Below are 72089 nucleotides of genomic sequence, written 5' to 3' on the forward strand. Positions count from 1 at the left end.
CCGGCGAACCCGCAGCCAGAGAAGCTGAGCCCGCCCAACATGCCCAGCCTACGTGGCTTCGAGGTGATCGACGCAGCCAAGGACGCAGTCGAGAAGGCCTGCCCTGGCAAGGTGTCCTGCGCGGACCTCGTCGCTTTCGCTGCCCGTGACGCTGCCTACTTCCTCAGCAGGTTCAAGGTCAAGATCAACGTACCCGCGGGCCGCCTCGACGGGCGCGTCTCCAATGCCTCCGAGGCCCTCGACAACTTGCCGCCGCCCTTCTTCAACATCACCCAGCTCATCGACAGCTTCGCTGCGAAGGGGCTCGACGCCGAGGACATGGTCGTGCTCTCAGGCGCGCACACCGTCGGCCGCTCCCACTGCTCGTCCTTCGTCCGCGACCGCCTCGCCGTCCCCTCCGACATCAACTCCTGGTTCGCCAACATCCTGAGGAGGAAGTGCCCCGCCAACCCGACCCCGGCAAACGACCGAACCGTGAACCAGGACATCTTCACTCCCAACGCGTTTGACAACCAGTACTACAAGAACGTGCTGGCGCACAAGGTGCTCTTCACGTCCGACGCGGCGCTGATCACCACGCCGGCCACGGCCAAGATGGTGCGCGACAACGCCTACATCCCCGGGTGGTGGGAGGCCAAGTTTGTAAAGGCATTCGTCAAGATGGCGGCCATCGAGGTGAAGACCGGCCACCAGGGAGAGATCAGGAAGAACTGCAGGGTCGTCAACTAAGATCATCCGCGCGGGCACTACTGATCGATCGGATGCAGCCATCCACATTGCTTCGTTCATTTATCAGATTTCATTTTTGCGCTTTCAAAACCACGCGCGGGGTTGATTAATCGGTTTGCATTGTTTTCATTTCTTGATTCATTATTTGGTTTTTTTTATCCATTCGGTCTCTAAAATGTATGATAATCTGTTGAGGGTAATGAATAAATATATCTATCTATACCCTTATAAAAAACACAAGTTATAACAGAACCAAACAATCTACACGGTACATTGCAAATGTTCTAACGGTACCTCCCCGTCGCCTGTTGGAAGGAATCCTGCGTCGAAATTGTATCTGCATCTAGCGCATTTTTCATTCCTTCTTGTTTGCATGAGCATGTCTGCATGTCGCGGCATGCGCGTCGAGCTCTGGAGTTTCCGGAGCTTCAACGTGGGGGATGGCGCACGTCGCACGGAGCTCTGGCGCACGATTTCTGTTGTTAAGTTGTAAGCTTTCCTATTTAAGTGGAGAAGAAACAAGAAAACATCACAAGTTTCACCGCGGCACAAAAGCTCTCTCGCGTTCATCTCTGGAGTGATCATCGGGTTGTAGCTGACATTTGGTACCAGAGCTTCATGTCGGCCCCCGCCCCCCGTTTTTCCACAACCCCACGCCGACACAGTCGGCGGCATTCACCATCGCCACCACAGTAGCGCGGGTGGCAGATGGTCGTCCAGAAGGTCATCAAGGAAGGGGGCGTCGTCACCTACCCCACGCTCACCCGCTCGAATTACTCCGATTGGGTGGTGTTGATGCGCGTGAACCTGCAGGCCCAGGGCCTGTGGGATGCCGTCGACACCGGTGATGTGCCGTTCCACGAGGACCGGCAGGCCCTCTCAGCCATTCTGAGAGCCGTGCCACCGGAGATGCTTCGGCCACTCGCCGAGAAGGACAACGCCAAGGACGCGTGGGATGCCCTCAAGTCCATGCGAGTAGGAGCTGATCGCGTGCAGGAATCGCGAGCACAGAAGCTTCGCCAGACGTTCGAGTCCATGCGATTCAAGAATGGCGAGCTCGTGGAGGATTTCAGCCTCTGCCTCCAGGGGGTGGTGAGCGATCTCCGCCTCCTAGGTGAGGAAATTTCCGAGGAAAAGGTTGTCCGGAAACTTCTTCGTGTCGTCCCTCGTAGGTACCGTCAAATTGCAATGTCAATTGAAACACTCGTCGACCTCCGCACCCTATCGATCGAAGACCTCACCGGCCGGCTGCACACTGTCGAGGATCGAGGGGATTTGGATGATGAGGATGGCAGACAAGCTCTACTCACGGAGAAGGTGTGGACGACCCGCTCTGGCAAGCACAATGGAGACTCTTCCTTGCGCGGTACCGCGACTAGAGTTAATGCGGCGCAACCCGCTCACGCGGCCGTCGTGATCGCGGGGAAGACGGAGGAGGAAGCGGTGTGAAGAATGTGCCATCACAGGCCGCGGGCCGCGATCACGAGAAGCTGGCCCAAGCAAACTTGCTCATGGCCGAACCGCAGCAGACCGATGGCTATGACGAGCTCACCTTGCTGATGGCCTAGGTCTGCCAGCTGGAGCCCACCCTCGAGCCTACAGCGTCCAATGGTCCTCTCCATCTCAACGAAGAACGAGCACTCACAACGCTCTGGGAGAACGACGACGAGCCGGCCGATCCAGAATGGATCCTGACCGGAGCTCGCGGTGTCTTCTCCGAGCTCGACACCTCCATCCACGGCACCATCAAGTTCGGCGATGCGCCGCGTGTCTGCATTGAGGGCCGCGGGACAGTACTGTTCGCCTGGAAGAACGGCGACCATTGCGCACTCACCGGCGTCTACTACATCCCAAAGCTGTGAAGCAATATGGTGAGCCTCGGTCAACTCGATGAGGCGTGTTGTAAGATGGAGATCGAGGACAGGGTCCTTACCCCGCGTGACCCCCAGCGCCGTCTCCTTTGTCGGGTCCGCCGGGGGGCTGGGCGCCTGTATGTGCTGAACGTCGACATTGTACAACCCGTCTACCTCGCCACACACGGCTCTGAGGAAGCCTGGACCTGGCAGGCCAGGTTTGGGCATCTCAATTTTGACTCATTCCACGCGCTGGTCTGTCGTGGCATGGTACGCGGGATGCCGGAATTGGAAGGCGTGAATCAAGTGTGCGACAGCTACCTCATCGGGAAACAGAGGAGGTCGCCGTTCCCCGCAGCAGCAAGCTTCCGAGCCTCGGTGCACCTCGATTTGGTTCACATGGATATTTGCGGTCCCATCTCTCCGGCTACCACGGTGGTAAAAAAATATTTTCTGCTGCTAATTGACGATCTGACTCGCTATATGTGGCTATACCTGCTGACGGCAAAAGGTGAGGCATCGGCGGTGATCAAGCGGTTCAAGGAGAGCATTGAAGTAGAGACCGGCAGCAAGCTTCGTATCCTCCGCACAGATCGCGGCGGGGAGTTCACTTCTGTGGAATTTGGTCTGTACTACGCGAACGAGGGCGTTGTTCAGCAACTGACTGCGTTGTATTCACCACAACAAAACAGTGTTGTCGAGCATTGAAATCAAACTGTGGTGGCAATGGCGTGGTGCATGATGAAGGCCAAGGACATGTCGGGAGAGTTCTGGGGATAGGCAGTGACCACCGCCGTGTAGAATCCTCAACTGCTTGCTGACAAAAAGTGTCCAGTGTCCGGGACAAGACTCCCAACGAGGTGTGGCACGGTCAAACACTTGCTGTGCATCACTTCCGCACATTCGGCTACGTCGTCTACGTCAAGGAGGTCAAGCCGCACCTGAAGAAGCTTGACGACCGCAGCAGTGCGATGGTATTCCTTGGCTACGAACAGTGCTCCAAGGCCTATCGCGCATATGACCCCATATCCAAGCGGGTGTGTGTCACGCGCGACACGGTGTTCGACGAGGCGACGGCGTGGTATTGGGGGGAGTCCGGGGAACCCGCAGCAACCTCTCCATCAAGCTCGTTCACCGTGCATTATGAGGTGGCAGAAGGTGCCGCCTCCTCTGGTATGGACCCAGGCGCCCCTGCTCCGGCATCGCCACTACTGGGAGCGATGCCGCCAATCGCCGCACCAACACCAGAGCCCTCGATCGAGTTCGTGAGCCGCCTGCTACCTCACCAGATGTTGACGATGACAATGGCGCACCTCGGAGATTCAGGACCATCGCAAACATCCTCGACACCACGATGCCAGTGGAGCTCGAGTCGGACGAGCTCCACTTAGCCGCTACAGAGGAGCCAAACACCCTGGCCGATGCGGAGCAGGACAAAAACTGGTGCAAGGCAATAGAGGAAGAATTAACCTCAATCAGAGAAAACAACACCTAGAGCTACGCCGATCTCTCCCCTTGCAAGCGCCTGATTAGGTTAAAATGGGTCTACAAGCTAAAGAAAGATGAGACCGGTGCCGTGGTCCGACACAAGGCACGACTGGTGGTGAAGGGGTATGTTCAGCGTCATGGGATCGATTTTGATGAAGTTTTCGCTCCAGTTGCAAGGATGGAGTCAGTACAACTTTTGCTCGCTGTCGCTGCTCACGCGGGCTGGGCAGTCCACCATATGGATGTGAAGATGGTGTTTCGAAAGGCGAACTGGAAGAGGAGGTGTTCGTCTCTCAGCTGTCGGGATTTGTCGACACCGAACAACCCAACAAAGTACTCCGTTTGCATCGCGCACTCTGGGACACCAAGCTGGAAGTGAGCCTACGTGAGCTGGGATTCACACGGAGTGCCACAAAGCACACCGTGTACATGTGTGGCAACGGCGACACACGTCTCATCCTCGGCATCTATGTCGATGATCTCATCATCATCGGCGCTCAAGCGGAGGAGATCCAGAAGTTCAAGGGTGAAATGCATACCCTATTTCGCATGAGTGACCTCAGGTTACTTAGGTACTACCTAGGCATCGAGGTCCATCAAAGCGCCGACGGCATCACCATTACCCAATCAGCCTACGCATTGAAGTTTCTCAAGATCGGTGGGCCAGAAGGATGCAATCCAGCTTGCGTCCCCATGGAACCAAGGCTGAAGCTGTCGAAGAACTCAAACAGGCCGGCGGTCGACGCTACCCTGTACCACAGCCTGGTGGGCAGTTTGCGGTACCTCGTGCACACACGTCCAGACCTCGCATTCACCGTCAGCTATGTTAGCTGTTTTATGGAATCCCCACGAGACGATCACCACCGACGGACGGTGCTTAAATGATGCAAAGCGGTCTATGGTGCCCGAACTCCTCTCCCGAACTACCCCAAGGAACTTCTCTGGGGCAGAAGATACCCCTAACACCGCCCATATCTCATCTCATCCTCACAACTCACCCAATCAACACCATCAATATTATCATAGTGAACCGTAATTAAACCTATAGCTCGCGAGCAATGGAACAGTTCACCACTCGACTTCTACCGGTGACCTATGCATCGCTAAGAATTTGAATGATCTTGCAAATTAGACATCAACAATATCGCCAAGGCTACAAGGATGTGGATATTCAATAACTCAAGGTAGAGGTAATGCAATCAACATAGGTTCTACCCACATAAACCTAACATTTACTCGCTCCATATGCAAACATACATAGAGCATATCTTATCAATTTTAGACTCCACACTTCAATTCAAAGGGTGCAATATGCTTAGATGCTTGCCTTGCTGCTCTGGTGGTTGCCTGATACTCTCCACACAACACTCACAGAACTCCGGGAGGTTAGCGTCACCTTCAACCACGATCACGCCATGCTCCAGTTCTTCATTCACTAAAGAAGAACGCATGCTATGATGAGCATGAATGAAGTGCAACAATGTATGCTACAATATGATATGATGAAATACCATAAAATATGCTTTACAATGCATCAAAATATCTAGCTAGTAGAAGTCATAAGAAGACTAGCAAAATTGGTTTCATAATTTTTGGACTTGTGAAGAATTAACAGTGAATTAATGAAGCCTCAACATAATTAATTTATCTCAAAAATTTATTTAATTATTTCATGGCTGGGAATATTTTTAATAGGTATACTAGGGTATTACGAAAATAAAAAAATTGGTTTCATAATTTTTGGAGCTACAGAGAATTTATTATGAATTTTAAAAATTTCGTAAACAGTGAACTACGGTGAAACGGTACTATCTGAGTTGACCGCAGTCAGACAGTCAACATGGGAGGTCAGAACATCGGGAGTGGTGGTCAGACCATGGGAAAACACGGTCAGACCACCGACGTGTAGATAGATTTGGGGTCTGACAGTCAAACCAACCCAGCGGGCGATCCGACTCCTGGAACGGCGGTCAGACCGCTATAAAATGGGGTCAAACCTCCTCTATCGCGTAGGATAACATGCACATGACAAAAATGACCAAAACTCGGTTATTGCTTCTAATGGTGGTGGAGGCTATTGTTGAGCTTGCTGAGCTCAAATCCGGTTAATCTAGCCACAGGGAGGGAATGAGACGGGGTTTAGGGTGCTCACCACATCCCAAGAAGCCCGTGGCCCGGTCGTGGAGGTTAGGGAATGGTCGGAGCTCGAAATCACCGTCGGGGAGGTGGTGGACGGCTTGAAGAGGAAGAAGACGTTGCCAAAGAGCTTAGGCTCGACGAGGAAAACCACCTCCAATGGGGGAGCTCGCCGGGGACCTCCTCCTTGGGCTACTCCCCCTCTCCTTGGCTTGGTTGGGGAAATAAAGGAGCAGCACCTCCTGCTACTTGGTGTGGGAGAGGGAGAGAGTGTAGGAGAGTGTGCACATGGGGGAGAGAGAGCAAATGAGATAGTGAGAGAGTGAGAGAGGCAATCGACCACCTTAAGTCGAGCCTCAGTATGATGGTGGTTAGACCGCGATTGGCTCCGGTCGGATCGTGGGAAATCCACGTGGCAGCCCACGTGGTAGCGTACCTGGCAGTCAGACCACGGGGAACCCTGGTCAGACTTCGAGGGGGTTTTTTTGCTGAAATTTTTCTAAGTCTCCCCTCATAAACCTCCTTCTATTCTTTTCCTTCTCCAAGATATTTAGGGATTCTCCAAAGCACTCTAAACCATCTCTAAGGTATTTGAAACATGTTTAACTAGTCTTTGATAGGCAAACACGTGTAAGCACATGCGATAACAATCACGCATGCTTAATTACAAAATTAGCATTTTTGGGATATGAGAGAGTTCCAGTGGTGATTGTTTGGGTAACTGAATCATCTTTCTTATTTTCAAGTTTGTTGATGTGTGCTATGAAATGGTATAGCATCGGTACATCATTGACATATTAGAAGAGAGAAATAATGTGTGGATATTGCCAGCTAGATAGAGAGATTAGTTTATTAAGTTGTAAAGAGAGTTCACGTGTATAATAGAATCAATTATATGGCAGTGTAAATAAAGATTGCAATGTATACACATGCATATCACCAATGCAATATATTGGTTGATTTAGTCCAAAAGAGAGTTCAATATGTATGGATATAGCCAACTTAAAAGAATGTGTTTTTAATATAGACTTCTGGTTGTCTGCATTGTTTCTTGTTTTTCTATGTGTGGAACATACGCATGACTTGTTAGTTTTATGTTCCTCAGTAGCAAAAGGTTTTATCTATACTGACACTCTGTTTGATTAGGTTGTGGATAGGGTGCATTTTTTTCAAGGTTGTTTTAGAATTAGAATTTTTGACTCATGAATTATGTAGTATATCATTTTTGCATATTCTGTGAAAGTTAGGACTGTTATGACATGGTATGTTGTTCATTGTGGTCGGCAAAATATTCTCAAGTTGGGAGGAATGCCACACACAACTTAATGGTTCAAAGAAGCATGTTACAAAGGATACAAGTCCAAACATGAAGATGTTGTGGCATACAACAGTTAAGTCATCAGTCATCTAAGCTGAGCTAAAATTGGCTAACTTGGAAAATAAGAAGAAGTGTGATTTCACGTGTAAAGATGCCATAATCCTTGTTCTGGTTATAATCATCATTATTTTGCTATCCACGGGAGTTTCAGGAGCTGATTCCATCACTTATGTTGTTGCCCTCATCATATCACGGACGTCGTGTATTATCACTTAACAGTGATATGCAGGTTTTGGTCTATCATGAACTGGTAGTGACTGTGATTAACTCTTAGCTACGGTAGGCATGGTGATCAGAGCAGCATCAGATGTGAAGAGCACCTTGCATTGTGTGCAAGGTCGTTATCATAGTAGTGGTTGTTAAACACGTTGCGGGTGAAGATGTTCTGGTTCTCGGTGGAATCAGGTTGGCAGGACTCCGTCTCCTCATTATGTTGGCAAACCAGGCGCTGATCTCGGAGGGGACAGCAAGGCAGTCGGGGATGAAGGATGAGCAGTGAAAGCAGACGATCGTGTGCGTGCATGAGAGCATGATCATGTTCATTCACAAGGAAATCAATGCAAAATTTCGGAATCCAATTAAGGGCAAAAGTTGGTGTAAATCCAAGAGCAATTTGATGCTCATTCACAAGGAAATCAATGCAAAAGTTGGGAATCTTTGTACTTTTGAGGGCAAATGAAAACGGAGGAATAAAAAACCAACATGAGCTGCGTGCTACTTCAAGCTGGTGCATGTTGATCCGGGCAGTGGCGTCAGACTGTTCTCAAAGTGGAGGTTTGAAGCAAATGAACCAGAAAGAGAATTATTCTGCCAAAATCACCGACCGTGGTAGCCGATCTTGATGCGGTGTCCCATTGCACATGATCGTATCCTTCGTCAGCAGTAGGATGGCAGCTGAGCTTGGCATTCGATTCAATGACAAGTATGAGACATCTAGGTGCTAGCTTATTATATAGCCCAATTTCATGGATGCCAAAGTCTCAAATACAAAGCTCGAGAGATTAAAAAACGAGTGTTACATCTTTATTCAGTGACAGTACACATTCTCGACGAACATTGCAAGGAATACAACAACAATAGCCAAAAGAATAAAGAAATAAAACCAGGTATCCGCGAAGAATTTTCCGCTGGTGTGTAAAAAAAGGAAAAAAATCGAGGTGCTCCCGAAATTTCACAAACGAACAAACCAATAGTCATGCATGCATGGCTGCATCCGGTTGATGATCAGTAGTTGGGACGACCATAGTTTACGACCCTGCAGTTTTTCCTTATCTCGCCCTGGTTGCCGATCTTCACCTCGATGCCGGCCATCTTGACAAAAGCCTTCGCAAACTTATCCTCCCACCACCCGGGGATGAAGGCGTTGTCATTAACCATCTTTGCCGTGGCAGGCGTGGTGATCAGCGCAGCGTCAGACGTGAAGAGCACCTTGTGCTCGAGCACGTTCTTGTAGTACTGGTTGTCGAACGCGTTGGGAGTGAAGATATCCTGGTTCACGGTGGGGTCGTTTCCCGGGGTCGGGTTGGCAGGACACCGCCTCTTCAGTATGTTGGCAAACCAGGCGCTGATGTCGGAGGGGACGGCCAGGCGGTCGGGGACAAAGGATGAGCAGTGGGAGCGGCCCACAGTGTGCGCTCCCGAGAGCACAACCATGTCCTCGGCGTCGAGGCCCTTGGCAGCGAAGCTGTTGATGAGCTCAGTGATGTTGAAGAACGGCGGTGGCAGGTTGTTGCGGGCATGTTGATCTTGACCTTGAACCTGCTGAGAAAGTAGGTGGCGTCTCGGGCGGCGAAGGCGACGATGTCTGCACAGGAGACAATGCCAGGGCAGGTCTTCTCTACGGCGTCCTTGGCCGCGACAATCACCTCGAATCCGCGCAGGCTGGGCATGTTGGGGGGGCTCAACTTCTCCGGCTGCGGGTTCACCGGTGTCGGGTCTAGCAGGACAGAGCCATCACATCCCTATACATATACACATACACCTCGCGTCAAACTCACATTGTTAATGGCTAGTTCCTTATAGAATCCCTTCAGAATTCATTCATCGTGCATATACCTGGACGAAGCAGTCGTGGAAGACGAGACGGATGAGGCCGGCACCAATGCCGGCATTCTTATAGACGAACTTCTTCACCTCATCCCTCACAATGGCCTCGACACGAGGGCACGTCTTCTTGTAGTAGCCCACCTCCAGGCCCTGGCAAGCTGACGCAAGCACCAAGGTGCATGTCACCGCCACGACGAGCCGGAACGAACCAGCCATTGTCTTCGATCGTGCTCTAAGCCTTTGTACTTGAGTGTAGATGACAAGTGATGAATTGCTGCACGTTTGAATGGCTATTTATAGATGGAGATAGTGACTAGGTAAGGTGACGGACTCGAAGTTGTTAGTTGGATCCATAGTTTATTATGGAGTAACAATTGATTAGTAATCTAGCTGTTACGTTACAGCACATGGAGGCCGCAACCACAATTAGTTACTCACCTGTGCTGCCTGTGGTTTATTCCCTCAGTTCGTTGACTCAATTCTTTTTTCTCTTGTTGAGAATGTTCCAAAAGCACGATTTCTTTGCATCCAATTCCTCTCTCTCTCATTCAGAGAAGACAAATTTGAAGTGAGAAGTAATAAGTAATCGTTTCTCGGGGGAGCACGGATAATTGTATCCTCTTTAGAGACGACAAAATTGTATCTTAAATTGTTACCAAAAAATTTACATTAATGGATTGAAGTGGCACGTATAATTCTTCTGCTTAATTGTTGTCCAAGAAGCTCATCAAAAACAGTTCAACACTCCTATAGGAGCGGCAAGAAAAGGCCCCGCATTTCAATGTTACATTCAGGTTATCGAAGACAGACTGGACAAATGATGGCAATAATAATGCTAGTTCGGAGGCTCTGCAGCCGTGGTACATCCCCTCATGGAAAATGTTTGATTTTCCTTTCAATGTTGTGAAATTATGCGTGATAAAAAAAATTAGATTTAGTGATGAAACTGGAAAAACAAAGTGATTTAGTATTATAACATTGTTGATGTGCATGTGTTGATAATATGTTATTTGGATATGCTTGTGGTAGCATAGTAATATTTTGTGATATTAATAAATGCAATATACTTGTGTAAGTGATATCGTGTTGTCTCCCATTATGTCAAGTTGGAAGTTGGAAAGAACTTATGCTCAAAAATTTGGTTGCTTGCTTGTTCATATGCAGGTATGTCCTAATGGAAAATCTGGTCTGATGTGAGTTTGTCCGATCTTCCGAATGTAATATGATAGGTCGATTTAGTGGAGTTTTGACATTGATGATCTAAAGGTTTCGACCAGAATAGTAAAAAAAAACCCTCGCAACCACTATACCACTATTCTGTGGTTATCAATCGTGCCAAGACACGATTGACCTCGCTAATAAGACTTTTCCTATAAACGAATTGAGAACACAAACAGGAATAAGTAGATGCAATCTGAATATTACGGATTACCGATGAAGTACTCGAGTTTGGGATTCTACAAACCAATAATCGATGAAACTATCTAAAATAGAATAATCTAAGCAAAATTCAAGCCTAAAATACAACAACTACTATGTATATATAGAGGGATATGAAGAGGCCATCCTAGGGTTGTGTGGACCTGAGAAAAGACGTACACAACCTAAACTCCGACCCCAACATGATTATATGACCCAACAAGGTCCAAGAGAGTGATGTGGCACCTTATTCCTTTAATTCTGACTAAGCTATAAGGAATATTTGGTCGAACTCATATCCATTGGACATGAGTAGTCATAAGCTTTTTTGCAAGTCTAAGATTATCTGAATTGGACTCCATATGCGAGAGTTATGCATGTTTTACTAACGTGTTGTCATAAGATTCCGAGTTGAATTTGTTGTTCGACTTGAGCTCGACTTGTTGTTAAAGTAGATTTGACACTCGAGTGATTACGTCCAGGTGAGCTTGTAATGTCTCTCTCATATTTCTAAGTAATAAAATATCACAGAAATTTAGTAGTAATCCATCCAATAAGGCATGAACGGTGAGAAATGAATTCTCCTGGTGATTTAATTGTCACGCGGATGTTCTTGTATGATTTAAGGATTATTAGCAGTATTGCTCATATTTGAAGTAGCCATGTCCTCATTATGGTTGGTAAATGGGATTGGAACTAAGTTTATAGAGGAACTAGGATTAAGACAGGCTAGATTAAAGATGTCTAAATGAGCCGTGCCTACTAGAACGGCCCGAAGTACGACAATATAGGCACGGCCTAAGCACGGCCCGGCCTGAGGCTAGACGGTGAATATATTGCTGAAAAAATATCTCAAGTAGTTGAAGACTTTGGTCTGACAAATAAAATATTTTCTATCACTTTAGATAATGCCGGTGCAAACTCTGGATCTATGGATATTCTTACTCCATTGTTTAATACATATGCTGAATCTTTTTTGTTACATCAACGATGTGCTTGTCATATTATCAATCTTATTGTAAAATCCGGTTTGAAGAGGTTGTCGCAATACCTAGACGATTTTCGTACTGCAATATCTTTTGTAAACTCCTCTAACCAACGAATTGCAGCATATAAGTAATATTGTGTTGCAATGGGTGTGCGTCCACGTAAGGTTGCTGTGGATATGACGATAAGATGTAACTTTTCTTTCATGATGCTCAAAAATATTATGCCATATAAGAGCATATTTGGTGTATTTATTCATACACACTATCATCAGCATGAAGGTCAAACTTTACTCACGGAAGCGGATTGGTATGTTGCAGAAAGGATACTAGGGTTTCTTGAATTTTTTATGATTCAACTGTAAGTTTATTGGGAGTTTTTTATCCAACATCTTGTTTAGTAGTGCATAATATGATTGAAATTGCTACTCATTTAAACATGTATGAAAATGACAAACTTCTAAGAGATTGTGTAGTTCCTATGAAATATAAATTTTTAAAATATTGGAAAGAAATTCCTTTATTGTATGCATATGCCTTTATTTTAGATCATAGAGCTAAAATCGCAGGTTTTTGTTGAGTTCTCACAATTCTAGGTGATGCTCTTGACCATGATTATTCTACTTATTATACTAATGTTTGTTCTAAGTTATTCAATATTTATAGTAAATATGAAACAAAGTATGCCGGAGTTCGCTTGCAACGACCTCCACTAGCACCCACAACCAGTAACAAGACAACAACGTGGGGAAAAATATTTGGTGGAGGTTCTTTATCAAGAAGTTTAGAATCTTCGTCACGATCGACTACGTGTGACTGCTGGAATTCCAAGATCCAGAGGGGAGCTAACTACCTTTATCGACAGCGATGTTATCAGCCATGAACAAGAAAATTTCAACATATCGCAATGGTGGCATGAGCACAAGATGAATTATCCAGTGCTTTCACTGTTAGCACGAGATTTGTTAACGGTTCCCGTATCTACAGTTTCTTCTGAGGCTGCCTTCAGTCTTACTGGAAGGGAAATCGAAAAGAGAAGAATAAATTTGTCAAGTGAGATGGTTGAAATACTCACCATAGTAAAAGATTGGGAACAAGCTGAAGCATGAATGTAACACATTGCAGAGAACACTGAGCTTGAAGATTCATTCCAAAATTTGTATCTAGATGTTGATAAGAACATGTAATTTTTAATTTTTTTGAGCTAGATTGTACTCTTTTTTTCTTTATTAGAAATGTTTTTAATGAAGCAACCTATCAATAAAGCTCATTTTTAGAATTAATTATGTGTACCTATTATTTCTATCTTTTTATATTATTAATGATTTTTTTATTTTTTTTCAAAAATGACCCGCCACCCACCTCTTGTCTTGGCCTATAAATACCATCTCAAACTCCCTGTGATCCCATCAACCACTCATCTCTCTTTTTCTACTTGCTAGCCAGTAGCCACTTGCCCACTTTAAGAGATCAATTCCATATTTCCCTTCATGGATTATGATGCCGAGAACTCGCGTGCATGGTTATGGGTGTTGCAACATTTTGAAAATGTCTTTAGAGAAATTAACGGAGAACAGGTAAGATTCGTTAAGTGTAATATATGCAGCAATGAATTGAGTGCCAGATCTCCAAATAGAATGGGACACTTGAGGAGGCATATTAAATATTGCAAGCAAAATTCTAGGGTTTCTAATGAAACCATTTAATTTTCCGAGCATAGCCATAGGTTGTACTTTTTTTCTTCTAGTAGAATGGTTTTTAATGAGGCAAGCAATCAATAAAGCTCTTTTTTTATTTTCAATAATTTTTTTGATTTTTTTGGAATTCTGTAGCTATTTTTTTATTTTTTTTCTATTTTCGGAGTGCTGCCGGGTCAAGCGTGCCTCCACCGTGCCCGCCGGCCCGGCCACCGTGCCACCGACCTGCCACCGTGTCCACCGAGCCCCATCGTGCCGCCAGACCCGTTGTGCCGGCCAGGTCCGTCATGCTGATCGTGCCGTGGGCCGACCCGACACAGCACGACCCGTTACAATAGTCGGGCCTATCGGGCTGTACCGTAGCCGGGCCAGCCCAAATGGCCCATTTGATCTTCTCTGGGCTACATAATAATACACGTGAAGATAATAATACACGTGAAGATGAAAAATATCTTGTTCCCTCTAGCTATAGTCTGAGCAAGGCAGAGAAAATTGCAATGTGTAAGTGCTTGCATGGAATCAAAGTTCCATCTGCTTACTCTACCAACATAAAAAACTAGTAAACATGAAAGATTTAAAATTAACTGGCATGAAGTCTAATGATTGTCATGTGATGATAACACAATGTAACACCCTAATTTTCAGAATTTACAACTTTTTAAAAAAATTCAAGATTATTGAATAGCTTCACCAGTAGCATAGGTTTAAAACCTATTTTCTTAATCAATGAATCAATCAATATGGGTTATTATTTTATGTGCATTCCATGCTGAGTTTTGTTAGAAGCCAGGTAAATGCATTAGAGTTCTTTTTCTTTTTCTTTTTCTTTTTCTTTGGTGTTTGAGTGAAAAAGATTTTGAAAAGATTTTACAAAACTCTGTAGTAAGCTAGTTAAGGATCTCAATAGTTGGAATTAAAAATCTTTGAATTCATCATCTATTCAATCCTTGATCATACCTGATCCTTCTCCATCACAATTCAAATCTTATCCAAATCCTTGTTTAAATCCAATCTCTCCTCTTTCTCAAATTCTACCCAAATCCATTCAAATTCCTTATCTACTCCTATTCTTGTTCAACCTCATTTTTCATTTCTCTTAAATTCACTCCAAGCTCAATTCAAATTCAAACCCAATTCAAATTTCTTTGCAAAAGTTTCTTTTATAATTTTACATATACCTAAAGTGTCTTTGGGCTCAATTTTGCTCAAGTCCAAACCCTTAGCCAAGTCTTCTAGATGCCTCAATCTGGATCCACAAAATCTGGAAATTTTCGCGGAGTGATGGACAACCTCATCTTCCCATGAAGTTTTGGAGTTCAAAACGGCCTTAAATGCTAATCTTGGTAATACCAAAGTTGTAAGTCTCATTAAGAGCTTGGATTTGAACCTATGGTAGTTACCTTTTGGATAAAGGAGCTAGGAGTTATGTCCCGTGAAATCAGTGTTGCGCAGATAAGTCTCAGTTCAAATAGTTTATCTTGTGACGCATTTTCGAAAATCAAGATAGCATTTCTAGAAGTTCCAATGAATACCAAAGATGTATATCTCTTCGAGTATTACAATTTAGAGTCTAGAAACGGCCAATTTGGAGTCCGAACGGTGGAGATATCGTCCTCGGAATAGAGAGCTACAAAAAAAGAAATCCTAACCGATTCGAACTTGAACCCGATTTGTGTCTGGTTTGGACTCCACCACAACCAGCCGCTCCTAGCCCTATAAATAGGTGCTGCACGTCCTCCCTACCCCTATTCCATGCCTCCAAGCCTTAGCCACCATAGGTGCCCTGTCCATGCGCCGCAGTTCGCTGGAGCCGATGCCGCCACCGCACGTGATGCGCTACCTCGTCGCCGTCTCCGCGAATCCTCCTTCTCCGATCGTCAAAGCAAGGTGAGGACCCCTACTTTCCCTTCCTTAACTCTGTTTTACCATCATATTAAGTCTCTAATCAAGCCCTAGCCCTGGCCAAAGCCCAATTTGCGCTGCCACGGTCATCACTGTCGTGGAGAGCCATGTGACCGCTAATTGGCATTGACGTTCCCGGCCGACCAAAGCTCAAATCGCCATGCCCTTCCACCAACACATACCCTTGATGTTTTCCACACCCTCACCAACCAGGTCATCCATTAGAGCATCCAAACCGTTGGGATCAAGGTTGACATTCTCGTTGTCCAGTTTCTGGACGCGCTATGCACGTGCACCTAGTTTGCTGTTACGCACCAGAAACTCGGCGAAGTTTGATGTTTGGATCGCGTGAGAGCACCGAGATCATTTTGGTGTCTGGTTGCATAGACAATTGATGTATAAGCAGATAGAGTATGCTCAGCTGACTGTGTTGGCTCATGGACCGTCAACTACAATCCTCACATTTCAAGGATATGACATAAATGGCTATACATTTTATACGAGAGCTTAGGATAATAAGAGCGCCAACTAAAATAGCAGTGTCCGTATAAATGCCTACGACTGTAGTGGAAATAGGGAGACCTATTACGGATTCATAGAGGAGATCTGGGAGCTCGACTATGAAGTGTTAAAGGTTCCTCTTTTCTGGTGACAATGGGTCAGACTCCTAGGGGGTGTGAAGATCGATAAGTATGGTATGATTACAATGGACCAAAAAATCGTTGGATACAAAGAAGAACCATTTGTACTTGTGAATGATGTTATGCAAGTCTTCTATGTAAAGGATTTGGACCCGGCTAACAAGAAAGAGCGCCACGTGGTTCTTCATGGAAAAAGAAGGTTTATCAGAGTGGAGAATATTGTTGACGAGGAACTACAATCAATTCGATGTGCTACCTCCTTTCGAAGAGAATGTCGACCTAGGTCCCATGGAAGACGCTGATGAACCTCCCTATATACGTCGTGATCATAATGAAGGGTGCATCGTTAAGGCAAAGTAGTTAAAATGTACTAATTACTATGTATGAATTTGTTTATGATGCAATTATACCTCATTTTTGTTATGTAAGCTTCAATTTGTAATTTATGGTGGAAGATATCTTTATTATTGATCATATTGATTTTTAATTTTTAATAATGAATTAGCAATAGCACAAGCTAGCACTATTGCTATGTATTACTATTTTTATTTTTAATGAATTACCTATAGTTATGAGCATATTTAATTTCAATTTCTAATGAATTTAAATATTTATCGATGAAATTAAGATATATATGAAGCTCTAATTATTATTTTTAATTAATTAGCAAGCCCCAATATAGAAACTTAGGTATGAACATATTTATTTTAATTTTTTATTGAATTAGATAATTGAACCAGGAAATTTAGGTATATACAAAACTTAATTTTAGTATATAGCAAGTTCAAATTTAGATAAATATGTATTAGGATTTTAGGTCAACAGAATATTAATAAATATAGATAGTATAAACTCAATTGAAATCACTTGAGTAGCGCAACGGTTTATTCGGTCTTACTTGGTGCAGGTCGTGGGTTCAAGTCTTAGTGCATGCGCAAAGCTAAAAAAAAAATTTGTACCCCATGACACAAGCAGTAAAAGGGGTTTCACTATCGGTGGACATATTGTGACGACAGTGAAACTGATTTCATTGCTAGTGGACTTATTGGGCCAGCAGTGAAAGTAGTTGCACTACCGGTAGTCTTCTTGAGCTAGCAATGAAGGTACCATTTCATTATCGGTGATCATATTGAGTCGGCAGTGCAAGTCCTCCCCTATAAAATGGCTCGACGCCTTGTGCCCTTTGATGCTTAGAAAATTTTGCCCTTCCCTATGCCCTCCGCCGAAACAACTCCCGACGCTGAGAAGCCCACACCCCCGGAGGACCATGAGCTCGCACCGACGAGCCCGTGCTTGCTGTCCCTGTCCTCTTCGACGTCATCGTCCTCCTTCCTGGCGCCATTGCTGTCCTCCTCCCTAGCGTCATTCCCATCCTCCTCGACACCCAGCCCACGCACTCCACCGCCCAGACCCTTACCGTATTGCAGCTACCGGCCATTCTGAGCTTTAAGTTTGTGCTACATTTGACTGATTTGAGCTTCGAGGGGGTTCCAATGGTGATTGTTGGGGTAATTGGTCGGTCATATAGACCACATTAGCTTGGAATGTTGGATTAGAGGAGGAGAGGAGAAGGGGTTTGAGAGGAACCATCCAAACAATATTCAAGTTAATCATCAAGTCGATCATTTACATAATCACGACTTCGATGATTAACCAGAATATCCTCCCGGTAGTCCCGGGACATGTTTTGTGCCCAAGATCGGAACACATATCTTTCCAACATAAGCAACACAACCAAGCGTAACAAATAGCGAGTAATTCAAATTATATTACAGAAAAAGGCCATAAGGTTAAGTACATTAATATGTGAGCACCTATGCTTAACCAACATACCCTGTAACCAACAACTTGCACATAAATGTAAATGGAAACATAGCAATACATCAATAGCCAACATCAACATTTCCAAAAAAACCATCCATACCATCATCCCATACTTGTAACTCTACGACTGATGCGGATGGACATAAGCGTGCTCATGACCAAGAGCCCGGCAATTCAAATTGTTTTTATAGCCTGCAGGGGTACTCCTTTACCTACACGACTCGAAGACCATACGGCTCACGTGTCCGCATAGGTCCACGCAAGGGGGTACACGAGTCAACCTTTCCCAATAAGCCCCAACCGTTTGCTCATGCACCGATAGATGCAGGGGTCACCCAGAACTACTCCCGGAGCAAACTGGATACCCCTACAAGCCCACCCGCTCACGCCATCGACTCGCACGCCAAAATGCCATAGCTACAAAGTTATTCAGCTTGTCGTTCCTATAATTTGACATGTAGTAAGTACGGAAAGTGCTAAAGCTAACGGCACCGACAGACGGTGCTTAAATGATGCAAAGCGGTCTATGGTGCCTGGACTCCTCTCCCGAACTACCCCAAGGAACTTCTCCGGGGCAGAAGACACCCCTAACACCGCCCACATATCATCTCATCCTCACAACTCACCCAATCAACACCATCAATATTATCATAGTGAACCATAATTAAACCTATAGCTCGCGAGCAATGGAACAGTTCACCACTCGACTTCTACCGGTGACCTATGCATCGCTAAGAATTTGAATGACCTTGCAAATTAGACATCAACAATTTCGCCAAGGCTACAAGGATGTGGATATTCAATAACTCAAGGTAGAGGTAATGCAATCAACATAGGTTCTACCCACATAAACCTGACATTGACTCGCTCCACATGCAAACATATATAGAGCATATCTTATCAATTTTAGACTCCACACTTCAATTCAAAGGGTGCAATATACTTAGATGCTTGCCTTGCTGCTCTGGTGGTTACCTGATACTCTCCACACAACACTCACAGAAATCTGGGAGGTTGTCGTCACCTTTAACCACGATCGCGCCATGCTCCGGTTCTTCGTTCACTAAAGAAGAACGCATGGATATGATGAGCATGAATGAAGTGCAACAATGTATGCTACAATATGATATGATGAAATGCCATAAATATGCTTTATAATGCATCAAAATATTTTTCCTAGCTAGCAGAAGTCATAAGAAGACTAGCAAAATTGGTTTCACAATTTTTGGACTTGTAAAGAATTAACAGTGAATTAATGAAGCCTCAACATAATTAATTCATGTCAAAAATTTATTTAATTATTTCATGTCTGGGAATATTTTTAATAGGTATATTAGGGTATTATGAAAATAAAAATATTGGTTTCATAATTTTTGGAGCTCTGATAATTTATTATGAATTTTAAAAATTTTGTAAACAGTGAACTGCGCTAAAACGGTATTATCTGAGTTGACCGCGGTCAGACCGCCAACATGGGAGGTCAGAATGCCGGGAGTGGCGGTCAGACCATGGGAAAACACGGTCAGACCACCGACGTATAGATAGATTTGGGGTCTAGCGGTCAGACCAGCCTAGCGGGCGATCCGACTCCTGGAACGGCGGTCAGACCACTATAAAATTGGGTCAAACCTCCTCTACCGCGTAGGATAACATGCACATGACAAAAATGACCAAAACTCAGTTATTGCTTCTAATGGTGGTGGAGGCTATTGTTGAGCTTGGTGAGCTCAAATCCGGTTAATCTAGCCACGGGGAGGGAATGAGACGGGGTTTAGGGTGCTCACCACGTCCGAGGAAGCCCGTGGCCCGATCGTGGAGGTTGGGGAATGGTCGGAGCTCGAAATCACCGTTGGAGAGGTGATGGATGGCTTGAAGAGGAAGAAGACGTTGCCAAGGAGCTTAGGCTCGACGAGGAAAACCACCTCCGGTGGGGGAGCTCACCAGGGACCTCCTCCTTGGGCTGCTCCTCTTCTCCTTGGCTCGGTTGGGGAAAGAAAGGAGCAGCAACTCCTGCTGCTTGGTGTGGGAGAGGGAGAGAGTGTAGGAGAGTGTGCACATGGGGGGAGAGAGCAAATGAGATAGTGAGAGAGTGAGAGAGGCAATCGATCACCTTAAGTCGAGTCTCAGTGTGCTGGCGGTTAGACCGCAACTGGCTCCGGTCGGACCGTGGGAAATCCACATGGCAGCCCACGTGGTAGTGTACCTGGCGGTCAGAGCACGGGGAACCCTGGTCAGACTTCGAAGGGGTTCTTTTGCTGAAATTTTTCTAAGTCTCCCCTCATAAACCCCCTTCTATTCTTTTCCTTCTCCATGGTATTTAGGGATTCTCCAAAGTGCTCTAAACCATCTCTAAGGTATTTTAAACATGTTTAACTAGTCTTTGATAGGCAAACACGTGTAAGCACATGCGATAACAATCACGCATGCTTAATTACAAAATTAGCATTTTTGGGACATGACAGGGTTCCAGTGGTGATTGTTTGGGTTACTGAATCATCTTTCTTATTTTCAAGTTTGTTGATGTGTGCTATGAAATGGTATAGCATCGGTACATCATTGACATATTCGAAGAGAGAAATAATGTGTGGATATTGCCATCTAGATAGAGAGATTAGTTTATTTAGTTGTAAAGAGAGTTCACGTGTATAATAGAATCAATCATATGGCAATGTAAATAAAGATTGCAATGTATACACATGCATATCACCAATGCAATATATTGGTTGATTTAGTCCAAAAGAGAGTTCAACATGTATGGATATAGCCAACTTAAAAGAATTTGTTTTTAATATAGACTTCTGGTTGTATGCATTGTTTTTTGTTTTTCTATGTGTGGAACATACGCACGACTTGTTAGTTTTATGTTCCTCAGTAGCAAAAGGTTTTATCTATATTGACACTCTGTTTAATTAGGTTGTGGATAGGGTGTAGTTTTTCCAAGGTTATTTTAGAATTAGAATTTTTGACTCATGAATTATGTAGTATATCATTTTTGCATATTCTGTGAAAGTTAGGACTGCTATGACATGGTATGTTGTTCATTGTGGTCGGCAAAATGTTCTCAAGTTGGGAGGAATGCCACACACAACTTAATGGATTCAAAGAAGCATATTACAAAGGATACAAGTCCAAATATGAAGATGTTGTGGCATACAACAGTTAAGTCATCAGTCATCTAAGCTGAGCTAAAATTGGCTAACATCGAAAATAAGAAGAAGTGTGATTTCACGTGTAAAGATGTCATAATCCTAGTTCTGGTTGTAATCATCATTATTTTGCTATCCACGGGAGTTCCAGGAGCTGATTCCATCACTTATGTTGTGGCCCTCATCATATCACGGACACCGTGTATTATCACTTAACAGTGATATGCAGGTTTTGGTCTATCATGAACTGGTAGTGACAGTGATTAACTCTTAGCCACGGTAGGCATGGTGATCAGGGCAGCATCAGATGTGAAGAGCACCTTGCATTGTGTGCAATGTCGTTATCATAGTAGTGGTTGTTAAACACGTTGCCGGCGAAGATGTTCTGGTTCTCGGTGGAGTCAGGTTGGCAGGACTCCGTCTCCTCATTATGTTGGCAAACCAGGCGCTGATCTCAGAGGGGACAGCAAGGCAGTCGGGGACGAAGGATGAGCAGTGAAAGCGGACGATCGTGTGCGTGCATGAGAGCATGATCATGTTCATTCACAAGGAAATCAATGCAAAATTTCGGAATCCAATTAAGGGCAAAAGTTGGTGTAAATCCAAGAGCAATTTGATGCTCATTCACAAGGAAATCAATGCAAAAGTTGGGAATCTTTGTACTTTTGAGGGCAAATGAAAACGGAGGAATAAAAAACCAACATGAGCTGTGTGCTACTTCAAGCTGGTGCATGTTGATCCGGGCAGTGGCGTCAGACTGTTCTCAAAGTGGAGGTTTGAAGCAAATGAACGAGAAAGAGAATTATTCTGCCAAAATCACCGACCGTGGTAGCCGATCTTGATGCGGTGTCCCATTGCACATGATCGTATCCTTCGTTAGCAGTAGGATGGCAGCTGAGCTTGGCATTCGATTCAATGACAAGTATGAGACATCTAGGTGCTAGCTTATTATATAGCCCAATTTCATGGATGCCAAAGTCTCAAATACAAAGCTCGAGAGATTAAAAAACGAGTGTTACATCTTTATTCAGTGACAGTACACATTCTCGACGAACATTGCAAGGAATACAACAACAATAGCAAAAAGAATAAAGAAATAAAACCAGGTATCCGCGAAGAATTTTCCGCTGGTGTGTAAAAAAAGGAAAAAAATCGAGGTGCTCACGAAATTTCACAAACGAACAAACCAATAGTCATGCATGCATGGCTGCATCCGGTTGATGATCAGTAGTTGGGACGACCATAGTTTACGACCCTGCAGTTTTTCCTTATCTCGCCCTGGTTGCCGATCTTCACCTCGATGCCGGCCATCTTGACAAAAGCCTTCGCAAACTTATCCTCCCACCACCCGGGGATGAAGGCGTTGTCATTAACCATCTTTGCCGTGGCAGGTGTGGTGATCAGCGCAGCGTCAGACTTGAAGAGCACCTTGTGCTCGAGCACGTTCTTGTAGTACTGGTTGTCGAACGCGTTGGGAGTGAAGATATCCTGGTTCACGGTGGGGTCGTTTCCCGGGGTCGGGTTGGCAGGACACCGCCTCTTCAGTATGTTGGCAAACCAGGCGCTGATGTCGGAGGGGACGGCCAGGCGGTCGGGGACAAAGGATGAGCAGTGGGAGCGGCCGACAGTGTGCGCTCCCGAGAGCACAACCATGTCCTCGGCGTCGAGGCCCTTGGTAGCGAAGCTGTTGATGAGCTCAGTGATGTTGGAGAACGGCGGTGGCAGGTTGTTGAGGGCCTCAGAGGCGATGGAGACGCGCCCGTCGAGGCGGCCAGCGGGCATGTTGATCTTGACCTTGAACCTGCTGAGAAAGTAGGTGGCGTCTCGGGCGGCGAAGGCGACGATGTCTGCACAGGAGACAATGCCAGGGCAGGTCTTCTCTACGGCGTCCTTGGCCGCGTCAATCACCTCGAATCCGCGCAGGCTTGGCATGTTGGGGGGGCTCAACTTCTCCGGCTGCGGGTTCACCGGTGTCGGGTCTAGCAGGACAGAGCCATCACATCCCTATACATATACACATACACCTCGCGTCAAACTCACATTGTTAATGGCTACTTCCTTATAGAATCCCTTCAGAATTCATTCATCGTGCATATACCTGGACGAAGCAGTCGTGGAAGACGAGACGGATGAGGCCGGCACCAATGCCGGCATTCTTATAGACGAACTTCTTCACCTCATCCCTCACAATGGCCTCGACACGAGGGCACGTCTTCTTGTAGTAGCCCACCTCCAGGCCCTGGCAAGCTGACGCAAGCACCAAGGTGCATGTCACCGCCACGACGAGCCGGAACGAACCAGCCATTGTCTTCGATCGTGCTCTAAGCCTTTGTACTTGAGTGTAGATGACAAGTGATGAATTGCTGCACGTTTGAATGGCTATTTATAGATGGAGATAGTGACTAGGTAAGGTGACGGACTCGAAGTTGTTAGTTGGATCCATAGTTTATTATGGAGTAACAATTGATTAGTAATCTAGCTGTTACGTTACAGCACATGGAGGCCGCAACCACAATTAGTTACTCACCTGTGCTGCCTGTGGTTTATTCCCTCAGTTCGTTGACTCAATTCTTTTTTCTCTTGTTGAGAATGTTCCAAAAGCACGATTTCTTTGCATCCAATTCCTCTCTCTCTCATTCAGAGAAGACAAATTTGAAGTGAGAAGTAATAAGTAATCGTTTCTCGGGGGAGCACGGATAATTGTATCCTCTTTAGAGACGACAAAATTGTATCTTAAATTGTTACCAAAAAATTTACATTAATGGATTGAAGTGGCACGTATAATTCTTCTGCTTAATTGTTGTCCAAGAAGCTCATCAAAAACAGTTCAACACTCCTATAGGAGCGGCAAGAAAAGGCCCCGCATTTCAATGTTACATTCAGGTTATCGAAGACAGACTGGACAAATGATGGCAATAATAATGCTAGTTCGGAGGCTCTGCAGCCGTGGTACATCCCCTCATGGAAAATGTTTGATTTTCCTTTCAATGTTGTGAAATTATGCGTGATAAAAAAATTAGATTTAGTGATGAAACTGGAAAAACAAAGTGATTTAGTATTATAACATTGTTGATGTGCATGTGTTGATAATATGTTATTTGGATATGCTTGTGGTAGCATAGTAATATTTTGTGATATTAATACATGTAATACACTTGTGTAAGTGATATCGTGTTGTCTCACATTATGTCAAGTTGGAAGTTGGAAAGAACTTATGCTCAAAAATTTGGTTGCTTGCTTGTTCATATGCAGGTATGTCCTGATGGAAAATCTGGTCTGATGTGAGTTTGCCCGATCTTCCGAATGTAATATGATATGTCAATTTAGTGAAGTTTTGACGTTAATGATCCAAAGGTTTCGACCAGAATAGATAAAAAGAACCCTCGCAGCCACTATACCACTAGTCTGTGGTTATCAATCGTGCCAAGACGCGATTGACCTCGCCAATAAGACTTTTCCTATAAGCGAATTGAGAACACAAACAAGAATAAGTAGATGCAATCTGAATATTACGGATTACCGATGAAGTACTCGCGTTTGGGGTTCTACAAACCAATAATCGATGAAACTATCTAAAATAGAATAATCTAAGCAAAATTCAAGCCTAAAATACAACAGCTACTATGTATATATAGAGGGATATGAAGAGGGCGTCCTAGGGTTGTGTGGACCTGAGAAAAGACGTACACAACCTAGACTCTGACCCCAACATGTTTATATGACCCAACAAGGTCCAAGACAGTGATGTGGCACCTTATTCCTTTAATTCTGACTAAGCTATAAGGAATATTTGGTCGAACTCATATCCATTGGATATGAGTAGTCATAAGCTTTTTTGCAAGTCTAAGATTATCTGAATTGGAGTCCATATGCGAGAGTTATGCATGTTTTACTAACGTGTTGTCATAAGATTCCGAGTTGAATTTGTTGTTCGACTTGAGCTCGACTTGTTGTTCAAGTAGATTTGACACTCGAGTGATTACGTCCAGGTGAGCTTGTAATGTCTCTCTCATATTTCTAAGTAATAAAATATCACAGAAATTTAGTAGTAATCCATCCAATAAGGCATGAACGGTGAGAAATGAATTCTCCTGGTGGTTTAATTGTCATGCGCATGTTCTTGTATGATTTAAGGATTATTAGCAGTATTGCTCATATTTGAAGCAGCCATGTCCTCATTATGGTTGGTAAAAGGGATCGGAACTAAGTTTATAAAGGAACTAGGGTTAAGACAGGCTAGATTAAAGATGTCCAAATGAGCCGTACCTACTAGGCCAGCCCGAAGTACGACACTATAGGCACGACCTAAGCACGGCCTGGCCTGAGGCTAGACAGGCCGGGCCGGCACGGCACGAGGTCCCAGGCCGTGCCTGGGTCGAGCGCGTGGCACGACGAGCCGGCACGGGCACGACCCAGCCCAGGTAGGCACGAGAAGGGCCCGAACCGGCCTAGGCACGTGGCGGCCTAGGAAGCACGGTCGGCCTGACACGGCACACGGCGGCCCAGGCGGCACAGCCGGTCCGGCCGGCCCGGCGCGGCTACAGCCGGCCGAGGTGTGCCCGCTAGGCTGTGCCACACCCGGCTGGCCGTGCCGCCTGGGCTGGCTGTAGCTGTTGTGTGTGGGCCCGGCACGCGGAGGCACGTGGGGGAACGCGGGTTTAATGGGATAAATGGGCCTGGAACGGCCCATTTGACCCGTTAATCTGGTATTTTTGAATTTCATAGCCGTTTTGTGACCATTGAGCTCCAAAAAATTCAAAAAAAATACAAAAATCACTATTTTCACCTATAAATAGAGGATCACCTTGCCCTTCCATTGCACACCAGCAACACCATTTTCTCTCTTGTTTCCTCCTCTCATTCTTGTCTCAAAGTTCTTGACAATTAGCGATAATTTGGCAAAATTAGTTTGAATTGTTGCCAAAAATCCAAGCAATTCCAAAATCGTCATCCTGCTATCTTGACGTTGAAGAAATCTTGGTGATTTTTTGCATCGTTGTTCAGTTGTGTTTTATTATTAGTTTTATTAATTGATTATTTCTAACTCTGAATATTTGCATTTTTTTTAGTGTCATTCGACATTGATCATGGATGCTGGTGATCATGATTTTTTTTCTCCAAGGACTCACAGGGAATTATGGCCCCTTTGATACCAGTGCCGCAGGTGATGATGGACCTGACAGTGAACCTCCGATTGGTTCACATGCAGGTGATGCAGTAGCACCTCAATCGTCAGGCTCTAAAAGATCAAGAGCCAGTACTTCTGAAATTTGGAAAAACTTTGAAAGGTTCTACAGAGGGCAAGATGGGGTAAGTGTCAAGTATGCTAGGTGTTATATTTGCAAACATGAATTATCTGGAAAGCCCTTAGGTGAAACGCGACATTTGAAGAGGCATGGCACAACTTGCAAGCGAAAGAGTGGAGCAGCCATGAAGCAGACGGTGCTGCAGTATGATCCCGGCGGCTTTATTCGTCATTGGGAGTATGACTCTGCCAATGCTCGAAAAGAGTTATGCCACTTCATTGCAAGAGCGGATCTACCACTCAACATCGGTGAGTCTCCTGCATTTGAAAATTACATTAAGCAAGCTCATAATCCTAAGTTCACGCATGTTTCTAGACAGACAACTAGTAGGGATATGGCAAAATACTATAATGCGTGTCGTAGAAAGCTTAAAGAAATGTTGCAAACATGTACATTTTCAGTTGCTTTGACCTCGGACATATGGGCAGGTAGGGCTAGAGAGGATTATCTTAGTATTGTTGCTCATTTTGTTAATAATCATTGGGAATTAGAAAAGAGAATAATAGGTCTAAGTTGATTGACAACGCGCATACCGGTGAATTTATTGCTGAAAAAATATATCAAGTAGTTGAAGAATTTGGTCTGACAAATAAAATATTTTCTATCACTTTAGATAATGCCGGTGCAAACTCTGGATCTATGGATATTCTTACTCCGTTGTTTAGTACATATGCTGAATCTTTTTTGTTACATCAACGATGTGCTTGTCATATTATCAATCTTATAGTAAAATCCGGTTTGAAGAGGTTGTCGCAATACCTAGACGATTTTCGTACTGCAATATCTTTTGTAAACTCCTCTAACCAACGAATTGCAGCATATAAGTAATATTGTGTTGCAATGGGTGTGCATCCACGTAAGTTTGCTGTGGACATGCCGGTAAGATGGAATTTTTCTTTCATGATGCTCAAAAATATTGTGCCATATAAGAGCATATTTGGTGTGTTTATTCATACACACTATCATCAGCATGAAGGTCAAACTTTACTCACGGAAGTGGATTGGTATGTTGCCGAAAGGATACTAGGGTTTCTTGAATTTTTTTATGATTCAACTGTAAGTTTATTGAGAGTTTATTATCCAACATCTTGTTTAGTAGTGCATAATATTATTGAAATTGCTACTCATTTAAACATGTATTGAAATGACAATCTTCTAAGAGATTGTGTAGTTCCTATGAAATATAAATTTTTAAAATATTGGAAAGAAATGATTTTATTGTAATGCATATGCCTTTATTTTAGATCATAGAGCTAAAATCGTAGGTTTTTTAGAGTTCTCACAATTCTAGGTGATGCTCTTGGCCATAATTATTCTACTTATTATACTAATGTTCGTTCTAAATTATTCAATATTTATAGTAAATATGAAACAAAATATGTCGGAGTTCGCTTGCAATGACCTCCACTAGCACCCACAACCAGTAACAAGACAACAACGTGGGGAAAAATATTTAGTGAAGGTTCTTCATCAAGAAGTTCAGAATCTTCGTCACGATCAACTACGACTACGACTGCTGGAATTCCAAGATCCAGAGGGGAGCTAACTACATTCATCGACAGCGACGTTATCAGCCATGAACAAGAAAATTTCAACATACTGCAATGGTGGCATAAGCACAAGACGAATTATCCAGTGCTTTCACTGTTAGCACGAGATTTGTTAACGGTTCCCGTATCTACAGTTTCTTCTGAGGCTTCCTTCAGTCTTACTAGACGGGTAATCGAAGAGAGAAGAATAAATTTGTCAAGTGAGATGGTTAAAATACTCACCATATTAAAAGATTGGGAATAAGCTAAAGCATGAATGTAACACATTGCAGAGAACACTGAGCTTGAAGATTCATTCCAACATTTGTATCTAGATGTTGATGAGAACATGTAATCTTTAATTTTTTGAGCTAGGTTGTACTTTTTTTTCTTTATTAGAAATATTTTTAATGGGGCAACGTATCAATAAAGCTCATTTTTAGAATTAATTATGTGTACCTATTATTTCTAAAATTTTATTTTATTAATGATTTTTTTAATTTTTTTTTTCAAAAATGACCTGCCACACACCTCTTGTCTTGGCCTATAAATACCATCTCAAACTCCCTGTGATCCCATCGACCACTCATCTCTCCTTTTTTACTTGCTAGCTAGTAGCCACTTGCCCACTTTAAGAGATCAATTCCATATTTCCCTCCATGGATCAAGACGTCGAGAACTCGCGTGCATGGTTATGGGTGTTGCAACATTTTGAAAATGTCTTTAGAGAAATTAACGGAGAACAGGTAAAATTTGTTAAGTGTAATATATGCAGCAATGAATTGTGTGACAGATCTCCAAATGGAATGGGACACTTGAGGAAGCATATTAAATATTGCAAGCAAAATTCTAGGGTTTCTAATGAAACCATTTAATTTTTCAAGCATAGCCATAGGTTGTACTTTTTTTTTCTTCTAGTAGAAAGGTTTTTAATGAGGCAACCAATCAATAAAGCTCTTTTTTTATTTTCTATAATTTTTTTTGATTTTTTTGGAATTCTGTAGCTATTTTTTATTTTTTTCTATTTTCGGAGTGTTGCCGGGTCAAGCGTGCCTCCACCGTGCCCACCGGTCTGGCCGTCGTGCCACCGACCTGCCACCATGTCCGCTGAGCCCCATCGTGCCGCCAGACCTGTTGTGCCGGCCAGACCCGTCATGCCGATCGTGCCGTGGGCTGGCCCAGCACGGCACGACCCATTACAGTAGTCGGGCCTATCGGGCTGTACCATAGCCGGGCCAGCCCAAATAGCCCATTTGATCATCTCTGGGCTAGATAATAATACACGTGAAGATGATCAAATCATTAGATATATATACAAGATATACAAACTATAATCTAGAATTGATGCTCACATTATGAGACTTAGAGTTTGTTTGGTAGAGCTCTCCGTGATCTAAATTCTTTACAGGGAGTGATTCTTTGGAGAAAGTGATTCTGTAGCTAAAAGTGATTCTCTAAAATAAAATATATACAGAAAATGATTTTATGTGAAAAGTAAATTAGGAAAATCTTTTTTTTATCTTCTGTTTCTAATTTTAAAGAATCACTTTTATAAATTAAAAAAATTAAAAACTGAAAACTATTATTTAATAAAACTCTTCTAACTTTAACCGAAAAGTTACTTTAGAACGTACTTTTATATAAAACACGTACCGTTTATAACGTGGAGGATGACGTTAGTGCGACAAAGTTCGGGAAACGCGGACGTACAGGTGACCATGGCACGGAAGGCTGCATTGATTAGTTATCTGCATGTGCGCGAGTGCATGTGCATTAATTAGCTAAATCTATGCTGCTTTATTAAAGGAGCTGGTGGGCTCCATGTGTGCACGTGGTTCGTGCATTGTGATTAGACAATAAATATTATTGCGGCTAGATGTTGGTTTCCTGTTCCGTTACATGTCAACTAGTGTTGGTTTTCTTTTTTTGACTCGGTCGTGATTGGTGCATGCATGGAGTCGTCGCCACTCTTGGACAACCGAAAAAGTAGAGATGGAAACCGATCGAATACGTATGGAATCGAATACGTATGGAATCGAATTCGGATAATACGATTTATTATATTTTAATTTGAATGTGAATACGGATCTGGATATCCTCGAATACGAATAGGAATCGGATAGTTCGAATACGAATCCGCATTCGGATATCTACTCGATCTTCGAAATTCAGGTTGAAAATTTAAATTTTTGAAAAAAATTGACTGAAATTTGATAAAATTTGACTAAAATTTGTTCTAATTTGATTGGGCCGGAATTTTAGAAATTTTGTTCAAAATTCATGTTGGAAACTTAAATTTTTGATCAAATTTAACTGAAATTTGACTGAAATTTGTTCCAATTTGATTGGGTTGGAATTTCGTTCATATCTAAAATTTCTAAAACTTTAGCAAAATTTGGTTCCTTGGTTGGCGGATACGGATACGAATCGGATATATCTCGAATTCGGATATCCATATTTGAATCCGAATCTTGAAAACGAATTCGGATATATCCATTTTAGTATCCATTTCAAAAATGAATACGGATACGGATATCCACCGACATGTAGATAGATTTGGGGTCTGGCGGTCAGACCAGCCCAGCGGGCGATCCGACTCTTGGAACGGCAGTCAGACCGCTATAAAATGGGGTCAAACCTCCTCTACCGCGTAGGATAACATGCACATGACAAAAATGACCGAAACTTAGTTATTGCTTCTAATGGTGGTGGAGGCTATTGTTGAGCTTGGTGAGCTCAAATCCGGTTAATCTAGCCACGGGGAGGGAATGAGACGGGGTTTAGGGTGCTCACCACGTCCCAGGAAACCCGTGGCCCGGTCGTGGAGGTTGGGGAATGGTCGGAGCTCTAAATCACCGTCGGGGAGGTGATGGACGGCTTGAAGAGGAAGAAGACGTTGCCAAGGAGCTTAGGCTCGACGAGGAAAACCACCTCCGGTGAGGGAGCTTGCCGAGGACCTCCTTCTTGGGCTGCTCCTCCTCTCCTTAGCTCGGTTGGGGAAAGAAAGGAGCAGCAGCTCCTGTTGCTTGGTGTGGGAGAGGGAGAGAGTGTAGGAGAGTCTGCACATGGGGGAGAGAGAGCAAATGAGATAGTGAGAGAGTGAGAGAGGCAATCGACCACCTTAAGTCAAGTCTCAGTGTGCTGGCGGTTAGACCGCGACTGGCTCCGGGCGGATCGTGGGAAATCCACGTGGCAGCCCACGTGGTAGCGTACCTAGCGGTCAGACCACGCGGAACCCTGGTCAGATTTCGAGGGGGTTCTTTTGCTGAAATTTTTCTAAGTCTCCCCTCATAAACCTCCTTCTATTCTTTTCCTTCTCCAAGGTATTTAGGGATTCTCCAAAGTGCTCTAAACCATCTCTAAGGTATTTTAAACATGTTTAACTAGTCTTTGATAGGTAAACACGTGTAAGCACATGCGATAACAACCACGCATGCTTAATTACAAAACTAGCATTTTTGGGACATGATAGGGTTCCAGTGGTGATTGTTTGGGTAATTGAATCATATTTCTTATTTTCAAGTTTGTCGATGTGTGCTATGAAATGGTATAGCATCGGTACATCATTGACATATTCGAAGAGAGAAATAATGTGTGGATATTGCCATCTAGATAGAGAGATTGGTTTATTTAGTTGTAAAGAGAGTTCACGTGTATAATAGAATCAATCATATGGCAATGTAAATAACGATTACAATGTAGACACATGCATATCACCAATGCAATATATTGGTTGATTTAGTCCAAAAGAGAGTTCAACATGTATGGATATAGCCAACTTAAAAGAATGTGTTTTTAATATAGACTTCTGGTTGTCTGCATTGTTTCTTGTTTTTCTATATGTACAGCATACGCACAACTTGTTAGTTTTATGTTCCTCAGTAGCAAAAGGTTTTATCTATACTGACACTCTGTTTTATTAGGTTGTGGATAGGGTGCAGTTTTTTCTAGGTTGTTTTAGAATTAGAATTTCTGACTCATGAATTATGTAGTATATCATTTTTGCATATTCTGTGAAAGTTAGGACTGCTATGACATAGTACGTTGTTCATTGTGGTCGGCAAAATATTCTCAAGTTGGGAGGAATGCCACACACAACTTAATGGATTCAAAGAAGCATGTTACAAAGGATACAAGTCCAAACAAGAAGATGTTGTGGCATACAACAGTTAAGTCATCAGTCATCTAAGCTGAGCTAAAATTGGCTAACTTCGAAGATAAGAAGAAGTGTGATTTCACGTGTAAAGATGTCATAATCCTAGTTCTGGTTGTAATCATCATTATTTTGCTATCCACGGGAGTTCCAGGAGCTGATTCCATCACTTATGTTGTGGCCCTCATCATATCACGGACACCGTGTATTATCACTTAACAGTGATATGCAGGTTTTGGTCTATCATGAACTGGTAGTGACAGTGATTAACTCTTAGCCACAGTAGGCATGGTGATCAGGGCAGCATCAGATGTGAAGAGCACCTTGCATTGTGTGCAAGGTCGTTATCATAGTAGTGGTTGTTAAACACGTTGCGGGTGAAGATGTTCTGGTTCGCGGTGGAGTCAGGTTGGCAGGACTCCGTCTCCTCATTATGTTGGCAAACCAGGTGCTGATCTCGGAGGGGACAGCAAGGCAGTCGGGGACGAAGGATGAGCAGTGAAAGCGGACGATCGTGTGCGTGCATGAGAGCATGATCATGTTCATTCACAAGGAAATCAATGCAAAAATTCGGAATCCAATTAAGGGCAAAAGTTGGTGTAAATCCAAGAGCAATTTGATGCTCATTCACAAGGAAATCAATGCAAAAGTTGGGAATCTTTGTACTTTTGAGGGCAAATGAAAACGGAGGAATAAAAAACCAACATGAGCTGTGTGCTACTTCAAGCTGGTGCATGTTGATCCGGGCAGTGGCGTCAGACTGTTCTCAAAGTGGAGGTTTGAAGCAAATGAACCAGAAAGAGAATTATTCTGCCAAAATCACCGACCGTGGTAGCCGATCTTGATGCGGTGTCCCATTGCACATGATCGTATCCTTCGTCAACAGTAGGATGGCAGCTGAGCTTGGCATTCGATTCAATGACAAGTATGAGACATCTAGGTGCTAGCAGCTTATTATATAGCCCAATTTCATGGATGCCAAAGTCTCAAATACAAAGCTCGAGAGATTAAAAAACGAGTGTTACATCTTTATTCAGTGACAGTACACATTCTCGACGAACATTGCAAGGAATACAACAACAATAGCAAAAAGAATAAAGAAATAAAACCAGGTATCTGCGAAGAATTTTCCGCTGGTGTGTAAAAAAAGGAAAAAAAATCGAGGTGCTCACGAAATTTCACAAACGAACAAACCAATAGTCATGCATGCATGGCTGCATCCGGTTGATGATCAGTAGTTGGGACGACCATAGTTTACGACCCTGCAGTTTTTCCTTATCTCGCCCTGGTTGCCGATCTTCACCTCGATGCCGGCCATCTTGACAAAAGCCTTCGCAAACTTATCCTCCCACCACCCGGGGATGAAGGCGTTGTCATTAACCATCTTTGCCGTGGCAGGCGTGGTGATCAGCGCAGCGTCAGACTTGAAGAGCACCTTGTGCTCGAGCACGTTCTTGTAGTACTGGTTGTCGAACGCGTTGGGAGTGAAGATATCCTGGTTCACGGTGGGGTCGTTTCCCGGGGTCGGGTTGGCAGGACACCGCCTCTTCAGTATGTTGGCAAACCAGGCGCTGATGTCGGAGGGGACGGCCAGGCGGTCGGGGACAAAGGATGAGCAGTGGGAGCGGCCGACAGTGTGCGCTCCCGAGAGCACAACCATGTCCTCGGCGTCGAGGCCCTTGGTAGCGAAGCTGTTGATGAGCTCAGTGATGTTGGAGAACGGCGGTGGCAGGTTGTTGAGGGCCTCAGAGGCGATGGAGACGCGCCCGTCGAGGCGGCCAGCGGGCATGTTGATCTTGACCTTGAACCTGCTGAGAAAGTAGGTGGCGTCTCGGGCGGCGAAGGCGACGATGTCTGCACAGGAGACAATGCCAGGGCAGGTCTTCTCTACGGCGTCCTTGGCCGCGTCAATCACCTCGAATCCGCGCAGGCTTGGCATGTTGGGGGGGCTCAACTTCTCCGGCTGCGGGTTCACCGGTGTCGGGTCTAGCAGGACAGAGCCATCACATCCCTATACATATACACATACACCTCGCGTCAAACTCACATTGTTAATGGCTACTTCCTTATAGAATCCCTTCAGAATTCATTCATCGTGCATATACCTGGACGAAGCAGTCGTGGAAGACGAGACGGATGAGGCCGGCACCAATGCCGGCATTCTTATAGACGAACTTCTTCACCTCATCCCTCACAATGGCCTCGACACGAGGGCACGTCTTCTTGTAGTAGCCCACCTCCAGGCCCTGGCAAGCTGACGCAAGCACCAAGGTGCATGTCACCGCCACGACGAGCCGGAACGAACCAGCCATTGTCTTCGATCGTGCTCTAAGCCTTTGTACTTGAGTGTAGATGACAAGTGATGAATTGCTGCACGTTTGAATGGCTATTTATAGATGGAGATAGTGACTAGGTAAGGTGACGGACTCGAAGTTGTTAGTTGGATCCATAGTTTATTATGGAGTAACAATTGATTAGCAATCTAGCTGTTACGTTACAGCACATGGAGGCCGCAACCACAATTACGTTACAGCACATGGAGGCCGCAACCACAATCTGTGCTGCCTGTGGTTTATTCCCTCAGTTCGTTGACTCAATTCTTTTTTCTCTTGTTGAGAATGTTCCAAAAGCACGATTTCTTTGCATCCAATTCCTCTCTCTCTCATTCAGAGAAGACAAATTTGAAGTGAGAAGTAATAAGTAATCGTTTCTCGGGGGAGCACGGATAATTGTATCCTCTTTAGAGACGACAAAATTGTATCTTAAATTGTTACCAAAAAATTTACATTAATGGATTGAAGTGGCACGTATAATTCTTCTGCTTAATTGTTGTCCAAGAAGCTCATCAAAAACAGTTCAACACTCCTATAGGAGCGGCAAGAAAAGGCCCCGCATTTCAATGTTACATTCAGGTTATCGAAGACAGACTGGACAAATGATGGCAATAATAATGCTAGTTTGGAGGCTCTGCAGCCGTGGTACATCCCCTCATGGAAAATGTTTGATTTTCCTTTCAATGTTGTGAGATTATGCATGTTAAAAAAATTTAGATTTAGTGATGAAACTGGAAAAACAAAGTGATTTAGTATTATAACATTGTTGATGTGCATGTGTTGATAATATGTTATTTGGATATGCTTGTGGTAGCATAGTAATATTTTGTGATATTAATACATGCAATACACTTGTGTAAGTGATATCGTGTTGTCTCACATTATGTCAAGTTGGAAGTTGGAAAGAACTTATGCTCAAAAATTTGGTTGCTTGCTTGTTCATATGCAGGTATGTCCTGATGGAAAATCTGGTCTGATGTGAGTTTGCCCGATCTTCCGAATGTAATATGATATGTCGATTTAGTGAAGTTTTGATGTTAATGATCCAAAGGTTTCGACCAGAATAGATAAAAAGAACCCTCGTAACCACTATACCACTATTCTGTGGTTATCAATCGTGCCAAGACGCGATTGACCTCGCCAATAAGACTTTTCTTATAAGCGAATTGAGAACTCAAACAAGAATAAGTAGATGCAATCTGAATATTACAGATTACCGATGAAGTACTCGAGTTTGGGGTTCTACAAACCAATAATCGATGAAACTATCTAAAATAGAATGATCTAAGCAAAATTCAAGCCTAAAATACAACAGCTACTATGTATATATAGAGGGATATGAAGAGACCGTCCTTGGGTTGTGTGGACCTGAGAAAAGACGTACACAGCCTAGACTTCGACCCCAACATGATTATATGACCCAACAAGGTCCAAGACAGTGATGTGGCACCTTATTCCTTTAATTCTGACTAAGCTATAAGGAATGTTTGGTCGAACTTATATCCATTGGACATGAGTAGTCATAAGCTTTTTTGCAAGTCTAAGATTATCTGAATTGGACTCCATATGCGAGAGTTATGCATGTTTTATTAACGTGTTGTCATAAGATTCCGAGTTGAATTTGTTGTTCGACTTGAGCTCGACTTGTTGTTCAAGTAGATTTGACACTCGAGTGATTACGTCCAGGTGAGCTTGTAATGTCTCTCTCATATTTCTAAGTAATAAAACATCATAAAAATTTAGTAGTAATCCATCCAATAAGGCATGAACGGTGAGAAATGAATTCTCCTGGTGGTTTAATTGTTACGCGCATGTTCTTGTATGATTTAAGGATTATTAGCAGTATTGCTCATATTTGAAGCAGCCATGTCCTCATTATGGTTGGTAAAAGGGATCGGAACTAAGTTTATAAAGGAACTAGGGTTAAGACAGGCTAGATTAAAGATGTCCAAATGAGCCGTACCTACTAGGCCAGCCCGAAGTACGACACTATAGGCACGGCCTAAGCACGGCCTGGCCTGAGGCTAGACGGGCCGGGCCGGCACGGCACGAGGTCCCAGGCCGTGCCTGGGTCGAGCGCGTGGCACGACGAGCCGGCACGGGCACGGCCCAGTCCAGGTAGGCACGAGCAGGGCCCGAACCGGCCTAGGCACGTGGCGGCCTAGGAAGCACGACCGGCCCGACATGGCACACGGCGGCCCAGGCGACACAGCCGGTCCGGTCGGCCCGGCGCGGCTACAGCCGGCCGAGGCGTGCCCGCTAGGCTGTGCCACACCGGGCTGGCCGTGCCGCCTGCGCTGGCTGTAGCCGTTGTGTGTGGGCCCGGCACGCGGAGGCACGTGGGGGAACGCGGGTTTAATGGGATAAATGGGCCTGGAACGGCCCATTTGACCCGTTAACCCGGTATTTTTGAATTTCATAGCTGTTCTCTGACCGTTGAGCTCCAAAAAATTCAAAAAAAATACAAAAATCACTATTTTCACCTATAAGTAGAGGATCACCTTGCCCTTCCATTGCACACCAGCAACACCATTTTCTCTCTTGTTTCCTCCTCTCATTCTTGTCTCAAAGTTCTTGACAATTATCGATAATTTGGCAAAATTAGTTTGAATTGTTGCCAAAAATCCAAGCAATTCCAAAATCGTCATCCTGCTATCTTGACGTTGAAGAAATCTTGGCGATTTTTTGCATCGTTGTTCAGTCGTGTTTTATTATTAGTTTTATTAATTGATTATTTCTAACTCTGAATATTTGCATTTTTTGTAGTGTCATTCGACATTGATCATGGATGCTGGTGATCATGATCATAATACATCCATTGATCCTGATTTTTTTTCTCCAAGGACTCACAGGGAATTACGGCCCCTTTGATACCAGTGCCGCAGGTGATGATGGACCCGACAGTGAACCTCTGATTGGTTCACATGCAGGTGATACAGCAGCACCTCAATCGTCAGGCTCTAAAAGATCAAGAGCCAGTACTTCCAAAATTTAGAAAGACTTTGAAAGGTTCTACAGAGAGCAAGATGGGGTAAGTGTCAAGTATGCTAGGTGTTATATTTGCAAACATGAATTATCTGGAAAGCCCTCAGGTGGAACGCGACATTTGAAGAGGCATGGCACAACTTGCAAGTGAAAGAGTGGAGCAGCCATGAAGCAGACGGTGCTGCAGTACAATCCCGGCGGCTTTGTTCGTCATTGGAAGTATGACTCTGCCAATGCTCAAAAAGAGTTATGCCACTTCATTGCAAGAGCGGATCTACCACTCAACATCGGTGAGTCTGCTGCATTTGAAGATTACATTAAGCAAGCTCATAATCCTAAGTTCACGCATGTTTCTAGACAGACAACTAGTAGGGATATAGTAAAATACTATAATGCGTGTCGTAGAAAGCTTAAAGAAATGTTGCAAACATGTACATTTTCAGTTGCTTTGACCTCGAACATATGGGCAGGTAGGGCTAGAGAGGATTATCTTAGTATTATTGCTCATTTTGTTAATAATCATTGGCAATTAGAAAAGAGAATAATAGGTTTAAGTTGATTGACGACGCGCATACCGGTGAATATATTGCTGAACAAATATAACAGGTAGTTGAAGAATTTGGTCTGACAAATAAAATATTTTCTATCACTTTAGATAATGCTGGTGCAAACTCTGGATCTATGGATATTCTTACTCCTTTGTTTAGTACATATGCTGAATCTTTTTTTGTTACATCAACGATGTGCTTGTCATATTATCAATCTTATAGTAAAATCCGGTTTGAAGAGGTTGTCGCAATACCTAGACGATTTTCGTACTGCAATATCTTTTGTAAACTCCTCTAACCAACGAATTGCAGCATATAAGTAATATTGTGTTGCAATGGGTGTGCATCCACGTAAGTTTGCTATGGACATGCCGGTAAGATGAAACTTTTCTTTCATGATGCTCAAAAATATTGTGCCATATAAGAGCATATTTGGTGTGTTTATTCATACACACTATCATCAGCATGAAGGTCAAACTTTACTCACGGAAGCGGATTGGTATGTTGCCGAAAGGATACTAGGGTTTCTTGAATTTTTTTATGATTCAACTGTAAGTTTATTGGGAGTTTATTATCCAACATCTTGTTTAGTAGTGCATAATATTATTGAAATTGCTACTCATTTAAACATGTATGAAAATGACAATTTTCTAAGAGATTGTGTAGTTCCTATGAAATATAAATTTTTAAAATACTGGAAAGAAATTCATTTATTGTAATGCATATGCCTTTATTTTAGATCATAGAGCTAAAATCGTAGGTTTTTTAGAGTTCTCACAATTCTAGGTGATGCTCTTGGCCATGATTATTCTACTTATTATACTAATGTTCGTTCTAAATTATTCAATATTTATAGTAAATATGAAACAAAATATGTCGGAGTTCGCTTGCAATGACCTCCACTAGCACCCACAACCAGTAACAAGATAACAACGTGGGGAAAAATATTTAGTGAAGGTTCTTAATCAAGATGTTCAGAATCTTCGTCACGATCGACTACGACTACGACTGCTGGCAAGCTGACGCAAGCACCAAGGTGCATGTCACCGCCACGACGAGCCGGAACGAACCAGCCATTGTCTTCGATCGTGCTCTAAGCCTTTGTACTTGAGTGTAGATGACAAGTGATGAATTGCTGCACGTTTGAATGGCTATTTATAGATGGAGATAGTGACTAGGTAAGGTGACGGACTTGAAGTTGTTAGTTGGATCCATAGTTTATTATGGAGTAACAAGTGATTAGCAATCTAGCTGTTACGTTACAGCACATGGAGGCCGCAACCACAATTAGTTAATCATCAAGTCGATCATTTACATAATCACGACTTCAATGATTAACCAGAATATCCTCCCGGTAGTCCCGGGACATGTTTTGTGCCCAAGATCGGAACACATATCTTTCCAACATAAGCAACACAACCAAGCGTAACAAATAGCGAGTAATTCAAATTATATCACAGAAAAAGGCCATAAGGTTAAGTACATTAATATGTGAGCACCTATGCTTAACCAACATACCCTGTAACCAACAACTTGCACATAAATGTAAATGGAAACATAGCAATACATCAATAGCCAACATCAACATTTCCAAACAAACCATCCATACCATCGTCCCATACTTGTAACTCTACGACTGATGCGGATGGACAGAAGCGTGCTCATGACCGAGAGCCGGGCAATTCAAATTGTTTTTATAGTCTGCAGGGGTACTCCTTTACCTACACGACTCGAGGACCATACGGCTCACGTGTCCGCATAGGTCCACGCAAGGGGGTACACGAGTCAACCTTTCCCAATAAACCCCAACCGTTTGCTCATGCACCGATAGGTGCAGGGGTCACCCAGAACTACTCCCGGAGCAAACTGGATACCCCTACAAGCCCACCCGCTCACGCCATCGACTCGCACGCCAAAAGGCCATAGCTACAAAGTTATTCAGCTTGTCGTTCCTATAATTTGACATGTAGTAAGTACGGAAAGTGCTAAAGCTAACGGCACCGACGGACGGTGCTTAAATGATGCAAAGCGGTCTATGGTGCCCGGACTCCTCTCCCGAACTACCCCAAGGAACTTCTCCGGGGCAGAAGACACCCCTAACACCGCCCACATCTCATCTCATCCTCACAACTCACCCAATCAACACCATCAATATTATTATAGTGAACCATAATTAAACCTATAGCTCGCGAGCAATGGAACAGTTCACCACTCGACTTCTACCGGTGACCTATGCATCGCTAAGAATTTGAATGACCTTGCAAATTAGACATCAACAATTTCGCCAAGGCTACAAGGATGTGGATATTCAATAACTCAAGGTAGAGGTAATGCAATCAACATAGGTTCTACCCACATAAACCTGACATTGACTCGCTCCACATGCAAACATATATAGAGCATATCTTATCAATTTTAGACTCCACACTTCAATTCAAAGGGTGTAATATGCTTAGATGCTTGCCTTGCTGCTCTGGTGGTTGCCTGATACTCTCCACACAACACTCACAGAAATCCGGGAGGTTGTCGTCACCTTTAACCACGATCGCGCCATGCGCTGGTTCTTCGTTCACTAAAGAAGAACGCATGATATGATGAGCATGAATGAAGTGCAACAATGTATGCTACAATATGATATGATGAAATGCCATAAAATATGCTTTATAATGCATCAAAATATTTTTCCTAGCTAGCAGAAGTCATAAGAAGACTAGCAAAATTGGTTTCACAATTTTTGGACTTGTAAAGAATTAACAGTGAATTAATGAAGCCTCAACATAATTAATTCATGTCAAAAATTTATTTAATTATTTCATGTCTGGGAATATTTTTAATAGGTATATTAGGGTATTATGAAAATAAAAATATTGGTTTCATAATTTTTGGAGCTCTGATAATTTATTATGAATTTTAAAAATTTTGTAAACAGTGAACTGCGCTGAAACGGTATTATCTGAGTTGACCGCGGTCAGACCGCCAACATGGGAGGTCAGAATGCCGGGAGTGGCGGTCAGACCATGGGAAAACACGGTTAGACCACCGACGTATAGATAAATTTAGGGTCTGGCGGTCAGACCAGCCCAGCGGGCGATCCGACTCCTGGAACGGCGGTCAGACCGCTATAAAATTGGGTCAAACCTCCTCTACCGCATAGGTTAACATGCACATGACAAAAATGACCAAAACTCAGTTATTGCTTCTAATGGTGGTGGAGGCTATTGTTGAGCTTGGTGAGCTCAAATCCGGTTAATCTAGCCACGGGGAGGAAATGAGATGGGGTTTAGGGTGCTCACCACGTCCGAGGAAGCTCGTGGCCCGGTCGTGGAGGTTGGGGAATGGTCGGAGCTCGAAATCACCGTTGGAGAGGTGATGGATGGCTTGAAGAGGAAGAAGACATTGCCAAGGAGCTTAGGCTCGACGAGGAAAACCACCTCCGGTGGGGGAGCTCACCGGGGACCTCCTCCTTGGGCTGCTCCTCTTCTCCTTGGCTCGGTTGGGGAAAGAAAAGAGCAGCAACTCCTGCTGCTTGGTGTGGGAGAGGGAGAGAGTGTAGGAGAGTGTGCACATGGGGGGAGAGAGCAAATGAGATAGTGAGTGAGTGAGAGAGGCAATCGATCACCTTAAGTCGAGCCTCAGTGTGCTGGCGGTTAGATCGCAACTGGCTCTGATCGGACCGTGGGAAATCCAAGTGGCAGCCCACGTGGTAGCGTACCTGGCGGTCAGAGCACGGGGAACCCTGGTCAGACTTCGAAGGGGTTCTTTTGCTGAAATTTTTCTAAGTCTCCCCTCATAAACCTCCTTCTATTCTTTTCCTTCTCCATGGTATTTAGGGATTCTCCAAAACGCTCTAAACCATCTCTAAGGTATTTTAAACATGTTTAACTAGTCTTTGATAGGCAAACACGTGTAAGCACATGCGATAACAATCACGCATGCTTAATTACAAAATTAGCATTTTTGGGACATGACAGGGTTCCAGTGGTGATTGTTTGGGTAACTGAATCATCTTTCTTATTTTCAAGTTTATTGATGTGTGCTATGAAATGGTATAGCATCGATACATCATTGACATATTCGAAGAGAGAAATAATGTGTGGATATTGCCATCTAGATAGAGATTAGTTTATTTAGTTGTAAAGAGAGTTCACGTGTATAATAGAATCAATCATATGGCAATGTAAAAAAAGATTGCAATGTATACACATGCATATCACCAATGCAATATATTGGTTGATTTAGTCCAAAAGAGAGTTCAACATGTATGGATATAGCCAACTTAAAAGAATTTGTTTTTAATATAGACTTCTAGTTGTATGCATTGTTTCTTGTTTTTCTATGTGTGGAACATACGCACGACTTGTTAGTTTTATGTTCCTCAGTAGCAAAAGGTTTTATCTATATTGACACTCTATTTGATTAGGTTGTAGATAGGGTGTAGTTTTTTCAAGGTTGTTTTAGAATTAGAATTTTTGACTCATGAATTATGTAGTATATCATTTTTGCATATTCTGTGAAAGTTAGGACTGCTATGACATGGTATGTTGTTCATTGTGGTCGGCAAAATGTTCTCAAGTTGGGAGGAATGCCACACACAACTTAATGGATTCGAAGAAGCATGTTACAAAGGATACAAGTCCAAATATGAAGATGTTGTGGCATACAACAGTTAAGTCATCAGTCATCTAAGCTGAGCTAAAATTGGCTAACATCGAAAATAAGAAGAAGTGTGATTTCACGTGTAAAGATGTCATAATCCTAGTTCTGGTTGTAATCATCATTATTTTGCTATCCACGGGAGTTTCAGGAGCTGATTCCATCACTTATGTTGTGGCCCTCATCATATCACGGACACCGTGTATTATCACTTAACAGTGATATGCAGGTTTTGGTCTATCATGAACTGGTAGTGACTGTGATTAACTCTTAGCCATGGTAGGCATGGTGATCAGGGCAGCATCAGATGTGAAGAGCACCTTGCATTGTGTGCAATGTCGTTATCATAGTAGTGGTTGTTAAACACGTTGCCGGCGAAGATGTTCTGGTTCTCGGTGGAGTCAGGTTGGCAGGACTCCGTCTCCTCATTATGTTGGCAAACCAGGCGCTGATCTCGGAGGGGACAGCAAGGCAGTCGGGGACGAAGGATGAGCAGTGAAAGCGGACGATCGTGTGCGTGCATGAGAGCATGATCATGTTCATTCACAAGGAAATCAATGCAAAATTTCGGAATCCAATTAAGGGCAAAAGTTGGTGTAAATCCAAGAGCAATTTGATGCTCATTCACAAGGAAATCAATGCAAAAGTTGGGAATCTTTGTACTTTTGAGGGCAAATGAAAACGGAGGAATAAAAAACCAACATGAGCTGTGTGCTACTTCAAGCTGGTGCATGTTGATCCGGGCAGTGGCGTCAGACTGTTCTCAAAGTGGAGGTTTGAAGCAAATGAACGAGAAAGAGAATTATTCTGCCAAAATCACCGACCGTGGTAGCCGATCTTGATGCGGTGTCCCATTGCACATGATCGTATCCTTCGTTAGCAGTAGGATGGCAGCTGAGCTTGGCATTCGATTCAATGACAAGTATGAGACATCTAGGTGCTAGCTTATTATATAGCCCAATTTCATGGATGCCAAAGTCTCAAATACAAAGCTCGAGAGATTAAAAAACGAGTGTTACATCTTTATTCAGTGACAGTACACATTCTCGACGAACATTGCAAGGAATACAACAACAATAGCAAAAAGAATAAAGAAATAAAACCAGGTATCCGCGAAGAATTTTCCGCTGGTGTGTAAAAAAAGGAAAAAAATCGAGGTGCTCCCGAAATTTCACAAACGAACAAACCAATAGTCATGCATGCATGGCTGCATCCGGTTGATGATCAGTAGTTGGGACGACCATAGTTTACGACCCTGCAGTTTTTCCTTATCTCGCCCTGGTTGCCGATCTTCACCTCGATGCCGGCCATCTTGACAAAAGCCTTCGCAAACTTATCCTCCCACCACCCGGGGATGAAGGCGTTGTCATTAACCATCTTTGCCGTGGCAGGCGTGGTGATCAGCGCAGCGTCAGACGTGAAGAGCACCTTGTGCTCGAGCACGTTCTTGTAGTACTGGTTGTCGAACGCGTTGGGAGTGAAGATATCCTGGTTCACGGTGGGGTCGTTTCCCGGGGTCGGGTTGGCAGGACACCGCCTCTTCAGTATGTTGGCAAACCAGGCGCTGATGTCGGAGGGGACGGCCAGGCGGTCGGGGACAAAGGATGAGCAGTGGGAGCGGCCGACAGTGTGCGCTCCCGAGAGCACAACCATGTCCTCGGCGTCGAGGCCCTTGGCAGCGAAGCTGTTGATGAGCTCAGTGATGTTGAAGAACGGCGGTGGCAGGTTGTTGAGGGCCTCAGAGGCGATGGAGACGCGCCCGTCGAGGCGGCCAGCGGGCATGTTGATCTTGACCTTGAACCTGCTGAGAAAGTAGGTGGCGTCTCGGGCGGCGAAGGCGACGATGTCTGCACAGGAGACAATGCCAGGGCAGGTCTTCTCTACGGCGTCCTTGGCCGCGTCAATCACCTCGAATCCGCGCAGGCTGGGCATGTTGGGGGGCTCAACTTCTCCGGCTGCGGGTTCACCGGTGTCGGGTCTAGCAGGACAGAGCCATCACATCCCTATACATATACACATACACCTCGCGTCAAACTCACATTGTTAATGGCTACTTCCTTATAGAATCCCTCCAGAATTCATTCATCGTGCATATACCTGGACGAAGCAGTCGTGGAAGACGAGACGGATGAGGCCGGCACCAATGCCGGCATTCTTATAGACGAACTTCTTCACCTCATCCCTCACAATGGCCTCGACACGAGGGCACGTCTTCTTGTAGTAGCCCACCTCCAGGCCCTGGCAAGCTGACGCAAGCACCAAGGTGCATGTCACCGCCACGACGAGCCGGAACGAACCAGCCATTGTCTTCGATCGTGCTCTAAGCCTTTGTACTTGAGTGTAGATGACAAGTGATGAATTGCTGCACGTTTGAATGGCTATTTATAGATGGAGATAGTGACTAGGTAAGGTGACGGACTCGAAGTTGTTAGTTGGATCCATAGTTTATTATGGAGTAACAATTGATTAGCAATCTAGCTGTTACGTTACAGCACATGGAGGCCGCAACCACAATTAGTTACTCATCTGTGCTGCCTGTGGTTTATTCCCTCAGTTCGTTGACTCAATTCTTTTTTCTCTTGTTGAGAATGTTCCAAAAGCACGATTTCTTTGCATCCAATTCCTCTCTCTCTCGTTCAGAGAAGACAAATTTGAAGTGAGAAGTAATAAGTAATCGTTTCTCGGGGGAGCACGGATAATTGTATCCTCTTTAGAGACGACAAAATTGTATCTTAAATTGTTACCAAAAAATTTACATTAATGGATTGAAGTGGCACGTATAATTCTTCTGCTTAATTGTTGTCCAAGAAGCTCATCAAAAACAGTTCAACACTCCTATAGGAGCGGCAAGAAAAGGCCCCGCATTTCAATGTTACATTCAGGATATCGAAGACGGACTGGACAAATGATAGCAATGATAAAAAAATTAGATTTAGTTATGAAATTGGAAAAACAAAGTAATTTAGCATTATAACATTGTTGATGTGCATGTGTTGATAATATGCTGTTTGAATATGCTTGTGGTAGCATAGAAAATTTTTGTGATATTAATACATGCAATACACTCATGTGAGTGATGTCGTGTGGTCTCATATTATGTCAAGTTGGAAAGAACTTATCCTCAAAATTTTGGTTGCTTGCTTGTGGTAGCATAGTAATATTTTGTGATATTAATAAATGCAATATACTTGTGTAAGTGATATCGTGTTGTCTCCCATTATGTCAAGTTGGAAGTTGGAAAGAACTTATGCTCAAAAATTTGGTTGCTTGCTTGTTCATATGCAGGTATGTCCTAATGGAAAATCTGGTCTGATGTGAGTTTGTCCGATCTTCCGAATGTAATATGATAGGTCAATTTAGTGGAGTTTTGACGTTGATGATCTAAAGGTTTCGATCAGAATAGTTAAAAAAAACCCTCGCAACCACTATACCACTATTCTGTGGTTATCAATCGTGCCAATACACGATTGACCTCGCTAATAAGACTTTTCCTATAAATGAATTGAGAACACAAACAGGAATAAGTAGATGCAATCTGAATACTACGGATTACCGATGAAGTACTCGAGTTTGGGATTCTACAAAACAATAATCGATGAAACTATCTAAAATAAAATAATCTAAGCAAAATTCAAACCTAAAATACAACAACTACTATGTATATATAGAGGGATATGAAGAGGCCGTCCTAGGGTTGTGTGGACCTGAGAAAAGACGTACACAACCTAAACTCCGACCCCAACATGATTATATGACCCAACAAGATCCAAGAGAGTGATGTGGCACCTTATTCCTTTAATTCTGACTAAGCTATAAGGAATATTTGGTCGAACTCATATCCATTGGACATGAGTAGTCATAAGCTTTTTTGCAAGTCTAAGATTATCTGAATTGGACTCCATATGCGAGAGTTATGCATGTTTTACTAACGTGTTGTCATAAGATTCCGAGTTGAATTTGTTGTTCGACTTGAGCTCGACTTGTTGTTCAAGTAGATTTGGCACTCGAGTGATTACGTCCAGGTGAGCTTGTAATGTCTCTCTCATATTTCTAAGTAATAAAACATCACAAAAATTTAGTAGTAATCCATCCAATAAGGCATGAACGGTGAGAAATGAATTCTCCTGGTGGTTTAATTGTCACGCGGATGTTCTTGTATGATTTAAGGATTATTAGCAGTATTGCCCATATTTGAAGTAGCCATGTCCTCATTATGGTTGGTAAATGGGATTGGAACTAAGTTTATAGAGGAACTAGGATTAAGACAGGCTAGATTAAAGATGTCCAAATGAGCCGTGCTTACTAGAACGGCCCGAAGTACGACAATATAGGCATGGCCTAAGCACGGCCCGGCCTGAGGCTAGACGGTGAATATATTGCTGAAAAAATATCTCAAGTAGTTGAAGACTTTGGTCCGACAAATAAAATATTTTCTATCACTTTAGATAATGCCGGTGCAAACTCTGGATCTATGGATATTCTTACTCCATTGTTTAATACGTATGCTGAATCTTTTTTGTTACATCAACGATGTGCTTGTCATATTATCAATCTTATAGTAAAATCCGGTTTGAAGAGGTTGTCGCAATACCTAGACGATTTTCGTACTGCAGTATCTTTTGTAAACTCCTCTAACCAACGAATTGCAGCATATAAGTAATATTGTGTTGCAATGGGTGTGCGTCCACGTAAGGTTGCTGTGGATATGACGATAAGATGGAACTTTTCTTTCATGATGCTCAAAAATATTGTGCCATATAAGAGCATATTTGGTGTGTTTATTCATACACACTGTCATCAGCATGAAGGTCAAACTTTACTCACGGAAGCGGATTGGTATGTTGCAGAAAGGATACTAGGGTTTCTTGAATTTTTTATGATTCAACTGTAAGTTTATTGGGAGTTTATTATCCAACATCTTGTTTAGTAGTGCATAATATGATTGAATTGCTACTCATTTAAACATGTATGAAAATGACAAACTTCTAAGAGATTGTGTAGTTCCTATGAAATATAAATTTTTAAAATATTGGAAAGAAATTCCTTTATTGTATGCATATGCCTTTATTTTAGATCATAGAGCTAAAATCGCAGGTTTTTGTAGAGTTCTCACAATTCTAGGTGATGCTCTTGACCATGATTATTCTACTTATTATACTAATATTTGTTCTAAGTTATTCAATATTTATAGTAAATATGAAACAAAGTATGCCGGAGTTCGCTTGCAACGACCTCCACTAGCACCCACAACCAGTAACAAGACAACAACGTGGGGAAAAATATTTGGTGGAGGTTCTTTATCAAGAAGTTTAGAATCTTCATCACGATCGACTACGTGTGACTGCTGGAATTCCAAGATCCAGAGGGGAGCTAACTACCTTCATCGACAGCGACGTTATCAGCCATGAATAAGAAAATTTCAACATATCGCAATGGTGGCATGAGCACAAGACGAATTATCCAGTGCTTTCACTGTTAGCACGAGATTTGTTAACGGTTCCCGTATCTACAGTTTCTTCTGAGGCTGCCTTCAGTCTTACTGGAAGGGAAATCGAAGAGAGAAGAATAAATTTGTCAAGTGAGATGGTTGAAATACTCACCATAGTAAAAGATTGGGAACAAGCTGAAGCATGAATGTAACACATTGCAGAGAACACTGAGCTTGAAGATTCATTCCAAAATTTGTATCTAGATGTTGATAAGAACATGTAATTTTGAATTTTTTTGAGCTAGGTTGTACTCTTTTTTTCTTTATTAGAAATGTTTTTAATGAAGCAACCTATCAATAAAGCTCATTTTTAGAATTAATTATGTGTACCTATTATTTCTATCTTTTTATATTATTAATGATTTTTTTTATTTTTTTTCAAAAATGACCCGCCACCCACCTCTTGTCTTGGCCTATAAATACCATCTCAAACTCCCTGTGATCCCATCAACCACTCATCTCTCTTTTTCTACTTGCTAGCCAGTAGCCACTTGCCCACTTTAAGAGATCAATTCCATATATTCCCTTCATGGATTAAGACGCCGAGAACTCGCGTGCATGGTTATGGGTGTTGCAACATTTTGAAAATATCTTTAGAGAAATTAACGGAGAACAGGTAAGATTCGTTAAGTGTAATATATGCAGCAATAAATTGAGTGCCAGATCTCCAAATAGAATGGGACACTTGAGGAAGCATATTAAATATTGCAAGCAAAATTCTAGGGTTTCTAATGAAACCATTTAATTTTCCAAGCATAGCCATAGGTTGTACTTTTTTTCTTCTAGTAGAATGGTTTTTAATGAGGCAAGCAATCAATAAAGCTCTTTTTTTATTTTTAATAATTTTTTTTGATTTTTTTGGAATTCTGTACCTATTTTTTTATTTTTTTCTATTTTCGGAGTGCTGCCGGGTCAAGCGTGCCTCCACCGTGCCCGCCGGCCCGGCCGCCGTGCCACCGACCTGCCACCGTGTCCGCCGAGCCCCATCGTGCCGCCAGACCCGTTCTGCCGGCTAGGCCCGTCATGCTGATCGTGCCGTGGGCTGGCCCGACACAGCACGACCCGTTACAATAGTCGGGCCTATCGGGCTGTACCGTAGCCGGGCCAGCCCAAATGGCCCATTTGATCTTCTCTGGGCTAGATAATAATACACGTGAAGATAATAATACACGTGAAGATGACAAATATCTTGTTCCCTCTAGCTATAATCTGAGCAAGGCAGAGAAAATTGCAATGTGCAAGTGCTTGCATGGAATCAAAGTTCCATCTGCTTACTCTACCAACATAAAGAGACTAGTAAACATGAAAGATTTAAAATTAACTGGCATGAAGTCTCATGATTGTTATTTGATGATAACACAATGTCACCCTAATTTTCAGAATTTACAACTTTTTAAAAAATTTCAAGATTATTGAATAGCTTTACCAGTAGCATAGGTTTAAAACCTATTTTCTTACTCAATGAATCAATCAATATGGGTTATTATTTTATGTGCATTCCATGCTGAGTTTTGTTAGAAGCCAGGTAAATGCATTAGAGTTCTTTTTCTTTTTCTTTTTCTTTCTCTTTGGTGTTTGAGTGAAAAAGATTTTGAAAAGATTTTACAAAACTCTGTAGTAAGCTAGTTAAGGATCTCAATAGTTGGAATTAAAAATCTTTGAATTTATCATCTATTCAATCCTTGATCATACCTGATCCTTCTCCATCACAATTCAAATCTTATCCAAATCCTTGTTTAAATCCAATCTCTCCTCTTTCTCAAATTCTACCCAAATCCATTCAAATTCCTTATCTACTCCTATTCTTGTTCAACCTCATTTTTCATTTCTCTTAAATTCACTCCAAGCTCAATTCAAATTCAAACCCAATTCAAATTTCTTTGCAAAAGTTTCTTTTATAATTTTACATATACCTAAAGTGTCTTTGGGCTCAATTTTGCTCAAGTGCAACAATGTATGCTACAATATGATATGATGAAATGCCATAAAATATGCTTTATAATGCATCAAAATATTTTTCCTAGCTAGCAGAAGTCATAAGAAGACTAGCAAAATTGGTTTCACAATTTTTGGACTTGTAAAGAATTAACAGTGAATTAATGAAGCCTCAACATAATTAATTCATGTCAAAAACTTATTTAATTCTTTCATGTCTGGGAATATTTTTAATAGGTATATTAGGGTATTATGAAAATAAAAATATTGGTTTCATAATTTTTGGAGCTCTGATAATTTATTATGAATTTTAAAAATTTTGTAAATAGTGAACTGCGCTGAAACGGTATTATCTGAGTTGACCGCGGTCAGACCGCCAACATTGGAGGTCAGAATGCCGGGAGTGGCGGTCAGACCATGGGAAAACACGGTCAGACCACCGACGTATAGATAGATTTGGGGTTTGGCGGTCAGACCAGCCCAGCGGGCGATCCGACTCCTGGAACGGCGGTCAGACCGCTATAAAATTGGGTCAAACCACCTCTACCGCGTAGGATAACATGCACATGACAAAAATGACCAAAACTCAGTTATTGCTTCTAATGGTGGTGGAGGCTATTGTTGAGCTTGGTGAGCTCAAATCCGATTAATGTAGCCACGGGGAGGGAATGAGACGGGGTTTAGGGTGCTCACCACGTCCGAGGAAGCCCGTGGCCCGGTCATGGAGGTTGGGGAATGGTCGGAGCTCGAAATCACCGTTGGAGAGGTGATGGATGGCTTGAAGAGGAAGAAGACGTTGCCAAAGAGCTTAGGCTCGACGAGGAAAACCACCTCCGGTGGGGGAGCTCACCGGGGACCTCCTCCTTGGGCTGCTCCTCTTCTCCTTGGCTCGGTTGGGGAAAGAAAGGAGCAGCAACTCCTGCTGCTTGGTGTGGGAGAGGGAGAGAGTGTAGGAGAGTGTGCACATAGGGGGAGAGAGCAAATGAGATAGTGAGAGAGTGAGAGAGGCAATCGATCACCTTAAGTCGAGCCTCAGTGTGCTGGCGGTTAGATCGCAACTGGCTCCGGTCGGACCGTGGGAAATCCACGTGGCAGCCCACGTGGTAGCGTACCTGGCGGTCAGAACACGGGGAACCCTGGTCAGACTTCGAAGGGGTTCTTTTGCTGAAAATTTTCTAAGTCTCCCCTCATAAACCTCCTTCTATTCTTTTCCTTCTCCATGGTATTTAGGGATTCTCCAAAGCGCTCTAAACCATCTCTAAGGTATTTTAAACATGTTTCACTAGTCTTTGATAGGCAAACACGTGTAAGCACATGCGATAACAATCACGCATGCTTAATTACAAAATTAGCATTTTTGGGACATGACAGGGTTCCAGTGGTGATTGTTTGGGTAACTGAATCATCTTTCTTATTTTCAAGTTTGTTGATGTGTGCTATGAAATGGTATAGCATCGGTACATCATTGACATATTCGAAGAGAGAAATAATGTGTGGATATTGCCATCTAGATAGAGAGATTAGTTTATTTAGTTGTAAAGAGAGTTCACGTGTATAATAGAATCAATCATATGGCAATGTAAATAAAGATTGCAATGTATACACATGCATATCACCAATGCAATATATTGGTTGATTTAGTCCAAAAGAGACTTCAACATGTATGGATATAGCCAACTTAAAAGAATTTGTTTTTAATATAGACTTCTGGTTGTATGCATTGTTTCTTGTTTTTCTATGTGTGGAACATACGCACGACTTGTTAGTTTTATGTTCCTCAGTAGCAAAAGGTTTTATCTATATTGACACTCTGTTTGATTAGGTTGTGGATAGGGTGTAGTTTTTTCAAGGTTGTTTTAGAATTAGAATTTTTGACTCATGAATTATGTAGTATATCATTTTTGCATATTCTGTGAAAATTAGGTCTGCTATGACATGGTATGTTGTTCATTGTGGTCGGCAAAATGTTCTCAAGTTGGGAGGAATGCCACACACAACTTAATGGATTCAAAGAAGCATGTTACAAAGGATACAAGTCCAAATATGAAGATGTTGTGGCATACAACAGTTAAGTCATCAGTCATCTAAGCTGAGCTAAAATTGGCTAACATCGAAAATAAGAAGAAGTGTGATTTCACGTGTAAAGATGTCATAATCCTAGTTCTGGTTGTAATCATCATTATTTTGCTATCCACGGGAGTTTCAGGAGCTGATTCCATCACTTATGTTGTGGCCCTCATCATATCACGGACACCGTGTATTATCACTTAACAGTGATATGCAGGTTTTGGTCTATCATGAACTGGTAGTGACTGTGATTAACTCTTAGCCATGGTAGGCATGGTGATCAGGGCAGCATCAGATGTGAAGAGCACCTTGCATTGTGTGCAATGTCGTTATCATAGTAGTGGTTGTTAAACACGTTGCCGGCGAAGATGTTCTGGTTCTCGGTGGAGTCAGGTTGGCAGGACTCCGTCTCCTCATTATGTTGGCAAACCAGGCGCTGATCTCGGAGGGGACAGCAAGGCAGTCGGGGACGAAGGATGAGCAGTGAAAGCGGACGATCGTGTGCGTGCATGAGAGCATGATCATGTTCATTCACAAGGAAATCAATGCAAAATTTCGGAATCCAATTAAGGGCAAAAGTTGGTGTAAATCCAAGAGCAATTTGATGCTCATTCACAAGGAAATCAATGCAAAAGTTGGGAATCTTTGTACTTTTGAGGGCAAATGAAAACGGAGGAATAAAAAACCAACATGAGCTGTGTGCTACTTCAAGCTGGTGCATGTTGATCCGGGCAGTGGCGTCAGACTGTTCTCAAAGTGGAGGTTTGAAGCAAATGAACGAGAAAGAGAATTATTCTGCCAAAATCACCGACCGTGGTAGCCGATCTTGATGCGGTGTCCCATTGCACATGATCGTATCCTTCGTTAGCAGTAGGATGGCAGCTGAGCTTGGCATTCGATTCAATGACAAGTATGAGACATCTAGGTGCTAGCTTATTATATAGCCCAATTTCATGGATGCCAAAGTCTCAAATACAAAGCTCGAGAGATTAAAAAACGAGTGTTACATCTTTATTCAGTGACAGTACACATTCTCGACGAACATTGCAAGGAATACAACAACAATAGCAAAAAGAATAAAGAAATAAAACCAGGTATCCGCGAAGAATTTTCCGCTGGTGTGTAAAAAAAGGAAAAAAATCGAGGTGCTCCCGAAATTTCACAAACGAACAAACCAATAGTCATGCATGCATGGCTGCATCCGGTTGATGATCAGTAGTTGGGACGACCATAGTTTACGACCCTGCAGTTTTTCCTTATCTCGCCCTGGTTGCCGATCTTCACCTCGATGCCGGCCATCTTGACAAAAGCCTTCGCAAACTTATCCTCCCACCACCCGGGGATGAAGGCGTTGTCATTAACCATCTTTGCCGTGGCAGGCGTGGTGATCAGCGCAGCGTCAGACGTGAAGAGCACCTTGTGCTCGAGCACGTTCTTGTAGTACTGGTTGTCGAACGCGTTGGGAGTGAAGATATCCTGGTTCACGGTGGGGTCGTTTCCCGGGGTCGGGTTGGCAGGACACCGCCTCTTCAGTATGTTGGCAAACCAGGCGCTGATGTCGGAGGGGACGGCCAGGCGGTCGGGGACAAAGGATGAGCAGTGGGAGCGGCCGACAGTGTGCGCTCCCGAGAGCACAACCATGTCCTCGGCGTCGAGGCCCTTGGCAGCGAAGCTGTTGATGAGCTCAGTGATGTTGAAGAACGGCGGTGGCAGGTTGTTGAGGGCCTCAGAGGCGATGGAGACGCGCCCGTCGAGGCGGCCAGCGGGCATGTTGATCTTGACCTTGAACCTGCTGAGAAAGTAGGTGGCGTCTCGGGCGGCGAAGGCGACGATGTCTGCACAGGAGACAATGCCAGGGCAGGTCTTCTCTACGGCGTCCTTGGCCGCGTCAATCACCTCGAATCCGCGCAGGCTGGGCATGTTGGGGGGCTCAACTTCTCCGGCTGCGGGTTCACCGGTGTCGGGTCTAGCAGGACAGAGCCATCACATCCCTATACATATACACATACACCTCGCGTCAAACTCACATTGTTAATGGCTACTTCCTTATAGAATCCCTCCAGAATTCATTCATCGTGCATATACCTGGACGAAGCAGTCGTGGAAGACGAGACGGATGAGGCCGGCACCAATGCCGGCATTCTTATAGACGAACTTCTTCACCTCATCCCTCACAATGGCCTCGACACGAGGGCACGTCTTCTTGTAGTAGCCCACCTCCAGGCCCTGGCAAGCTGACGCAAGCACCAAGGTGCATGTCACCGCCACGACGAGCCGGAACGAACCAGCCATTGTCTTCGATCGTGCTCTAAGCCTTTGTACTTGAGTGTAGATGACAAGTGATGAATTGCTGCACGTTTGAATGGCTATTTATAGATGGAGATAGTGACTAGGTAAGGTGACGGACTCGAAGTTGTTAGTTGGATCCATAGTTTATTATGGAGTAACAATTGATTAGCAATCTAGCTGTTACGTTACAGCACATGGAGGCCGCAACCACAATTAGTTACTCATCTGTGCTGCCTGTGGTTTATTCCCTCAGTTCGTTGACTCAATTCTTTTTTCTCTTGTTGAGAATGTTCCAAAAGCACGATTTCTTTGCATCCAATTCCTCTCTCTCTCGTTCAGAGAAGACAAATTTGAAGTGAGAAGTAATAAGTAATCGTTTCTCGGGGGAGCACGGATAATTGTATCCTCTTTAGAGACGACAAAATTGTATCTTAAATTGTTACCAAAAAATTTACATTAATGGATTGAAGTGGCACGTATAATTCTTCTGCTTAATTGTTGTCCAAGAAGCTCATCAAAAACAGTTCGACACTCCTATAGGAGCGGCAAGAAAAGGCCCCGCATTTCAATGTTACATTCAGGATATCGAAGACGGACTGGACAAATGATAGCAATGATAAAAAATTAGATTTAGTTATGAAATTGGAAAAACAAAGTAATTTAGCATTATAACATTGTTGATGTGCATGTGTTGATAATATGCTGTTTGAATATGCTTGTGGTAGCATAGAAATTTTTTGTGATATTAATACATGCAATACACTCATGTGAGTGATGTCGTGTGGTCTCATATTATGTCAAGTTGGAAAGAACTTATCCTCAAAATTTTGGTTGCTTGCTTGTTCATATGCAGGTATGTCCTAATGGAAAATCTGATCTGATGTGAGTTTGCTCGATCTTCCGAAGGTAATATGATAGGTCGATTTAGTGGAGTTTTGACGTTAATGATCTAAAGGATCCGACCAGAATAGATAAAAATCTCTCGCAACCACTATACCACTATTATGTCGTTATCAATCCTGCCAAAACGTGGTTGACCTCGCCAAAAAGGTTTTTTCTGCAAGTGAATCGAGAACACAAGCAAGAATAAGTAGATGTAATCTGAATATTGTGTATTACCAATGAAGTACTCGAGTTTGGGGTTCTACAAATTGATAAACGGTAAAAGTATCTAAAATAGGAATAATCTAAGCAAAACTCAAATCTAAAATACGACATCTACTATGTATATATAGTGGGATATGAAGAGGCCGCTCTAAGGTTGTGTGGACCTCAGAAGAGACATACACAACCTGGACTCCGACCCTAACATGATTATATGACCCAACAAGGTCCAAAACAGTGATGTGGCACCTTATTCCTTCAATTCTGACTAAGCTATAAGTAATATTTGGTCGTAATCATATCCATTGGAAATGGCTAGTCATATGTTTTTCAGCAATTCTAAGATTGTCTGAATTGGACTCCATATGTGAGAGTTATGCATGTTTTACTAACGTGCTGTCATGAGATTCTGAGTCGAATTTGCTGTTCGACTTGAGCTCGACTTACTGTTTGAGTAGATTTGGAACTTGAGTGATTACGTCTAGGTGAGTTTGTAATGTCTCTCTCATATTTCTAAGTAATAAAACATCAAAAAATTTAGTAGTTAGCCATCCAACAAGGCATGAACGGCGAGAAACGAGTTCTCCTAGTAGTTTAATTGTCACATACATGCTTTTATATGATTAGCAGTATTGCACATATTTGAAGGAGCCATGTCCTCATTATGGTTGGTGAAAGGGATCGGAACTAAGTTTAAAGAGGAACTAGGTTAAAACAGACTAAGATAATAATAGACATAAAGATGATCAAAGCATAAGACATATATACAAGATATACGGGCTATAATCTAGAAAAAATGATGACATCATAAAACTTATATGTAACACGTACCGTTTATGACGTGGAGAAATATTTCTAAGTAATAAAACATCAAAAAATTTAGTAATAATCCATCCAACAAGACATGAACGACGAGAAACGAGTTCTCCTAGTAGTTTAATTGTCACATACATGCTTTTATATGATTTAAAGATGATTAGCAGTATTGCACATATTTGAAGGAGCCATGTCCTCATTATGATTGGTGAAAGGGATCGGAACTAAGTTTAAAGAGAAACTATATTAAAACAGACTAAGATAATAATAGACATAAAGATGATCAAAGCATAAGACATATATACAAGATATACGGGCTATAATCTAGAAAAAATGATGACATCATAAAACTTATATGTAACACGTACCGTTTATGACGTGGAGAAAGTGCGGAAACGCGGACGTACAGGTGACCGTGGCACGGAAGGCTGCATTGATTAGTTATGTGCATGTGCGCGAGTGCATGTGCACTAATTAGCTAAATGTGTGCTGCTGAATTATTAAAGGAGCTGGTGGGCTCCATGTGTGCACGTGGTTGGTGCATTGTGATTAGACAATAAATATTATTGCAGCTAGATGTTGGTTTCCTGTTCGGTTACATGTCAACTAGGTGTTGGTTTTCTTTTTTGACTCGGTCGTGGTTGGTGCATGGAGTCCTTTCGGTCACGAATTTGGTCACCACTGTTGGGCAACCGAATATAAAGAGATGTCTGGGGCTAGGGTCTAAAACAGATCAACGAGCGGCACAGACAGATAGAGATTAGAGACCAGAGAGAAATCCAGGATTTGGGATTTTTTTTGGAAATCTTTGTAGGGATACCTTGTAGATGCATCTTGTTACAGGTTGTGCTGCCTCCGATTTATTTCCTCTGTTCATTGACTCTATTATTTTTTCTCTTGTTACGAATGTTCCAAAAGCAACACTTCTTTGCAGCCAATTGCTCTCTCTCTCCTTTAGAGAAGAGGGATTGATGTGATCAGCGGTAATAAGTAGTCTGTTCGTTGATCATTGGATTTTCTCTTCATTCCATAGTAACAAGCTGTAGCTGTTCGCATCATTGGATTGGAGTAGCATGTACAATTCGACCTCATTAGCAAAATTTACGCACTCAAATGAACATGTACCTTCTGCCCCCTTCGGATATAGGATCGAAGACCTCTGCGGCCACTATTTATTAATAAAGTTTACAGATATCGTGGATCTGTCATGTTGCAGAAAACCTTCGGCAAGCTGAGGGGATATCACAGACGCTTGGTGCTGTTGAGTGGATCCTAGACTTGGTATGGGCGTAGCCTATCTCAGGCCTTCGGAATCAGACCGAACGCCTTCACTAGGCTCACCGCGGGACAAGCCCCACAGCCGAGATGGGCGGAGCCTGCCTCAGGTCCTCGAGACCAAACCAAAGATCTTTGCTGGCCTTCACTAGGTCTTTGGTGGATAGTCAAAGACCATCGGACAGTGCTGAGGGAGAGTTGACTAGAGGTGCGCTGAAGGGGCCGATAGCCACAAACCTTCCGCGGCCCAAGCAAAAGGGGACCATCGCTAGTAATCGAAGACTGTGAAGGGTACAATTGTAAATGAACCGGTTGTGCTTAGGAAAGTATCAGTTTACCCACGAATATGCCAGAAATGTGCCAGTTAAAGGGGTAACGATGTAAACTATAATGGGGAGTGGTTGGGTACATCCGATACATAGTTCGACACGGTAACTGAAAGACAGATGGTAATTAATAGCAGTGCTTGGTTCCCCAGATCGAGTGCGCTATCCACCCAACCTTCGGATCCTAGCCTAGATTCGAAGGCCCACCGCTTAGTTTGGTCACGAAAGTTTCCAATAGTTGGCACCGTCTGTGGGGATCGACACATTATGAAGCCATGCTACCCAAGAAGAAATCAAAGGGTGTCAAAGTGTCATCGTTAAAGTAGGTGCAATAGCTTCAGGAGAGGGATGCGACCCCTTCGGCCATGGTGGAGCCGAACATCACGACTGGGACAATCGAAGAAGTCTAAGAAGGACAACATGAGGCGGCCGTAGTGACCAAAGGGTGGGAGGTTCAAGTTCGCGAAGACCCAACTCGCCTGGAAGACACAAATGCTCCAATGCGGAGGGTTGAGGATGGCATTCGCACTCGTTTCGAAGCTTCAACAATGGCGAAGGGGAAGCCCCTCAGGACTTTGAAAACTTCGAAGAGTACGTAGATGAAGAAGAAGAAACCAAAGCAGAAAGAGCTATGCAGCTAGAAGCCGCAGACCTGGAGAGGCAAATCGCACAGAAGAAGCGTATGCTAGAGAGCTTGGCATTAAGTCAGAAGGTGGCTGAATATCACCGACGAGCTGACGAATCCAAAAGAACCATGGAGAAAATGCAAGAGCAAATTAACATGCTATAGCGAGAGGGTGAAGAGACATGAAATGTTATCACCCCTTCTTCAGCGGTTACAGCACGACCTGTGCATGATCTTCGACATAGGTCACGCACAGCCGATCTAGAATCAATGCTATCCATTGTCTTGCAAAACAAGCCATGGCCCTCGGGGTTCAAGATGTCGAGGGTGGTGATGTTCGGTGGAGAGTCGGACCCAAGGGAATTCATCATGAGTTTTGAAGCAGCAGTTGAATCTACTGGTGGGGATGACACAACATTGGCGAAGTCTTTTGTGCTGGCAATAAAAGGAATAGCAAGATCCTGGTACTTCGCCTTGCCTCCAGGATCCATGTACTCATGGGAACAATTGTGCAATGCCCTGTTCTGCAATTTCCAAGGCAACTAGGCCAAAAATATCACTGTCGGTGACCTCTTCAATATAAAATAACAGTAGACAGAGTCACTAAAAGACTACATGAACTGCTTTGAACATGCGTACTATTAGGCGAAGGTCTTGAACGAGGACACAATCATCGATGCCACTATCTAGGGCATAAGAGGAGGGCTGCTGGAAGGAAAGTTGACACGCAAGACGCTGTAGAGTGTCCATGAACTCTTTAACAAAATGGAGTATTACGAAAGCTCTGAGGTGGACCATAATCGAAGGAAGAGCGAAATGGTAACGTCAAAGGCATCGAAGTCATATCCCTCAAACAAGGAAACAAATGCTACCAAGCCGAAAGACAGGCAAAACACTCAAAGAAATATGAGACCTTTGGGTACAACTTGAAGCAAAATGAAGTCAACAAATAGAATCTAGACCTAACGATGTCTTGCAAGAGATTGTCGAAGCCCATGGTGGAGGAGCCCGTGACGGTCGAAGCAGTAGGGGTCAAAGCTGTCAAGGTGGTAGTGTTCGAAACACACAAAGGCCTACGTCGTGATCTGAGTATGTTGCACTGTGGTTGCATGGCAAAGGTGCTAGTCATACAACTAAGCAATGTCCGCATGTTATTTAAATGAAGGAAAGCCTAGGAAAGCAACCCTTCGATCCTACAAGGGTAGCGCATCACGCTGCACATTATAGGTTGGGCAGCGTGTGGCAGTTTCAGCAGACACAGGGTCAGGGCCACGGGCCGAACCATTCAACATTTGCCTCTCAATGGCAGTCAATGGCCTCGGTGAACCATATATTCCAGCACCTTCGGCATCACCAGACCAAACCCAGGGCCAGACGATGGCTTGTCATGCAGCGCTCCCATCCCCTCCTCCAAGGCCTGCAATCAAAGCTCCCCTAGAAACTAGCAGATCAGGGAACACAGTAACCCACAAATTGAACATGGTTTTGGAAATCACTGATGGATCTAATAAGGAAACAGAATCCAAGAGGCAGTGAAAAGAATACGTGTGAAGTCCGTTAGAGGTGTTTCCTGAAGGGGTGTTACAAAGATGGCATCGGGACCTCTGAGATCTTCATCACCTCCAACATCACTAGTAGGACTTTCATCAGGACAAGTGACCCTCTTTGGAACACTGGTCTTAAGCCTTTTAACCTTGTGGCTGATGCCTTCACTCCCTCTGACTTTGCTACCCAGTCAAAGAGGCTGAGCCGAACGATGGCTTTCAGAGTTAGCTAATGTAGAAAAACCTCAAAAATTTTCAGGACTTTTGCCACCACCTCGTCGCATGATAGGCGAAGTCTAGCTCTGAAATAGTCTACAAAAACAATCCCTCATCATCTACTAGCTCCAAAAACTCTTGGTCTTTGGGCAGCTTGACCGTTGATATGTCGCTTAGTAAGCCTTCTCCACATAGGTGGCCAAGACTCCTTCATCTACCTCCGACTTTCCAATCCAGTTTGTCTTCGGCTTGCCAGACTTGCTCTTTAGAGCCATCGGGTTAGGCTACCTAGTTTTGGTCCTGAAGGGTTAAGGTTGCAAAGGGCTAAGAATGCCTTAGTATAGAGCATGAAAAGCTGCACGCATAAGTCTGAAGAGAGGGCATGGTGAAAATGACCCACGAGGTCATATATATAGTGGTAAAAATTCTACCAACAATTGGCAAGACGATGGTTCATGATCAAAACCGTCTCCTTTATGGCCGTTAAAATGTTGGTTCAACACCCAAACAACCTCTTTTACGGCAATTAAAATGTCTCTTTGACATCAAAACCGTCTCAGTAATGGTAATTTAATAATAATAATAATAATAATAATAATGATGATGATGATGATGATGATAATAATAACAACAACTTAATGCCTCGAGATTTGAGCCACTTCATTAGAAAATCTGCTATGAGTAGAAGAATAGACCCTTCAGATTTGCAAGGGGGGCTTCTTGGTCAAGAGTAAACCATAGGGCGCGAATCTTTTGACAGGTCGAAGGGGACAGCGTTCGGTGGTACCATCGGGTTCATAGGTTCGGCCCATCGAAGAGGAGCCTTGCCTGTGGAGGGTTGCTGTTGGGGAAAGGTCTCACATGCCCCCTTTGTATATAGGATCGAATACCTCTGCGACCACCGTTTACTGACAAAGCTTACAATTGTTGTGGACCTGTTGTGTCGTAGGAACCCTTTGGCAACTTAAAAGGATCTCACGAAGCCGCGGAGCGGGTCCTATACTTGGAATGGGCAAAGCATATCCTAGGCCCTTGGAATCAGACCAAACGCCTTCGCTGGGGTCATCGTGGGATGAGCTCCATAATCGAGATGGGCGGAGCCTGCCTTAGGTCTTCGAGAGTGGACTGAAGATCTTCGCTAGCCGTTGCTGGGTCTTCGGTGGACAGTCGAACACCATCGGACAGCGCTGAGGGAGAGTCGACTGGAGGTGCACCGAAGAGGTCGATAGCCACAGACCTTCGGCGACCCAAGCGAAGGGGGGACCATCGCTGGTAATCGAAGACCATGAAGGGTAGAATTGTAAATGAACCGGTTGTTCTTAGGAAAGCACCCATTTGCCCACGAATATGTCAGAAATGTGACAATTAAAAGGGTAACAATGTAAACTGTAATGAGGAGTGGTTGAGTACGACACATAAATAGACTGACACTGTAACCGAAAAGACAGATGGAAATTAATAGAAGTGCTCTGTTCCTTAGATAGTGTGTGATATCCACCCAGCCATTGGATCCCAGCCTAGATCCGAAGGCCCACCACTTAGTTCGGTCAAGAAAGTTTCCAACACCATCTTATTGTGCTGCATGTGTAACGCGTGTGCAATAGGACAAAGATGCATCCAAATTTCTACAGACTTGTTCATAGAACAACTATTTGGGCCTTAATTTAGTCCTTTTAAAAACACTAATTGTGCATTTCCTTGGCACTTACATTTTAACAAGCTGTCTATATGATTACATGAAAAGGACTTATTTTATTTTCACAACTGATACAAAGCGCCCTTAGCTCCTAGGATGTTATTCTAGCATTTTACATAACAATTAAGTTTTACCACAAGAAACTGTGTGTGACCTTTATCCATAACCTTTTTTTCCCTCCAAACAGAGCCCTCATTTAAAACCTACTAAATGATAGGTATTCCGAAACAAAATTTGAAAGCTACAATGACATGAATTTGGTAATGTATAGAGCACAAATTTAGTGCACAGATGAGCTTGTCTACCAGTTGGTTGACATCTGCAAATCATACTGGGAATACAGGACCGCCAACATAATGTTTTAGCTGGGAATTTGTGGGTTCTGAGCCTATCTTGCCTCGTGATCGTATGGTTTAAGATGCTTTCGTTCGGTTTCCTTAACTAGGTAAGTTGTCTGTTTCCTAGCTGCAATACTCCCCACAGATGCGTCCTCAAATTCAATGTTATTGGAATTTTACAAGAAGCTCAGCAAAAACAGTTCAACTACTATATGAGCCGGAGAAAAGGCCCTGCATTTCAAAATAACATTCTTAGTCTGGTTCTTGCAGATGAGCAGGACAAATGATGACAATGAAAATGCTAGTCTGGTGGCTCTGCACCCACACCCGTGGTACATCGACTTGTGGAAAATGTTTGGTTTTGCTTTCAATGTTCCAAGAACTATATATGCAATATAAATAGAGACTATCCCAGTTCGAGCTGCAGCTAGAAGGGGACATGGGTGGCGGGCGTCGGAGCTGTAGAGGACACGGGGCGGCTGCGGCATGTCTATGGAAGGGCCAGCAGGTGGCTGTGGCCTGAGGGGCTCGTTGGAACATCCGTGGGAGGGCCGGCAGGCGGCTGCGGCGGGGGGAAGGGGGGGGGGGGCTCGGAGGACTCACAGAGTGGTGGCGTGGCGGGTTAGGCCTCATGGCCCAGTTTTCAAAATTTTGACCTGAGCATGCGTTACAACGGGGCGTGTTTGATGCAGGCCAGCGACGCACACAATGCATGATGAAAGTCGTGGTTTAAAGGAGTAGAGACTGTTGGGCAACCGAAAATAAAGAGATGTCTGGGGCTGGGGTCTAAAACAGATCAACGAGGGCCACAGACAGAGAGAGATTAGAGACTAGAGAGAAATCTAAGATGTGGGATTTCTTGATAATCTTTGTAGGGATACTGTATAGATGCATCTTGTTACAGGTTGTGCTGCCTCAAATTTATTTCTTCTGTTTATTGACTCTATTATTTTTTTCTCTTGTTAAGAATGTTCCGAAAGCAAGACTTCTTTGCAGCCAATTGCTCTCTCTCTCTCTCTCTCCTATAGAGAAGAGGGATTGATGTGGTCAGCGGTAATAAGTAGTTTGTTGATCATTGGATTGTCTCTTCATTCCTTTGTAACTAGTAGCTCTGCTCATCATTGGATTGAGTAGCATGTACAATTAGAACTCATTAGCAAAATTTACGACGCACTCAAATGAACATGTACCTTCTCGTTGTGCTGCACGTGTAATGCGGATGCAAGAGGACAAAGATGCATTCCGATTTCCACAGACTCGTTCGTAGAACAACTATTTGGGCCTTAATTTAGTCCTTTGTGCATTTCCTTGGCACTTACATTTTAACAAGCTGTCTATATGATTATATGAATAGGACTTACTTTATTTTCACAAGTGATACAAAGCACCCTTAGCTCCTTGGATGTTATTCTAGCATTTTACATAACAATTAAGTTTTACCATAAGAAACTGTGTGTGACCTTTATCCATAACCTTTTTTTCCCTCCAAACAGTGCCCTCATTTAAAACATACTAAATGATAGGTATTCCGAAACAAAATTTGAAAGCTACAATGACATGCATTTGGTAATGTATAGAGCACAAATTTAGTACACAGATGACCTTGTCTACCTGTTGGTTGACATCTGCAAATCATACTGGGAATACAGAACCGCCAACATAATGTTTTAGCTGGGAATTTGTGGGCTCTGAGCCTATCTTGCCTCGTGAACGTATGGTTTTAGCTGCTTTCGTTCGGTTTCCTTAACTATGGAAGTTGTGTGTTTCCTAGATGCAATACTCCCCACAGAAGCGTCCTCAAATTCAATGTTATTGGAATTTTACAAGAAGCTCACCAAAAACAGTTTAACTCCTATATGAGCCGGAGAAAAGGCCCTGCATTTCAAAATAACATTCTTAGTCTGGTTCTTTCAGATGAGCGGGACAAATGATGACAATGAAAAATGCTAGTGTGGCGGCTCTGCACCCACACCCATGGTACATCGACTTGTGGAAAATGTTTGGTTTTGCTCTCAATGTTCTAAGAACTATGGAATATAAATAGAGACTATCCCAGTTCGAGGTTAAACCTATGGTTCCAGAGCCAACAATCAAGCAGCACACGCTAGGGCAACATATTTGCATTATGCTACATGTAGTAATTTTGGATCTGTGGTCCTACTGATCTTATTGAAACTGAGCGAATTATCAAAGCCAATGTAAATTTCACGAACTCAATCTGTTACAGCTGGAAATCCAACATCATATCATACAAAGTAATTGTTCTATAAACACAAAATAGCACAATAAACATCAAACTATTTCAATTGTGCCATCAAGGTGCTAAAGTTTATTTGTCATATAATCTGAGTGCAATCAGGTTCTTTAAGTTTAACTTTATTAATGTGCTCCCCACTCAACTATTCAATTATGTTTAGCCATAATAAAATATTCAATTTTTTTAGGTACTATATTATTTAAATTTGTCAATCAAGTCTTGTTAGATTATTAACAAAGTTATGTATGAATAAAAATTGTTGTTGACAACTAAAGAAATAACTAATAAAACATGTGTAACACCCGGTTTTAAAGGAACAAAACTAGGTACAACACATGTATGTTAGGATCAAATTCAATACATGCTTTACATCATCAGTGTATCATCACAGTACCATTATTACAATAACGTTATAACTTATTATAAAAGGACCCGAGGGTCTAGAAGAAAAACACAGCAGAAAAGAAAACACTAGTGCCAGATGGTCTTCCATCTTCCACATACGTCAACCGGGGGCACACCAGCCTAGAAAAGGAGCTTCGGGTCGAAGTCATATCCAGTGAAGGATGAAGCTTCATTGACAGCTTCTGAACAGCAGAAGGATGCAAGCAAATGAGCAACGAGTGTGAGAACATAGCGTACTCCGCAAGTGTAGGAAAACATGACATGTGGATTAAGTCAAGATAAGGTTAGACACTGGTTAACTGCACTAAGCAACTATGACTTATAACTCATACACACTACTACAAAAACTATTTTTAGAGGCGGGTGATAACTCGTTTTTATAGGCGTTTAGTGCATCCGCCTGTGATCGAAGACCTGTAGAAATAAATGATTTTCATAGGCGCAAAAGTGACCGCCTGTGAAAATCTATTATCACAGGCGGTTCACTTAAGGAACCGCCTGTGAAAATAGATTTCCACAGGCGGTTCCTTAAGCGGACCGCCTGAAATAATCGGTTACTCAATCGATATTTTTTTAATCGAAAAAAAGCAAAAAAAAAATTTTGGACCGACCAGTAACCCCACGCGGTCGCGAAGTCACAAGTCACGCGTTTTTTTGCACGAAATACGCGCGCTACGCGGTTTTTGGCACTCGAACTCGAAACCTGTCGGGTCGCGCGATCCCTCCCCACCATCACACCAGAGAACGACAACTGAACATTGAGCGTATGTAATTCTTTTGATATCTTCAATCCGAAACTTTAAATGATTATTTGGGTATCTAAATGACCTCAAATGAAAAACTTTTCAACTACAAAGTTGTAGATCTCGTCGAGGGCTACAAGTTTCATATAAATTTTATTCTCATCCGACTTTGTATGAAAAGGTTATGAATTTTTGATAATAAGCTGTCATCTATTTCCACAGGCGGATCCTTAAGCGGACCGTCTGTAAAAATATGGTCACTTTTACAGGCGGTTCACGTAAGGAACCGCCAGTAAAAATGTGTGATAACTTATCTTCAAAAATACATAACTTTTTCATACGAGGTCAGATGAGGATAAAGTTTATATGAAAATTGTAGCTCTTGATGAGATCTACAACTTTGTAGTTGAAAAGTTTTTCATTTGAAGTCATTTAGATACCCAAATAATTATTTAAAACTTAAAACTATTATTTAGATATCTAAATGACTTCAAATAAAAAAACTTTCAACTACAAAGTTGTAGATCTCATCGAGAGTCACAATTTTCATATAGATTTTTTCCTCATCCGACATCATATACAAAAGTTATGAATTTTTTAATGGATGGTCATTTCTAGAGGCGGTTCACATAAGGAACCGCCTATAGAAATGATCATTTTTACAGGCGGTTCCTTATGTGAACCGCTATCTATTATCACAGGCGGTTTACATAAGGAACCGCCTATGAAAATATATTTTCACAGGCGGTCCGTAACTGCAGGAGGTCCCCACCAATTATTTAGGCGGTTTTTCAAATAAACCGCCTGTAAAAAATTATCCTAAGTGTCTTGAAAAATAGTTTTTGTAGTAGTGACAATAGGCAGCCTATATACTAAGTGAGGACACAATTATAATAAGAAGCATAACTCATTAGATTCCATCTGACTACCAAGACTCACTAGGTAATTCCATTACCCGGCTACCTGACCAACCATACAAAAATCCTGATCCCAAGTAATCAAGAAGAAGCTCAAGCCTGCTCTTGACTGTGAGCACGACTGATTGATCATTTTGATACCCTACAAAGTTTGCATAGCTTTCTCCATAAGTTGTGATTCCTGTGTTGCTTCACACTTCTGAAGTGTGGAGTCGCGGTCTCACTACAAGGTCTTTACAAAGCTTCCGCCAACTTATAGGCACCCAGTAAGGTTTCACCACTAACAGTGATTCTATCACTGCATAAGCCCCCTCTTGTTCCACTCAACCGTCCATTGGTGCCCACAGAGTTAGAGGGGTGGCTAATAAGTTGGCTAAGCCATACCCATATAAGCCTCATTGTTGTGCGGTTTAACTTTGTTACAGACTTCAAAAAACCAGTCCTTAGGATCCCACATAGGAACAACCACAAATCAATTGTGCATTTCCCACACAAATGCATTCCCGCACCATCATCACACAACCATCCGGTTTGGATCCCTATACCATGTTGCTACAAAATTACCATACCCGGTTCTTGTTATAAAACATTAGTCAAGTTTAACATTTTCCCCAACTACAACAGCAACTAGCATATCTACCCTTTATTTCCCATGGCTCATCAATGACGACATTTTACAGGGTTTATAATCTTGATACTAACACCATCATGGAATCTTATGATGTGACATTTGATGAATCAACCCCTTGTACTAGCCCTGTTTTTGAGTGTGCAGGTGATCAAGAGATGAGCGTAAAGCATTTTTGCACATGGCTACCTTACAGCTCTCGCTAATGATGAGGATGATTCACTACTTCCTGCTATTGCACCTACTTCTGAGCTGTCTCCTACTTCTTTGACACCAGCAGAGGGTCTTGCAGCCTCTACCTCCACTTCAGCTGCTTTCGAGCTTGCACTAGCAGTGTTTGAGGGGGAGATCATCTCACAGTGTGAGGCTCCTTAATACATTCAGTGGATACATCCTCCATAGCTAATGATCGGCGACCTTGGTAAGAGGGTAATAAGATCCAAATTTGCTCAACATGCTTATTTCACAGATTTTGTATTTGTTGCATCTTTTGAGCCCCATGATTTTGGACACGCTCTTTATGATACAAATTGGGTCAATCCCATGCATAAAGAGCTAGAAAACTTTGAAAGAAACCAAGTTTGGGTCCTTGTAGAGCCACCCCAAATATTCATACCATAGGCACCAAATGGATTTTTAAAAATAAGGAGGGGGAGGATGGATCTGTAGTGAGAAACAAAGCTAGACTTGTGGCCCTGGGTTTTACTCAAATAGAGGGGATAAACTTTAGGGAGACTTTTGCACATGTAGCTAGACTAGAAGCCATTAGGATTCTCCTTCCATTTTCAGCATCCAAGGGTTTCAAGTTGTATCGAATAGATATCAAGAGTGTTTTCCTACATGGGTTCATAGAAGAAGAGGTCTATGTTAAGCAACCCTCAGGTTTCAAGCACCCCAAATACCCTCATAAAGTATACAAGCTTCAAAAGGCTTTGTATGGGCTTAAGCAGGCACCTAGGCCTTGGTATGATAGGCTTAAGTCTTTCTTGCTAGAGCATGGTTATGTGATAGGGTCGGTTGATAAAACTTTGTTTATCTTTAAGCATGGCAATGGTTTCCTACTTCTTTAGATATGCGTGGATGATATCATTTGTGATGGCTCTTCTCATGGTCTTGTAGCCAAGTTTGCATAAACTATGAGCAGGGAATTTGAGATGTCGATGATGGGTGAGCTCAAATTCTCACTTGGGCTTAAAGTCAAGTAATGCAAATAAGGTACATTCGTCCATGAGATGAAATATACCAATGGCTACCTCAACTAAAGAAGTTGCTATACCAATATACCAATGGATCTGCTAAAGAAGTTCTACATGAGCGATATGAAGCCCTTGGCGACACCAATGGCTACCTCAACTATGCTTGATTTGGAAGAAGATGGCAAGGAGGTTGACCAGTGGGAGTACAAGAGTATGATTGGCTTCCTCCTATACCTAACAACGAAAAGACCCAACATACACTTCATCATCTACTTGTGTGCCCGCTTTCAAGCATCACCAAAGACATTTCACCGCCAAGTGGTGAAGCGCATATTGTGGTATCTCAAACACACCCTTGAGTATTATCTTTGGTTTTCTGCATCCTCTTCACTTTCTCTTTGAGGTTTTTCGGATACCGATTTTCCTAGTTATAGAATTGACAGGAAGAGTACCTCTGGTATTTTTCATTTATTGGGTACCTCTCTTGTTTGTTGGTCTTCTCACTAATAGTCTAGTGTTGTGCAGTCAACTGGTACAAAATATGTTACTGTTAAAGCTAAATATGTTGTGGATGCTAGATACCTGGAGGCATTTTGGTTAGACTTTAATTGTGCACCACTTTTGTGTGACAACACCAGTGCCATAAGCTTAGCCAATAACCAAGTCCAGCACTCTAGAACCAAACTCATAGACATGAGATTCCACTTCTTGTGAGACCACAATGAAAGGGTTTTGGAACCAACAGTATGCAACAGAGAGTGATAGTCCGATTGCTATCACTGCCGGCTATTGTCCACCGGCAGTATCACCATTTTCCAGAAACAAAAAATAAAAATAAAAATCCTACTCGGCCACGCCCACTCGACATAGTACTCACGCCACCACTGCCGCCAGACCAAGCAAACATTCACAAAAATCAAAAGCTAGCTGAGAACACATTCACAAAACAGAACTAGCAAACATTCACAAAAATCACTATCAAATTAAAGCAATCACAGAACATTCACATAACAAGCAGTGCTAGCCATCGAGCAATCACAGAACATCCACCCGTAGTCAAACCAAGCCACTAAGCACACAGAATGGGAACTAGAGCTTGCGCTGGAGGACGCCGACCTCGGCAAGCTACGTGTGGAAGGTCGGAGCTCTTTGGGACGATGTAGGCGGGAGCTCTCGGGGATGCTGTGTATCTCCTCGCCGCTGTGCTAGCTATGGAGGTCGCTGTGGATCTTTTCGGAGGCCGCCGTGCTTGCTGTGGAGGTTGCTATGGAGGTCCCGGCCGCCCCGGCCTTCCTCTCCCATGCCCATCACGGTGAGGCTTGCCACGACCCTGGTCTACGCTCAGCCACTGTCTCGCGTCTTAGGCTGCCTTCGTCATGGAGCCGCCGCTAGACATTCCCTTCACCCCAGCTGGTCTCCCTTTCCCTCTCTCCTATGCGTGCACAAAGAAGCCCACCAGTGAGCTCCCCACTATCCGACCGGCCACCTTCCCAATCTAGCCGGCTGGTGGGAGAGAGAGAGAGAGAGAGAGAGATCAGGGTGAGGATGGGAGGGGTGAGGACTTAGAAAAATTAGGAAGCCGTGGTTTAAAGAGATAGAGCTGGTCGGACGTGAGACGTTCCAAAACTGAATTCGATCGAAATTTCAGGCCTAACTTAACTTTCACTACCGGTCCATATTATCCACCGGCAGCAATAGTATCACTGCGAGTCCTTATTACGAGCTGGCAGTGACGACCCTTATCATTGTCGGTTCATAAGCTGTGATGCCTAATTTTTTCTGTGTGGCTTGTGAGCCGATAGTGATGCTTCATCACTGTCGGTCCATTAGGAACCGGCAGTGATGAGCCAGTATAAAAAGACCGATTACGTAGTAGTGTTAATGATTGACAAGATTGTTGATTTGGTTTGATGATTTTGGGATTGTATGAGCATGTTTATTTATTGCAATTATGACCATGACTAACCAAAGTTGCAGAGAAAACAGAGTTGGTAATTTTGTCTCTGAGTCCAGGAAAATTTGCCTCATCGGATGGTCCAGCACTGGCAATTTTGTACATGTCAGATGATCTGGCAATGGGGCATTACAAACACCAGAGCATTCCAGTGCAGAAGCAAAAATTGAAGTGTATACCAGATGATTCGATGATGAGCAATGTGAACACCGAATGCTTCACCGGACCATTTGTTCCAGAGTGGTTGCAAAGCATGTTTGGTGTTGTTCGACACACCAGATGGTCCAGTGACAATCAGTGTGTACACCGGAGTATTTCTTCCAGAGAGGTCGCAAAATGAGGTATTTGGTGTGGTTGTACACACCAGATGGTCCAGTGATAGGCAATGTACACACTGAAGGCTTCACCGGAGGGATTTCTAGTGCTTGTACTAGTGGTAACACTGGATCATCTGGTGTTCATGTTTTATGTGTGATATGTTTCAACAGGGACTTTGATGACAGCTAACTAGACCCTATGCTTATCTATGAAGTTGGAGATACATGTTTGCTTGTCTCATATTGTGTAGGTAATGGATGCAACTTGGTGGCCGACAGTGGGATGGTCGGGGCTAACGGGGGTGCTTGGTGCCAGATGATTGAAGAGATCGGGCGAAGTCAAGGGTGATCCTTGCAGTACACATGGAGGGCAAGTGGAGCATGAGAAGATGGATGAAGATGATGTTTTGACAAAGTCAAGCGAAAGGGATTCCAGTGCAAGTGACAAGGCTGCCCGAGGGATCGGGAGCAGGAGAGACTTGCTGACGGTCAAGACCGCAAGACGGAGTACACTGTGAACATCGGGACACTTGCTTAAGGCATAAGCAAGTGGTGGTGAGTGGCACTATGAGATGCGTGCAAGGCGGTTTCACAGTTTGGCCTAAAAATCATAGAAGGATGGAGTGCATGTGGTATTATCGTGAAGCTTGCATTGAGGTGAAGCTAAGTCTTGAAGACACCATGGCCGTTCGATGGACGGAGCTAAGGATGGACCAAAATATCCCAGTGGTAGGTAGGAGTGTATTAGAAGAGAGGGGTATTTTGAGAACAAGGAAACTTAAGGGCTAAGCAATATCTCTAGACCAATAAATAGAGGGGTAGGGTTGTAAGAGAGGGTGAGCCAGCCATTTGAGAGTTGTAAACTAGGGTTTTAGAAGGGTGAAAGGAGTGCTTAGCCAATGTATTAGGTGAGAGATTTTTTGAGAAAAATACTTTTGTAATTTGCTAAAAAGAGGGTTGTCCTTTACAAGGTATGAAGATCATGTTGCTCTTTATGCTTGTTTCATCTCATCTAGTCTCCTTCTATTTGCTCTCTTGTTTTCTGCGAGTTTTTCAGTTTTTGGTGCAAGTTTTCATTTTTGGTTAAGAGCTGATTTTTCCATCACCTCGAAGTTGTTCTTCGCGTTGCTAGAGGCATCAAATTCACTTGCAGAATGGTCTTGAATCTCCTTTGCCTCTAGATCTATCAACTTGAAGAACT

The 72089-nt window shown here is 43.3% G+C and overlaps 3 protein-coding genes and 3 pseudogenes across 3 annotated transcripts in view; 1 reads left to right on the forward strand and 5 right to left on the reverse strand.

Annotated features, from left to right (window-relative positions):
• LOC133911051 (peroxidase 2-like) overlaps positions 1-951 on the forward strand; it is a 1282-nt gene extending 331 nt beyond the window's left edge. The window contains exon 2 of the mRNA XM_062353274.1: positions 1-951. This exon is cut by the window's left edge and continues 33 nt beyond it. Within this exon, the coding sequence (XP_062209258.1) occupies positions 1-729 (729 nt within the window). The 3' untranslated portion in view covers positions 730-951.
• A 7726-nt stretch (positions 952-8677) lies between these two features.
• On the reverse strand, positions 8678-9882 carry LOC133911052 (peroxidase 2-like; annotated as a pseudogene).
• A 12332-nt stretch (positions 9883-22214) lies between these two features.
• On the reverse strand, positions 22215-23586 carry LOC133911053 (peroxidase 2-like). Its single transcript, XM_062353275.1, has 2 exons — positions 23344-23586; positions 22215-23249 (listed from the first exon to the last, which is right to left on the reverse strand). The coding sequence occupies exons 1-2, from the start codon at positions 23548-23550 to the stop codon at positions 22470-22472; spliced, it is 987 nt and encodes a 328-aa protein (XP_062209259.1). The 5' UTR covers positions 23551-23586; the 3' UTR covers positions 22215-22469.
• A 9701-nt stretch (positions 23587-33287) lies between these two features.
• Positions 33288-34581, reverse strand: LOC133911054 (peroxidase 2-like). The gene is made up of 2 exons (XM_062353276.1): positions 34339-34581; positions 33288-34244 (listed from the first exon to the last, which is right to left on the reverse strand). The coding sequence occupies exons 1-2, from the start codon at positions 34543-34545 to the stop codon at positions 33465-33467; spliced, it is 987 nt and encodes a 328-aa protein (XP_062209260.1). The 5' UTR covers positions 34546-34581; the 3' UTR covers positions 33288-33464.
• Positions 34582-43751: 9170 nt separating this feature from the next.
• Positions 43752-45092, reverse strand: LOC133911055 (peroxidase 2-like; annotated as a pseudogene).
• An 8137-nt stretch (positions 45093-53229) lies between these two features.
• Positions 53230-54569, reverse strand: LOC133911056 (peroxidase 2-like; annotated as a pseudogene).
• Between the last annotated feature and the right edge of the window lie 17520 nt (positions 54570-72089).

Source organism: Phragmites australis, chromosome 3, assembly GCF_958298935.1.
Source record: "Phragmites australis chromosome 3, lpPhrAust1.1, whole genome shotgun sequence".
In the NCBI taxonomy this organism is placed as follows: Eukaryota; Viridiplantae; Streptophyta; class Magnoliopsida; order Poales; family Poaceae; genus Phragmites; species Phragmites australis.

What these genes read in the sequence shown, in the direction of transcription:
- LOC133911053 (XM_062353275.1), bottom strand. Translation starts at nt 23,550, where the DNA reads ATGGCTGGTTCGTTCCGGCTCGTCGTGGCGGTGACATGCACCTTGGTG. An exon ending in TCCACGACTGCTTCGTCCAG is followed by an intron (nt 23,250 to 23,343) that starts GTATATGCACGA and finishes GTATATGTATAG; the next exon opens with GGATGTGATGGCTCTGTCCT.
- LOC133911054 (XM_062353276.1), bottom strand. Translation starts at nt 34,545, where the DNA reads ATGGCTGGTTCGTTCCGGCTCGTCGTGGCGGTGACATGCACCTTGGTG. An exon ending in TCCACGACTGCTTCGTCCAG is followed by an intron (nt 34,245 to 34,338) that starts GTATATGCACGA and finishes GTATATGTATAG; the next exon opens with GGATGTGATGGCTCTGTCCT.